General features: G+C 52.1%; 2 protein-coding genes and 1 long non-coding RNA gene across 4 annotated transcripts; all 3 read right to left on the reverse strand.

The window, feature by feature from the left end:
- Positions 1 to 417: 417 nt before the first annotated feature.
- Positions 418 to 24,848, reverse strand: FOSL2 (FOS like 2, AP-1 transcription factor subunit). Of its 2 annotated transcripts, none has more exons than XM_033176175.1 (4): positions 23,902 to 24,848; positions 13,395 to 13,646; positions 8,872 to 8,979; positions 418 to 5,817 (listed from the first exon to the last, which is right to left on the reverse strand). In XM_033176175.1, exons 1-4 carry the CDS (start codon positions 24,001 to 24,003, stop codon positions 5,299 to 5,301), a joined length of 981 nt encoding a protein of 326 aa, XP_033032066.1. In that variant the 5' UTR covers positions 24,004 to 24,848; the 3' UTR covers positions 418 to 5,298. The 2 variants fall into 2 exon arrangements, with proteins under 2 accessions (XP_033032066.1, XP_033032067.1); XM_033176176.1 differs by lacking the exon at positions 23,902 to 24,848 and adding an exon at positions 21,960 to 22,495.
- Positions 24,849 to 25,625: 777 nt separating this feature from the next.
- Positions 25,626 to 42,261, reverse strand: LOC117062860. Its single transcript, XM_033176745.1, has 4 exons — positions 42,179 to 42,261; positions 42,016 to 42,088; positions 41,632 to 41,887; positions 25,626 to 27,346 (listed from the first exon to the last, which is right to left on the reverse strand). The coding sequence occupies exons 1-4, from the start codon at positions 42,259 to 42,261 to the stop codon at positions 26,550 to 26,552; spliced, it is 1,209 nt and encodes a 402-aa protein (XP_033032636.1). The 3' UTR covers positions 25,626 to 26,549.
- Positions 42,262 to 52,873: 10,612 nt separating this feature from the next.
- Positions 52,874 to 58,532, reverse strand: LOC117062537. Its single transcript, XR_004428421.1, has 5 exons — positions 57,756 to 58,532; positions 56,067 to 57,177; positions 54,519 to 55,675; positions 53,770 to 53,772; positions 52,874 to 53,553 (listed from the first exon to the last, which is right to left on the reverse strand). It is a non-coding gene; the product is annotated as an uncharacterized LOC117062537 (long non-coding RNA).
- Between the last annotated feature and the right edge of the window lie 10,957 nt (positions 58,533 to 69,489).

Raw genomic sequence — 69,489 nt, forward strand, 5'->3', positions numbered from 1 at the left:
GTTCTTTGAAGATTTCTGCGTGTCCAGAGTCAACCTGTTCAAACAAAATACCCCAAGGAAGGGATAGCACCTTACACTTTTATTGGCTCACAGCTTGGCAAGGGTTGGCAGCTGGCTGAGAATTAGGCCCTGAGAAGGAAACAGGATCGGGAGGGATTGGGAAGGGGTCAAAAGGGAAAAGAAGAATGAGAGGGGAGGTAGAGATGCCCTGATGCCCTCCCAGAAGCCCACCTCACAGTCTTGCAGAAAGAGGTTCTAAGCAAGCAGAAAGAAGCTCCCAGCTCCCCCAGCCCCCATGCCACCCCCACCAACATAAAAACCAACTTTACCCATGAGGACCAAAGGTAGAGAAGAATAGAAGAAAAGAGAAAAAGAAGGAGAGATGGGAAGACAGAATAAACCAACCATCAGAGGCTCTTCAATCTTAATTGATTTTATTCTACAAAATGCTACTCAACTGAAAGTGGAAAAGCTAACCCCCGTCCCCCAAAAAAAATCGCAAGGGAAAGAAGTTTTAATATGTTCTTTCTTCCATAGCAGCAAGCTTTTTCTAACAAGCTTTCTTTAGTGCAAATACTGTAGGCTTGTATTACATACAGTAAAACAACAAAACGACGACGACAAAAACCACCACCAGAAAGGCTTCCAAACAAAGCTACTCCTCAATTTTCAAAACTATACAAAGATTTTGAGCTTGCGATTCTGCCTGGAAGGTCTATTTAGGAGACTCTCCAATGGGACCATTTCACCATTACTTAAAAAAAAAAAAAAAAAAAAGTGCCCAGAAAGGTAATTAAATTCCCCACAGAGCCACATGAACCATATACAACTTGTTTTTGCCTCCACAGTCTCACAGCTGACTTTACTCCACGTCATTGACATATCTCAAATACAGATGCACAAAGCTTATTTTCTACTATACACCAAAATACTATATATACACACACATCTCCCATGGCAGAGAAACACCCTGATACCCTACTCTTTGTACAAAGTCAAATATTTTTTTCCTCAAAATCAAGTAAACACAAACTAAAATAAATGGAATAAACTTTTAATCATACAGAGAAAGTAATTTTGAGAATCAGGACAGGATCTTCCACTACGTTCTCTTACAATATAGATGTCTTGGCGACCACTGTCCCCAGAGGAATGAAAATCCACCTTTAAAAACAGAACCTTTTTATACAGTTTATACAGCACAAATCACAATCCCTGTAGAAACAAAAATGCATTATCCTAAATAAAAAAAAAAAAAAAAGGAAGCGAGAAGAGGGGGAGGAACAGAGTATTTTAATGCTATCAGTTTCTATTCAGGCTTGATACAACATAAAGAAGATGTAAACATTTAAAATAAATAATAAAATAAATGTCCATTTCTTCTCCCCCTCCCTTTCCCAAAACCCTCTCAAAATTTGATCCAGCCCTTCCTGAACATGTCGTCAAGCATTGGATAAATTAAACCCCTTGGTTAATGTATGGCCAAAACACTAGAAGCATAAGATGCCAGATTCATAGTGGGATGACTGGGTTTCCTTTTAAAAAGCTACAGGACACAGGCACGCCTGGAAATGTATACACACATGCGCACACACATAGCCCAACCTGTCAATAAATAGTGAGATGCTGGCTTTTAAGATGAATGCCAAAACAACTCAACAAGCAGAAGGTAGCAAAGGCCCCTTAAGTTTTTTAAAGGAAGTTCTACACACCACATATCCTATTGGTCCCCAAATTCTCTAAGGACTCGGGTTACCCCTCTGACCATCTGAGGAGTGCACAGGAGCACATGGTGGGGTAGAAGGAGAAGTATGGAGTGGGAGAATATTGTCCGGGATAAGTCCTTGAGAACAAACATCAGACTGAAGGCAATCTTACCTTGGATCTTTGAAGACAGACCTTCTCACCTCTAAGTGTTTCTGTTTATTCATTACTTAGGGGCCTTTTATAAAGAGATGTCCTCATGTCTCAGTCTCATCCTAAAGAGGATCTATATAAAAGCACCTAACACAGTGCCTGGCACACAGCAGGTGTATTCTTTTCCTTCCTAAAGTGTCCGATCAGGAAAGGAAATTGACCTGAAAATTAAATGGCGAGATTGCATTTGCACTGTTGGTCCATCAAGGAAAAGAGAAAAAAAAAAGTCCTAGTGCTCCAGACAATTCAACCACCCTCACACTTAGAATCAAGTGAGAGCAGAGGGAGATTCCTTTACCCAAAGCCTGAGAAAGAGAAGCAGTAGTCCCAGATGGCTCTTGACTTTGAGATGCTTGTGTGACATACCTGGCCCCCAACACAGGCAGAATGATGTTTGACTCTTTCTGAAAACCTCCCCAGTGAATTCTCTGCTTAGAGCCGGCTCCAGCAATTTCCTAAGCCTCAACCAGGATCTCCTCTCCTTCCTGTGTCAGCAGCTTCCCCACTCACCTGGCCAGGGAGAGGACTATTCGCAGCAAGACTGGCCAGGAGGCCAAGAGGACGGTGTTTTACACAAGCTGATTAGAGTGCCTGCCCTGTGCCACCCCAGAGCTGCCTGCAGCCCAGTCGGAGTCCACACCTCTGAGCTGCCTTGTGAGTGGAGCCATGAGAAGCACGGAAGTTCCTAACCCAAACACAAAGGCAACCCAATGCAGCTGTTCCCATAGCTGGAGCCATGGAAGTGTCTGGTGATTCTGGAGTAAGGGGGTGTGTGTGTGTGTATGAGACAGAGAACTTGGCGGGCAAGCCATAAGGAAGTAAACTCAGAATATGCTCATGACTTAGGTGTGAATATTCAGTCTTCCCCAAATCAAATCACCTCTGGCTTTGGGGAAGTCGAACAACCTCCTATGACAAAGCCTGGGGGTCTTCAGAGGGAACGTAGCTCAGAGCCCTCTTACAGTCCTGTGTGTTGACTGGAGCTTTGCCTTCTGCTGGTCCCAACATCAGCACAGCTTGAAATCTGAACTGAAGCCAAGTTGCGCCTCAGGAATTTGTCCAGCCTGGCCACAAATCAGGCTGTGACCTGCACTGGGATCTTTGCTGCGCAAAGTGGGGTGTAAGGGGGCTTTTAGAAATCAAAGACAAGAAAGCAGCTTCAGTTAAGAAATACCTATGTGCACAAAAAAGAAAATAGCTCCCACTTGGCTACAAATACCACTTGAGATGATTACCCCTGTGAGAGCTGAGTGCACCCCCGTTTTCTCTGCCCATCTCCCGCTCCTCCTGGCTCATTCTGCTGCTTGGATTCATCTCAAGCCAGAAACTCAACTGCCCAATCTTCTTAGAAGGGTCCCTCCCAGAGCCCCTGGGAAACCGGGAGGGTGGAATCACAGCCAAGAGATGCAGGAAATAACATTTTTAAAGTATTTTAAACAAAATGCTTTTTCTTTGAAACTCTCGTTTCTGCATCACTTGTACATGTCACTGCCAGTCCCACTGGCCCATGTACTTTAAGCATATGGCTGTTCCGCTCTGTGTGTCTAGTGCACAAAAGCAGGTCATGTTCATGAAATAATGACCAGCACACATGGACTCCACGTGCGAGGGAACAGCTGTGTGAATGTGTCACTGCTTTCTCCACAGGGCATCTTACTTGATCTTTCAAACGAGGATACTGTGACCTCTAGAGCGGAATCCCCAGCAGCAGAGTCTCTGCAGAGCACAAGCCCCTCAGAGGCTGGTTCTGGCCAGGAGCTACTCCCCGGATTCCTTTGTCAAGGCCCTGCTGGACAAGAAACTCAGCAGGAGCCATATCCCGGGGAGAAAAGGCTCAGAGAGGTGGGAAGCAGGGACCCTGCTGAGCTGTGCTCCTGCTGGAGGTCAGGGGGCCCCTTCCCCAACCCTGTGAAAGGGGGCAGCTCTCCTGCAGTGGGAAGCAAAACATCCTATCTCCAATTCCACCAGCCAGAAAGATTCAACAGACAACCAGGAATGGCGCATGAGCCACAAGCCGCAGCGACAGCTCAGGCCAGCTGCTCACAGCTTGCTTGCTGCCTGGGCCAGAAGAGTGCACTGGGGTGGGAACAGGGGAGTGTAAAAGAGAAAGCACTTGATCCAGCAGGTGGCAGATGACCACAGAGGGCAGGAAAGGCCTGGCGCCCTGCGGGAAGGTGAGCAGCCAGGACAGGCTGAGCGGGTGCTGGGACAGCAGCTGCTGCAGACGCCACTCCAGTGACGGCCTCCTGCCTCCCTCCCCTGCCTCTCCATCCTCGGCAAATGCTCCTTTGAGGCTTGGGGAGGGGCTGCCTGGCAGCAATCTGGGGAAGGTCCAGGCCCACGCTCATTAAATCTCTGTGGGTGGCGTCACCCTGAGAGCCAGGGTGCGGGAAAGGCGGAGCCCAGCAGGGACTTGGAGTATAATGTGTGGCTCCTAGGGAGGGACGCTCCCTGGTCTGCAGAGAAGGGTCCAGGGGCAGAATGGCAAGGCAGTAATTACAGGAGACGCCCTACTCAAGACACCAGGTGAAGGGAAGCTGGCTAGGATACCTGTGTGGCTTTGTTGGCATTATTCCTGGCCTGGTAATTAGGCGTTTGGCAAACCCAACCTGTGCCCCACTGTCTCACTCACACCCTGTCTTCTGGCCAAGCCGCTCCTCCAGAAGCCGTCTCCGAAGGTGGGCAGGAAGGGTCCTCTGAGCCTCCCAGTGAGGGGAGCATCTCCTTGAGAGCTCAGGGAGCCCGGCCGGGAGTTCTGGAGATGGTGACTGGGAGGCATCAGGGGAGGGAAGGCTCTGTATTGCACTTTGTCCCCTTCTGGACAAGTCAGCCCCAGCAGAAGAGTCACCTGCTGCCCCATCTCCAGAAATGAAGAGCTTTAATATTCAGACCACCCAGATGAAATGTCATGGCAAATTTGATAAAAACCAAGAGGGAGTGAAACTGACACTGGGGGAGGGAAGGGGCAAGTCGAGGGAAGGTGAAACCAAAGGCACTGAGCATGCGTGGTGGGGCAGGGAAGGACACCATCACTCCAGAGACAGTATGGTAACAAAGGGACAGGAATGGTCCAGGCCAGCTTCAGGCTCTTCAGAAGCCAGAGAGATGTCCAAGTCTACCAAACCGAGTTCTCCAAGGCTTTTCAAGAAATGGGATTTGCTTGCAAGATGAATGAGGGAGGAGGTCCCACGGCTTCCAAGAGATCAACCCAAGTCTTCCAATACTCACTGCCAAGTCCCACCTGGGTCCCCCAGAGCCAGGAAGCTCCCTGGCAAGTCCCCCTCTTGCCCTCACAGCCCTGGAGCGCTTGAAGGTGCTGGTCCCTGGGAAGGAGGAGCAAGGAGGACCCCCCTCCGGAGCTGGGGAGGGAAGTGCGCTGGGTTACAGAGCCAGCAGAGTGGGGGAGTTCAAGGAGTCTGATGACTGGTCCCCGCTGCTACTGCTTCTGCGGTGAGCCTTGGAGCAGGACTCAGAGGGAGATGCGGGTGACTCCTGCTCCAGGACGCTAGGATAGGTGAAGACGAGGTTCGAGGTGCCCGGAGTGACAGCAGGCGTGGAGGTCACCACGATAGGGGTGTGCAGGGGCTCCTCACCGTAGAAGCCCCCAGCAATGCTGATGGGCTTGATGACAGAGCGCTGGGCCTTGTCCAGCCCCGCCGACGAGGACGAGGGGCTGTCCTCTTCCAGGGGCTCCTGTTTCACCACTACAGCGCCCACCGCGCCACCCCCACTGCGCATGGGCTGCAGCCCAGGGGCTGGGGGTGATCGGCGCTCCTCGGGGCTAATCTTGCACACTGGGCCATGAGCCACCAGCATGAACTCCAGCTTCTCCTTCTCCTTCTGCAGCTCAGCGATCTCCTTCTGCAGGCCTGACTTCTCCTCCTCCAGCTCCTCTGTCTCCTGCCAGGGAAAGAGAGGGATGTGAGGGACAGCAACCTGCCAGGGACCAATCTAGGCAGGAAAGAGAAAACCAGTCATGTCTGTCCTCAGACACTGTGAGAGCAGAGGCTCACACACCTAACCACAGACCCTGCTGGTCTGAGTCACCTGCAGGCTCAAGATTCCTTTCATTTCCAAAGAAGGAAAGTCAGCTTGGAGAGCAGGTGAAGAAACAACTGCAGCTGCCATAACTCAGCACCTACTTCGTGCAGGACACTGTTAAGCATTTCAGAGATGATCTCATTCAACCTTCCAGGAGTTTGTGGAAGCAGATCATCACCCCATTTTGCAGATGAGGAAACTGAGGTTCAGAGGGGTTAATTTTCCAAAGCCACCGAGCTAGCAGGTGGGGTAGCCCAGATTTGATTTCCAATGCATCTAACTCCAGAGTCTATGTGCTACTACTATGTTCTATGGCCTTGGTGCCAGGACTGTCCTCTCAGTACCCCCGAGGGGTGAGTACTGCAGAGATCTGCATGGAGAAGGGGGCATGGAGCACACCTCTACCCATCTCTCTCCTTCTCTTACTCCCCAGCCCCATGCCAGCCCATCTGTGGATGGATAAATGCTAAGCCCTAGGCTGCTAGAGTGGAGACTTTGTCATGCACACTCCTGTATCCCCAGCGCCTAGAACAGTGCCTGGCTTCTCATAAGTGCTCAGCAAATCCCTGTGGGATTATCATAGCCTCTCCTCCCTTTATTAGCTCCAATTTCTTTTTCTTTTCTTTTCTTTTTTTTTTTTTTTGAGGGGGAGTCTCACTCTGTCTTGCCCTGGCTGGAGTGCAGTGGCATGATCTTGGCTCACTGCAGCCTCTGCCTCCCGGGTTCAAGCTATTCTCCTGTCTCAGCCTCCCGAGTAGCTGGGACTACAGGCACCCGCCACCACGCCTGGCTAATTTTCTATTTTTCATACAGTGGGGTTTCACCACATTGGCCAGGCTGGTCTTGAACTCCTGACCTCAGGTGATCCGCCCGCCTTGGCCTCCCAAAGTGCTGGGATTACAGGCATGAGCCATGGCGCCCGGCCTTTTGCTCCAATTTCTTAAGCACATATTTCAGGACTCCCAGAACCTTCAGAGAACATTCGGTTCAGCCACCATGCTTGACACAGAAGTAACGTGACAGCCCGAGAGGGCCCATGAGGATGCCAGGGTCACTCTGCGAGGACCTCAGCCCCCTTCTTTCATCCCCAGCCACAGAGGCAGAAGCAAGCAAGCGCACGTGGAGGGGCCGCTGTGGGAGGGGAAGAGGTGTGTGTCACCAGCCTCCTCCCCACGTTTTCCCTAACATGGATTCCTGTTCATCAGTGAGGACATACGGGCAAGGGCTTCGTTCAGCAGAGCACAGCATATTCCGGAGTGAAAAACAGTTTCCGTCTGTCTCAAGGGTCTGACGAACGTCATGAGCTTCTGAGAGGCTTCCTGTGGAGGATGTGGCTCAGGGGCCTGGGTGGCTGGGTCAGAGGGCGGGGGAGGCGGGGGAGTAGGGTGTGAGGCCTCTGGGAGGAGGGGAGGAAAGTAGAGGAGCCTCAGGGGGCAGGGCTATTCTGGGGCCGTTGGTAAGGAGCACCACATGGGGCACAGCTCCTTGAACTGCCAATCAGAGAAAGGTTAGTGGCGGGAGGGCCCACTGAGGAAGTGGATTGTGGATCTGCCTCACCTGGGAATGAAGAATTCCCACTCATCCTCCCCGGTTCTAACACCTCCGAGGGACATTACTACAGGCATCACAGAATTTGCGCAATTCAATTCATTCAACACCCCAGAGGGAGGGCTGCAGGACAGAGAAAGACAAGCCTAAGCAGGTGGATGGTACTGGGGAACATTAACTCAAGTGAGGGGATGGGCCGGGCGCGGTGGCTCATGCCTGTAATCCCAACACTTTGGGAGGTCAAGGCAGGTGGATCACCCAAGGTCAGCAGTTCGAGACCAGCGTGGCCAACATGGTGAAACCCTGTTTCTACTAAAAATACAAAAATTACCCAGGCATGGTGGCAGGCACCTGTAATCCCCGCTAGTTGGGAGGCTGAGGCAGGAGAATTGCTTAAACCCAAGAGGCAGAGGTTGCAGTGAGCTGAGATCATGCCACTGTACTCCAGCCTGGGTGACAAGAGTGAAACTCCATTTCAAAAAAATTATAATAATAATTAAAAAAGTGAGGGGATGTTTTCCAAAGCCCTATCCTGGGCAGTTATTGTGAGGACCACTGACAGAGTCTCTCTCATCTCCTCACTCTGAAAGCATTCCACTGGGGACAGTCATCCCTGACTCGGGGCTTCCTCCACACAGCACACGGCCCTTCCTGCAGGGCTAGGCTCTGAAAGGAGTTACGTGACGTTGGTCAGGTCAAGCTTAAGAGAGGGAAGGGCAGGGCTGTGGGTCCCCAGGTCTGGGCAATTAGGTGGCACGGGAGAGTGACTCACAAGGGCCGCATGCGGTACCATGGCCACAGCTCTGAGTTCATGACAGAGGTGGGGAACCCGCCTGCCCATAAAGGAAATGAGAAAACCCCAAGAAAATACAACCCGGCTGCCATATGACCCATCTCCATCAAGACCTCTCCCTGGCCCAACCCATAGTGCTTAGGCCAGGCTGGGCCACTCCTGATGGTGGCAGGCATGGGAGTGGCTGGAACCTTGGGAAGTAGCCCTGGAGGGAGCAGGTCTTGCCCTGGCTCCTAACCTTCCACCATCCCTCACCCAGAAGCCCCAACCATTCTGTGAGCAGAGAACACTCAGGCGCTGCATAAAAAAAGTGGCTAGCATCCCCCGAGAAGGTTGTTCATTTCTTCCCTCTGGGCCCTGGCTGGTGCTAAAGGTCACCTCCCTCCCTCTCTCTTTTTTCAATCAATACAATGCTAACCCATGTGTCCAAAGGAAGGAAAGCTCTATCTCCACTGACTCATCTGTAGAGCACTTGCGGGTAAGGAGACAGCTGTGGGAGACAGGATCAGGACCCTCGGGGCTCTCACTCCAGCCTACCCAGAGGTACTCCCACCCTAAGCAGAGTTCCTCACCGCCTGCAGCTTCTCTGTCAGCTCCCGGCGTCGGTTCCGGCACTTGGCTGCAGCCAGCTTGTTCCTCTCCCTCCGAATGCGACGCTTCTCCTCCTCTTCAGGAGACAGCTAGAGGCCAAAGCCAAGGATCACGATTAGAACAGGGACAATGGTTCACAGCATTTTTAAAAAACTGTATTTTAAGTAAGGCAAGAAGCCCTTCTGGAAATGCGGAGAGGAGGAGGAAGGGCAAGAGGAGCATGGCTGGACTCAGAGGCCCCAGAACATGTGGCTCCCTGATGTCTGGCTGCCTGGGAGGGCTATTTGAGCTGAATCTGCCCCCGAAGGTGATGTCCAAGTTTAAAGTCCATGTTTAAACAGGACAGCAATAGGTCAGGGATTCACCGGACCAGGCATGATGGCAGCACCTGTCACATCAGCCCTGACTCAGTGCCCAGGCCAGAGAGAAGAAGCTGGGGATGCTTCTCGAAGAGTCCCCTCCTGCCAGCCAGGTGTGGTCCCACCCACTTAAGCAGCTTCTTCCAAATCCTGGCTAATTACTCCTCCTATCACTCTGCCTGCTCTGCAAGCCTCATTATCCCCATTTGGTTAAGTAGCTGGGCCTGGAGTCCCCACACAGGTAAGAAGCACGCAGGGGGGAATGTTATGTTGCTGATGGGAGGGTCAAGAGTGCCACTCCACTCCTGATTTCCTCTGCCAATCCGAGAATGCCAGCTGCTCACGGTTCAACCCCAAGTACTCCCCCACATGCCTGGTGCAGTGCTAAGTTGGACAGGACATGCAAAATGAAGAGGAGCCCCCGGCAGGTAAAATCCTGCCGCCCACCATATCCATCCACTCAACAAGTGAGCACCTGGTTCCATGTGCAAGATGCAGTTCTAGGGGCTTAGGATTTATCTGCGAACCAAACAAAGGAAGATTCCCCTGCAAAGAGCTTAGGATCTAGCTTCTTCCAATGAGATGGTTAGGAACTTGTCACTCACACCAGAGAGCATGAACTCTGCTCTCCTGAGCAGGGCTAATACTCTGGTTCCACAGAGCCCTGCAGAGCTGTGACCCCAGTGCCTTTCTCAGGGAGAGGTAACACAAGGAGATGGCTGTGGGCCAAAGCAGAAAGCAATGCAAAGGGAAAGACCACTCATTCAGTTATCAAACACTGACTGTACACCTACTAAGTGCCCGGTGCTCTACTGGGAGCCTAGAAGACCTCAAGGGGAAGAAGACCTGGGTCAGCTCTCACAGGACCCTGGGGGCAAAATCAAAGCTACTTTTAGAGGAACAGGGAGAAGCTGCCCCAAGGAGGGATACTGCCTTGACTTCAGTATCCCTTTCCCCATGAAGGAAAGAGCCACTGTCCTGGTTGGGTCCAAGTCAGAGTCCCACAAGGCTCCCTCCAGCCCTGGAGGTCTGTTGCTGTGGTATTCCGAACAGCAGAGAGAGGACAATCATCACAGCACCAGATAGGACAAGCCCATGCCTGTCACACAGAGAGGAGGCCAAGGCCCAGCTGAGGTCATGAGGCCACTTGGCCAAGGCCCTGAATACTTGCTGCTCCTAAACCTGTCTTGTCTTGAGCCCGGCAGAATTGCCAAGAAAGCCTTATGGCCCTGCTGCAGGCCTGGGTTTAGGGCTCACCACAGAAAGGGCCACAAAGGCTCTGGGCCCAGGAAGTCCCCTAGATCCCTCGCTAATGAGGCGCAGAAAAGAAGGAGGCTTGCCTTGACCCACTTCAAGCCCTCCTTCCCTCTTGGCTGCTTCTGGACAACTTTTGGCCTCCTGACTGACCTAGAAGTCTCTCCCCTGACTGGTGAGGTGTGGGGCAACTTGTGGGAGCTGTCGACATAGGAAGTGTTCAGGGGCGGTGAAATCAACATGGTTCCAGCTTCAGTGTGTCAGCAGCACCACGTACCCACCCACAAGCCACACACACCCCTCCCCACCTCCTCAGAGTCGCCGCCACGGGGCACAGAGGGAACCTCCCAGGCGGGCTCCAGAGGAGGCCTATGAGGCACCAGGCTGGCTCTGGGGGCAGGCTCCTCCCTAGCAGGGTGGCTTGGGGAGGCTAATGACGGCCAGAGTAAGCTTCAGAGCAAAGCCCTGAGGGCTGGGAACCTGAACAGCCACGGTTCTAGACTGCCACTGCCCGGGCTTCCTCAGAGCTGCTGGGAGATGTGTGAATTCCCAACTGATGTGGAATAAAATGCTCCTTGTTCTCTCCCTCCCTCTCAAAAAAGGAAGGAAATTCTCCAGACAGATTGTATGAGGCACGCCTAGGTGGTGTGGTGGGAAAACCACAGGACTAAAGGTCAGGAGAAGTGAGTTCCAGTGCTGGCTCTGCTGCTAACTCACTGTGCGACTCTAACAGGGACCTTCACCTTTCTGGGTCTCCATTTCCTTGTCTATAAAATGGGTATAAAGGGAAAATGAGAAAAGATGGTCTCCAAAGTCCCTTTTGGATATAAACTTCTAAATTTGGTGTGAGGTAGGCCCAGAAGAGAATGGAGAGCGTGGCCGGGCGCGGTAGCTCACGCCTGTAATCCCAACACTTTGGGAAGCTGAGGTGGGCGGATCACCTGAGGTCAGGAGTTCGAGACTAGCCTGGCCAATGTGGCAAAATCCCATCTCTACTAAAAGTACAAAAAAAAATTAGCCAGGCATGGTGGTGTGTGCCTGTAATCCCAGCTACTCAGGAGGCTGAGGCAGGAGAATTGCTTGAACTGGTGAAGCGGAGGTTGTAGTGAGCTGAGATCGTGCCACTGCACTCTAGCCTGGGCAATACGAGCAGGACTCCATCTCAAAAAAAAAAAAAGAGAGAGGGAAAAAAAAAAAAACAGAATAGAGAGCATTCAGCACATCCTCCGGCTTTGTGGTCCTGCTAGCCCCAAAGAGTCCCTGGCAAGCCTGGCTCTCACTCAGGATCACTTATATCCCAGAAGAGTCCAGCTCATCGGTGAGTATAAGGCTTTGCACCTTGGAGTCCGTGAAGGAAGCATATTTATAAAGGTCATTATAAGCATGGCTACTGCAATATTTACAACTGCAATTATAGAAAGCAACTGTGAGGAGGATACTGGCCACTTGCTCCAGCAGCAGAAGCCCCACATGCAGCCGTGAATCTATTACAGAGTCTAGCAGACACACCCCCCGCAAGTGGCTCTGCACTGTGGTTCCGCCATTAACAGAACAAACCAACAAGTAGTAGATACAACACCCAGCTTTGTCCTCGGAGGAGCTGAGCTCCTGAGAAAGCTTCCAGTTCCTTGGTGTGGTGATCCCTGTAATTCCAAGTATCCTGGGGTCTGGATCTACCCTGATCCACTGGGAACCATGTTTGAAAGGTCCGTATATTGGAACATTATGGCCCTGGGGATCACACAGTGAAGATGGACAGTGGTTGAAATGGGGAAGGGTTCCAAAGCTGTCACTGGAATAGTTTTCCAGGATAACAATTCATTTGGAAAAGGGATTCCACTGCTAAAGTATTTTCCCTTCCCTGGGCTCAGGGTGGCACAGCCTTGGAGAAAGAACACTGCATAAGGGGTCCAGGGAACTGGGATCTGGCCCAGACTTCCCCACTCACCGGTCGAGTGGCCACATGCAGGTATGTCTGGCCCTTGCTTGTATCATCTCACATGGGGGTGAGATGAGGTTCTCTGAGGCTGTATTCCATTCTTTCTGGAATTATGCATGATTCTGATTTCCCTTTCCAGAACCAGGGGACTTGGCCCTGCCCTGGCTCACTGCTGACCCGAGCAATGAGGCTCTTGAGTACTGGGTATGTGCTGCCTAAATAGCAGCGCCCCCACCTCTTCCCCATTTTCTGGCTTCCCTCTCCAGCCAGGTTAATTCTTTCTCAAAGCTGAGCCCCTTGAAGAGAAAAGGGCTGATGTCTGGCCTCCCCCGCCTCATCCTTCCATCTGTTCATGCTGCTGAACAGACTCTAAAGACCCAGAGTTACTGCACTGCTGGAATATGCATTCTAGGCCCTTGAAATGGGCTCCTGCCCTAAGTTGGAGGCCTGGAACACTGAGCAGGAATGGGAAGTTGAGGGCAGTGCCGGCCCAGAGCTTGACCCTGTAGGTCTGCTGGGTGCCTGGCCTACACTAGACCCTGGGAAACAGCTAAGGGCTAATCCTAAAAAGCTCACAGCCAGGGTTCATTGGCTGCTTGTCCCATGGCCCTTTTGCCAAGGATCAGAGAAGGATCCTGCTGTGGCAGGTCGTAACGGTCCTTCCCATCTGTAGCCAAGTCCTGGCTGGCAGGGACCATGATCCCCATTTTGTGGCTGAGGAAACTGAGACTCAGAGATTCTAAGGGCCACAAGCGAGATGACAGAGCCAGCTTGAGTCTTGGGTCTCCAGTTCCACCTCCAGTGAGGGGGGATGACGTGCTCTTCAACCCCTAGCTCCCTTTTCTCTCCTGCTCTCAGAACATTAACCCTACCAGACTGCAGGAAAACGTTGTGTGTTTCTGGGGCTCTGAAAGCCACTGACGTGGCTCCTTCCCACTGGTCTGAGCTGTACCTGCTCATCTCTCCTTCTGCGGCCCACGGTGGTGCCAATGGTCTTGATCACGCCGGGTCTTGGGAGGGCCATGTGTCCAGGGACAGAGGCCAGGCCCGGCAGGGGGCTGTAGGGGTGCGAGCGAGGGTACGGGTTGGACATGGAGGTGATCACTGTAGGCTGCACCATCCACTGCAGGTCCTGGCTGGTCGTGATGGCGTTGATGGTGGGGATGAAGGCACTGCCTGAGCCAGGCATATCTACCCGGAATTTCTGAAATGAGGAAAAAAATACAATTGAGCCAATAAATACTAAGCTGAACAGGATACTTAATAATAACTGAACAGAGCCGAGGCAAAAACCGGCACAGAGCAAGTTCAGTGTTTGGAGGGCAAGATCCGGCCCCCAGGTGGGCCTGGACAAGTCCTGAGCATCCAAGAATCAAGAGGGAAATCTTAACTATTCCTGGGGCTTCACGTTGGACCTGCTCCCAGACGTGGGTCCTGAGAACTCCATCCCCAGGTGGCTCAGTGAGGAAACTGTCATATCCCAAATGACTTCCAAGATAAACGTGGTCCCCAGCACTCACATTCGGCAGGCCTTCTTGGCAGCTCTCCAGGATACACATCTGCAGGATGTGGCACCTGGGTCTCTTAAGCCTCTGAGTCACCTGCCAACTGTTTCTCAGGGTACCGGCTCAGGACACCTTGAAGGGATTTGCACACCAGTAGCTTTGGACCAACAAAGATCACCAAGGGAGCATACTGTGTCTGCCTTTGTCACTTTCCAAAGAGATTCAGGACAGAGCTATGACTCCATCAGGGCACAGCCAGGTCCAGGAAAAGATGTCCTCTAACCCACGAGACTAACAAATAGCGAGCGGCATTTGCAGCCAGACATCCCTTGCTCTCCTTGTCCCTCCTCCTTTCCCATCATTAGCATCTTGCTTGGGGCAGACCGGCTGAGTGTGTCTCTCTACTCAGCTACATAGGCATCGATCTATGTTCACAGATGTTTCTGTGGGAAACTCTGGTGCTGCTAGTGCAGTTTTCTCCCCGCTTCTTAATTTATGCCCAGACCACGTTGCAGAACTCTTTGGAACATGCTGCAGGAAGCATTCTATTTAAAATATAAGATGATGACAGAGTATAGAAACTAAAATGGGCTGTGCTCCTTAGCAGTTGGTCTTGACCTTTCTCCAAGGCAACTACTGGAAAATGGAAGAAGTGGGGAGGAGAGGAGGGCCCCCCACTTCTAGCTTTTCAGGGGAAAGTCCCCCTAATGGAACCCAGGTGAACCTTCATCTTCAGATGACTCCTGTGTCCACACAAAGCTTCTCCAAGTAGTTTCTTTCCCACTTAAAAAAGTGGGTGAAATGATGACCAATAGCTAACGTTTCCTGGGCACTTACTAAATGTCAGCCACCACGTCTTACCTAATTATCTCACCAAATCTCCCTCTGAGGGAAGAACAACCATTAGCTGCATTTTAGGGACAGAAATCTAGGCTTAGTGAGATTAAGTACTTTATCCAAGGCCACATTGCTAATAAGCAGCGGGGTCAGGATTCAAACCCAGTCCAGCCCAACAAAGAGGCCAGAGCCCCTGGACACAGTGTACAGAAGCTCCTTTGCCAGTACTTCTTTCCTTCTCAAAATCCAGCCCTAAGTGCTGGTTATCTACCCCCACTGCCCTCAGTGTCAGGTCATCCCCTATAGACCTTCCCTCTCACCAAGAAGGTCCCACAGGTCTGTCTGGCCCCGAATGGAACCCCACTATCATTAGCATGGATGCTGTAGTACCCTCCCTATGCTGGTCCAATCAGACCAACTAGAATAGAAGCATTCACAGCAATGGAAGCTGGAACCACCACTGTCTTTGCCTCGTCACATCAGGGTTCCTGCCGTGTAAATAATGCATAGAGTACCTCACTACAGCTGACGGAGCTGGGGACCCCTTCTTGCTCAATTCCCTCCTATCTGCCTGACCCCAGTCTGTATGGTGGAATAGCTGCCTCACCTCCCAGACCACCCCAGGGGCCCAGGCCAAGGGCATTCAGTGAAGAGAGCTGCCCAGCACAATGGATTCTAGGATTCTAGAGGAAAGTTACCCAGTGCAATGGATTCTGGGGTTCGGGAGGAGAGCTGCCTAAAGCAATGGGTTTTAGGATTCTGGAGGAAAGTTACCCAGTGCAATGGATTCTGGGGTTCGGGAGGAGAGCTGCCTAAAGCAATGGGTTTTAGGATTCTGGAGGAAAGTTAGCCAGTGCAATGCATTCTGGGATTTGGGAGGAGAGCTGTCTAGAGCAATGGGTTCTGGGATTCTGGAGGAAAGTTACCCAGTACAATGCATTCTGAGATTGAAGAGGAGAGCTACACACAACAGTGGGTTCTGGGATTCTGGAGGAAAGTTACCCGGTGCAATGCACTCTGGGATTCAGGAGGAGAGTTGCCTAAAGCAATGGGCTCTGGGATTCTGGAGGAAAGTTACCTAGCCCAGTGCATTCTGGGATTCAAGAGGACAGCTGCCTAGATCAATGGGTTCCAGGATTCTGGAGAAAAGTTACCCAGTACAATGGATTCTGGGATCCAGGAAGAGAGCTGCCCAGGGTGATAGATTCTGAGTTGCATTTCTGAAGGCAAACAAAAGTGGGCTTTTTATCAGGCGCTGACTGAAAAGCAGCAGGTGTGTGCACGTGAAGGAGGGAAGAGTGCAGTGAACAGGAAAGCATCCAAGTGGGAAATGATCTTCAAAGAGGAAAAATGGCCAATTGGGGCTGGGCTGTGAGTAGGCAGAGTCGTGAGAACAGCAGGCATGGCTGAGTGTGTGTAGAAGCACCAAGTCCCAGACAGCTATTTTTTTCCTGAGTTGCTGGATGGGAGGGGTGGGGAGTCAGCAGTGCACTCGGGGTCAGGAGGCATGGGGTTAAGGCCTGTCTTAGCCACTGAGTGCCTTGCCCTGGGCTCAAGGACTCAATTCCATGGATGTAAAGGGGAATACTGATCAAACTCACTGCACTGTCATGAGGATTAAATGAGTAGCTACTTCAGGCTATAAAAGCACACCAGTGGTTCTCAACCCTGGCTACACATGAGAATATTCCAAGGAGCTTGTAAAAAATACACCAATGTCAGAGCCTCGCCATTAGACCTTTAAAATAAATGGTTTGGGGCCTGGCTCTGATAAGTTTTTTTTAAAAAAACAAAAACAAACAAACAAAAAACCTCCCAAGGCGATTCTGTTGTGCAGCCAGGGTTGAGAAACACTGCTCCAAACAAATGGAAGGTCATCACCACCATCACCATCAACATTAGATGTGCCTGTGGACTCTGCACAGGAGGCACAGGGAGAAGTGCCAGCTTCCCACTCCTGGGAAGCACCCAACTTTTAAATTCCATTTCTCTCCCCAAGCCAGAATCTGGGTTTGAAATGCACCTGAGGCATCCAGCACAATGGTTTGATATGATCCCCCTCCTCCATGGGGAAGCTGTCAGCTTTCCTTCTAGGAAAGCACCTAAGAAAGTCACTCCTCATTCCAACAAATAAAAGTGCTCCCGTTTTAGGCTTGGGGAACCCAGCAGAAAATCTGAAGCAAAGCTGAGGGACAAAGACCCCTTCGGAATAAGTGGATGCCTATTAGCCCCTCTGAGGCCCTCCAGTCCACCCGCTGTGGAGGGCAGGTCCGCGGCGTGTGCTCCCCGGTATACATCAGCCAGATTCCTTGCAGCAATGGCTTGGTCTAGACAAAACAAGACAGCAATAAAAACCAGCCAGGAGGTAATGACTGCCTCTGAAAACGGATGTACACCTTGTTTCAGACAGCAGGTAAAGCCATCTGGATAATGCACTGGCTCTAAACTGCAAGGAAAACAATGTCCCATCCCCAGAAGGGCCCAGGGCTCTGATAAAGAAGCGTTTGTCTCCAAGAGGAGCCTCTCTGGGAGACACACACAAGTTTCAATTAGATCTGGCAGATGGGCCTTGTCTCAACTCCCAACATGTTATTCAGAAACGTGTTATTCAGACACTGGGGCAGGAGAGAAGAGGTGAAGTTAGGAGTTTGTGGTCCCAGCAGTTAGCCTAGCACTCTTCTATGCCAACAGACCCGAGAATCAGCCAAATGTCACACTGGAGATAAATCATGGTTCTCTATGGACGAGTTAACATTAAACACAAACCAAGACAGAGCTGCTCAGCTGGGGGCTACAGGGCTGTTTCAGACCTGCTGCAGTGCCAGGAGTGTGCTGGGAGTGACGGGATCAGGAGAGATAACCCAAAAACCTCACTTGGCTCCCTGGGACTCTGTAGCCAACAGGTTCTCCTCGAGGACACTTCGAAGATGCTGGATGCCTGTGTAGCATTCCAGCCTGGCAAAGCCTCGAAATACTTTACCATGTCACCCTGTCAACTGCTGGGTGGGCAAGAATGCCTATAAAAGGATATAGTGGTCCCCCATCTACCTCCTAGAGCAGAGTTTAGCAAACTTTTGCTATGAAGGGTCAGACAGCAAATATTTTAGGCTTGGTGGCCTATACGGTCTTGGCTGCAACTCAATTCTGCCACTGCAGTGCGAAAGCAGCCCTAGATAACATGTAAACAAATAGGCATGACTGTGCCACTGAATTTTATTTAGAAAAATACTCAGACCATAGTTTGCCAACCCCTGTCCCAGAGGTTCATTCTCATCTCCCATGCTCAGGTTGCAGGGAAAAGAATACACAGGAAATAAGAAAGCAAACAGTCAGAACTGAGATGTTCCTTCAACCCAGGTAGCCGAGGAGATGGGCTCTCATTCATCAGCTTGAACCTCCAGACCCTGAGGTGACATTCAAACCCGTACAAGCCTTGTGGTCTTTGGGCATGGAAACTCCCATCACCCTGCTGTACCCTGTTGCTAGGGTGCCATGGGGCTGCTTAGGAAGGATGCGTGTGCTCCTTCCACTGCCAATAAGCAAGACAGCTGAGGACATGGACCCTCGAGGGCCACCAAACCTCAGCAGGTCAGAGACGTTCCCCAGCCCAACAGTTGCTGATTTGGGAAAACTGCCTCCTGAGACTCTATACTGGAGCCTTGGCTACAGGCATGAACCCGTGGCTTTTTGCTGACAGGTATCGGAACTAGGGTTTGGGCCCCTACAGGCCTGGATGGGGCCGAGGGCTTATCCCAGAGACTTGTGAGTGGGCAGAACTGGTATGTGAGATGGAAGTCAGGGTTGGGGTTCTTGGCCCAGTCCCTTGGCCAGGCAATTCTCCATCAGATGGATTTTTGTCTGGGTTGTCAAGCATTCAAGCCATGAAGCCCTGTGGACTCTGTAACCTGCCTTGCCAGGGAAGCAGCTATGATTGAGTGTATCTAGGAAGGGACTGGGTTCTTTCCCTTTAAAAACCCTTTCTTTAGATTCCCAGGATGGAAAAGGGACAACTCCAACAGCCTAGAGATTGGCTCCAGAAAAGAGAAAAGGATAAGGGCACACGTTGTCTCATACTTCCCATCACATCCCCTCTGAGGTCCAGTTTAATGCAAATGCTTTGTATTTTTACTGAAGCTGGGATGTTCCCCAAAGCCTTCCATAAGGAATTTAACCAGTCTTCATAGGTTCTGTGTTGAACATCACTTTGATCTCTGACCTTTCATTCCTCTCTGAAGAAATACCACTATGTCACAATGGAAACTGTTGCTAATAAGTTGTGATTTCCCAAAGCTTTACAGTTTATAAACGCTCTCTTAGGTGACCCGCCTCCCTTCAGCCTCCATGCTTTCCTGGGTTCCCTTGAAGGAGTTACTCTATCCTCCTCCACCTGGCTTCCTGCCAGGAGAAAGATAACTAGGCAAGGAAAGAAACAGAAAGAGAAGGCAGCTCTTGCCCAGGTTCCCCAGCTGCTTCCCTGCCAGGGCCCTTTTGGCCAGAAGCGCCACTCCAAAGCACTGGGGAATTCATCCCACTATTCTGTGGGCCCCTTTGGAGCCCCCACAGCTCCCCGGAGGCTCTACACTCCATGGGGATGGCATGTCCTCTCATCCTCCCTTAGAGCCACAGGAAGGTGAGCCTAGGAAAGTCTCACTGCCATGGGACAGGGCTGAGAGACCAGGTGGGTCAGGAGAAATCTTACACCTTCCCTCTCTGGCCCAGGGAGCTGAGAAGGGATAGAATTACCAGATGGGGTTTGGAACAGATATATTTGTCTCAATCAGGGCAGTTGCTGTCATTTTGAAATACTGTGGCCACCAAAAGACAACACATACAACATAGATGAGACATACCCACAAAGTAATGATGCTATTTTTTTCTTTGTTTCAACGAATAGACCAGAATGTTCATCTCCTTACTTATCACAACCAGTATCTTTATTCCTATCTAACAAATGAGAAAAAAAAAATCCAAGTTACTGATGGCAAAGGTGCCTGCTTTGGTGTCCTTTGTCGTGGGCGTGCTCTCCCAGGCAGACTCCAGAGGCCTGAAGGACACGGGGGTCCCACCCTACTTTGGACTCGGAGGGATCATCCAGATTTGTATGTCAGACTTGGCTCCAAAGAGGCTTTTGGTAATTTCCAAATACCAAATTCACCCTTCAGAGGACAAAGATTTGTTAGCAGGGAGGATTTTCAAAAGAATACGCTGAAAGCAATTGCAAAAGAGGGGGTACTGCAAAACCTTTCTCAGTCTGAGACGAGCCGCAGCATTCGGATAAGCATTTAGTCTCCTCAAGGAAAAAACAAGGAAGGGGACAATAGTGATTTGGATGAATAAGTTCTGCTGTATTTGTGTTAAGATAGAAAAGAAAAAAACAAGTCTCCCAATTTTACCCTCACCTTGAATAAGACAGGCAGAAACAGAAATAGGTAGTGGAAATGCACTCAGGGTTTTGGATAGGAAAATTCAACTGCCAGTCAGACAATACATGACTGCTATTTCACCCCAGTCCCTTTGATGAAAAAGTGAAGCTGACTTCCACCATCAAGAATCAGCGGAACAGACAAATTCTTAGGATAACATTTTGTTTGATCCTAATCTACAACATCTGTAAGATCAAGGGGGGAAAAAAAAGCACCAGACCCTTCATCTATGCCTCCCACATTCCCACCAACTGAACAAGCCCCCTCCTAATATAAGCACGTAAGAAAACATGCCTTGGGAATTTGAACAAATTGTGAAGGCACCCTAATGAACAGACAGACATCAAAATAGAAGAAAAAAGCACTCCTTTTTTAACCAGGTTTTATTTAGAACAGAACAAAAAAGAAACTCGAAGTCGAGCAGTTCCTAGTTAACCAAGGTTAAATATGTGGCATTATTTGTCCCTCATTAAAAAGAAAAAGCATCCTAAGAATTCCAAACTCACCAATTTAACACTCTGCGACTGGAAAAATACATTCCCAAGATAGTTGTCCTAAAAATTTCCCGTAGAGGGCACTAGAGAGGTATGATTGAGGCTGGGTTGGGAATCACAGTCATTTCTGGTAAAAGTTCTTTGATGTGAGGAATGTCCCAGTCTGGTACAGTTGGCAAAAGTTCACTCTGGGGAATTGTGTGTGTGTGTGTGTGTGTGTGTGTGTGTGTGTGTGTGTGTGTGTGTGTCTTGGGAAGGAGTGGTTGAGGAAGAAGAGTGCTAGTCTGGTATTCCTTAACTCCAAAAAGGAAATACTGCCCTTGATTTATTTTCACAAGTTATCTGAGAAATAGCAGCCTTGGAAAAGTTCTAGGTCTTGTTTTTGTTTTGTTTTTTTCATTAAAAGGGGGCCAGCTGATGAAAACAAGTTATGAAATGACCTATGTTTGTGTAACTGGCTGGATTGCGTAATGCTCAGGCCCTGAAACCGTAATAGTCAAGCAGCCAGGCAGGGCATATATCTGGGAGATGTTTTCCTAGGAAAGTTAGGAGAGAAAAAACAACAGCAAAAAGAGAAATCCAAGAAGGGGAGGTGTGTGCAACAATTACTGACAAAACAAAATCACCAATGACCAACTTTTGAGATTAAAACTATAACTGGAACAGGAAATATTTTTCATGCCTCAAGTTCCTGCCATATATAAGAACAGAGGCTGGAACAAAGACTAGTCTGCTCCCCCCACCCCCAAAGTCACTGGAGCTCATGGCCATGTGTTAAGATCCAGCTTCATGAAGCTAGAGGGGACGGGAAAGCTCTGGGTTGAAGAACTGGCAACAAACTGATCAGAAATATTGGACTTCCAAAAGAGAGACCTGAAAAAAATAAAATTCACTTCCCCAAAGAAAAACCAGAGAACTGTCTCATATGGATCAGTCCACTGAGATATGCCATAAAAGAGAAAGGCCCATCTACTAACTGCCAGGAAAGTCTCCCAGTAAAGGAAGCTGAGAGAAATAAAGTGATTACAGGTTTTATCTAGTATGTAGTAGTTACCTCGAGCCCAAGATCGGGCAAGGTCATAGCACAGACTTGTGAAGGAACAAAAGCCTCTGAGGTCAGTCCTCAGGACCACAGAACGATTTTGTTCACAGTTGGAGCAACGACGGGAAAATCCACCCCGTTCCTCCTCGTCCCCCACCCAACCACGGCCACACCAAGGAGCAGACAGGCCAAGAACCTCGTCTCAAGCGGCATTACCTTGCCAGTCCCTCTGGTTTGAAAGGCGTCTCACACACTGCCAGGTCGAATGGGCAGGCATCTATGTGAGAACCCCGTGCACTGGTTATTGCTAATTGCAAAATCCTCGTGTGTTACAGCATGCTAGGAATTAGCCAACAGCTGCTTTTTGCTTGGGTAATGAGGCCCTATTACACTCTGCTGGACTGAGTTCTCTTCCTTCTTCCTAGCACTGGTTTCCTGTCTGATTTTCTTCCAAAACCGGGAATTGCCTCCGCTCACATCCTGGGCTCAAAGCCCTAGTGACACAGATTATTCAGTTGGGGCACTGATGTCCGGTCTGACATCCCTGCAGGCCCCAGGGTCAATGCTAAGCCAGGCAGTGAGATTGTAATAGTCCAACGATAACTGCCAAAGACACACTAGGGAAAAGAATAGAGAAGAAATCAAAAGATCCCTTCCTGATTTCAGGGAGGAGGACAGGCGTTTGGGGTTTGTTGAACGGGAGAGGGAGGGAATGGGTACAGACTTCAACCTATTCCCTCATGATGTTTACATTCAATACAAACCACCAACGGGGCTGGGAAGCAAACATAACCAGTAACTTTTCGGATTTACAACTCATCACCTTGGTGCTCAATACGAACGGTGCATTGACTGCATCCTCAATGAACAGACCAGGCTGTCTCTACTGCGGGTGCTTATAGGAGCACCATGGGAGGCAGAGGGAAGGCAGAAAAGCCATTTTGGGGACTCACCAGGTATAGGGAATCACTTTGGAACAAGGGATCCCTCATCAGATCCAAAAGAGAGCCATGTTCCAGAAGACTTTCCAGCTGAATCCACCCCTCCCTGGAAGCCCACCCCAGCCCCTTCTAGAGGCCAAGGCCACCGCCTTATGGAGCATCCCTTGCTGCAGCCAACTGTGCTAGACTCCACAGATGCTGACCACTGTGGGCTTCATGTTGTATTGGGCCTGCGTTAACCCAGCTCTCTCTCGAGACAGAGCGGGTGGGGAGCCGCAGCAGAGGGCAGGCACGCCATCAGCAACCCCCCCCCCCCCCCCCGCCCCAAACAGCACCTTCCTGGTATTTATAAACACAGAGATCACACACACAATCCCTCCAGTGCAAACCAGTCCGGCTGCTTTAGAAACAAGTTGTTTTCTGCTTCCAGAACCACCCAGGAGCCTATGTGATGTCTCTTCCCCCACCCGACCCCGTCTTCTCTCTGCCGGCCTCCTTGTTCCAGGTACCCCCAGACCCTCAAGGTGCTCCTTCGTTCCTGGGGGGCAGTGCAGCCTCCTGTCCCCAACCCTTACAGAAGACGGGCGGGCAGGCGGGCAGGCACGGGGCACACAGGCGGCATGAGCCAATCAAGGTTGGCTCCTTCCTTCCTGACCTTCGCACCTGATTCCCAGAGCGGCAGCCCTCGCCCTCGCTCCAGATTACTTGAAGGAGTTCAACCATGTTTCTGGATCCCCAACCCCTTTCAGAAAGGAGCTAAGACTGATGGAGAACAGGGAGGAGAGAGAGAGGGCTTTCCTGAAAGAATAGGGTCCCAGGATGTCGAAAGGTGCCAGTGGGTGCAAAGATTTTCTTGTCTGTCCACCACCCAGAAAGAAGACTCGGGGCGGGGGGGCGAGGAGGGGCGGGCACTGGGGAGGGGGAGTAGTTCTTGGGAGGAGGTAACAGGCTCTTCCTGGTAGGGGGCCTACAATTCCAGGAGTTTATCTGGGTAAAATATAACGTGGGAGGAAGAGGGCATGTTGTCTCTTCAAGCCCACTCCCCTGATTTAAAAGGGGGTGGTGGGAGAGGAGAGGACGAAAATCCAGAACTTAACAACGGTGGCCCGTAGGTATTATCTCGCCAAGAAAAGGAAAAGAAAGCAAAAGAGGCAGTGGCGGCGAGAGGAGGGCAGGGGTCCGCCCGCGCCGCCAGGTGCACCCGGGCCCGCACCTACCTGCTGGCCGCCGCCGCCGCTGGAGTACGACTCGGCGTGCGCAGGAGAGCCGCTGCTGCCCCGGGACGAGGTGTCAAAGTTCCCGGGATAATCCTGGTACATGATCCGCGGTAGGGGCCGGAGAGGAAACAGGGTGTTTTTCTTCCCCCGCCCTCGCCGCGGCCGCGCACCGGCTGCTGCGCGCTCGTTCGTCCGCCGGCCGCGCCGCGGGCTCTGGGCTTCGCTCCTGGGTTTCTCCCCAACCGCGGCGGGCGAGGACAGAGAGGCGGCGACACCTCGGGAACAGCGTCCCCCGAGCGCCTCTTACGGCACTTCTTTCCGGCTCTGAGAACGCCGCGGGACCAGTTGTCCACCCGGTCCCTCCCTCTAAAAAGTCGGCGCGTCTCTCGGTCCCTCCCCTGCGCGCGCCCTCCCGCCCCCGCGCGCAGCCGGAGCTCAGCCGGGACCCACGGCCCAATCAAAAATTGGAAATTAAAAAGACTAGAAGCCCAGCGAGCCTGGCCTGCCAGCCCCGGGGACCCTCCAATTTCAGACAGGGCCAAAAAGGCGGAAAGAAAAGCTGTCCGCTGGGAGAAACTTCTGTTTCTTCCTTTCAGAAAAGGAGCCGGAGAATAAACTTCCCGTGGCCGACTCGCCGCCGGAGTTTCGGGGCGGCTCGGATACTTGACTGGGAGAAGGCGGCGTGCGCCCGTCCCGCGGACCCGAGCGCGCCAGGGGGACAGCGGCTCGTGGGGCTCAAGCTGAGCTGGCGCTGAGAGGAACGCGGCCCCGCTCCCCGCTCCGGCGCCCGGACCTGCACCCCTTCCCCGGCGCCCGCTCCCGGACGGGCCCGCCTCGCCCGACCGCGCCTCTCCCTCTCCCTCTTTCTGTCCCCGCCGAGCGCCGCTCGTTCGCTCGCTCGCTGGTTCGCTCGAAGCCCTAGCGCTCTGCCCGAGATGAGTCACTACAATGGCACGAGTTCAACTCACACTCTTTATTCTCCAGCCCTGTACCATGTGGATTCACTCACGTCAACCCCAGACTCCACCTTGCAGGGAGGAGCGCACCAGGAGGCGGGGGGGGAGGAGGCCGCGGAGGAGGAAGAGGCGCAGGAGGGGAGGAGGCGGGCGCAGCTCTTCCCTCCCAGCCCCGGCTCCCGGCCGCGCTGACGCCAGCCGCGCACCCCGCGCGAGGAAGCCAGGCGGTGGCCCGGGCGGGAGCTGGCGGCCCGCACGGTTCGGGGGCGCCGAGGCAGCCCCGGCCTCCCCGCCCCCCGCTCACCCCCCGGGCCCAGCGCCCTTGGTCTGTTCCATTGGCGCACGTTGCCAAAGATGGTCATTTGCGTTAGAGGACGCGAGTGCGGGTTTCCTCGCTTTCGGGTGACGTGGAGGGAGAGGGATTCCCTCGCCCGCTCCCGAGTGCGCTGTGGCCTCTCCCCCGCCCCGGGAAGGGGCGCGGGGCGGGGCCCCGAGAGCGGCCGCGCGGTCTCGACTCCGGATTTTATAAAATAATCACAGCCCTGACGGCGAGACGGGCGGTTCGGTGCGGCGCCACCGGGAGGCCGGGAGCCGGGCGCGCAGAGCCGCTCGCAGGGAGGGCGCGGCCGCGCGCGGTCGTAGGCGCCCTTCGCGGCGCCGCCGAGTGCAGCGGGCGCGCAGGGTGCCCGCGCCGCCCTGCGGCCGGGTCTTGGCGGGGCGCGGCGCCGGGCGGGGCTGGCCTGCCTATTTTTCCCTCCGTGGCGGGCTGCCTACCGCTTCCCTTTTTGATTTTTGTTTTTCATGTTTTCGGTCCTACAGTTAATTCGTTAGGAGTAGCCTTGAAGATGAAATTAACCGTGCAAGACATTCCGGCTGCCCTGTACGCCAAGCAATTAGGACGCATCTATTAAGAGTAATCGGGCGTTTATAAGCAAACTCCCGACTGTTACGAATTAAAAAAAAAAAAAAAAAGGTAGCCAGCGAGAGGGTGTGCCCCAACGTTGTCGTCTTCAGCTGTTTTGGAGCGAAGTTCAGGGCGCGGGTAGCTGGACACTTGGGTCCTCCTCCCTTACTGGGCGGGGCTGGGAGGGGCGCGGCGCAGGGTACAGAGCACAGACCTTGGAGCAGAAACGCCCGGCTACGCTATTTACGAGCTGTGAGATCTTGGACCAATTCCTTAACCTCTCTGGGCCTCAGTTTCCTCCTATAAAGGGAAGGAGTTTGGAGCCATGACTTTAGGCCCTTCTCTGCTCTGGAGCTCCAATCCTTCTGCTGAGATGATGGTGTGTGAATGGAGAAGTACTGTAGCGGAAGTCAGGGAACTTAGGTTCTGGTCCAGGGTCTGTTAGCCTCAGTTTACCCAATTCTTAAGTAGCACCAGCCGTCTGTACCCCACAGGGTCCTTATGAGGCCCCAAAGTTAAGAGGTGTTGTTGAGAGTCCATTGCGGGCAACTCGCTGTGCACCGTCACACAATTTCTGTCCTCAGTTTCCTTATCTGTAAACTGGGGGTGTTGGTAGGAAAGAAAAATAGAGCCGGGAACGCGAAGCTTTCCTGGGGCTCTATATAAAGCGCTGGCATTTCCGGGACGGCTGGCGGCATCTGGCCGCCCCAAGGGCCCCAAGATACGGTAATCCCAAACAATACTCGGGGTCATTGTTTACAGCTATAAAACACATTCTGTCCTGAACGCTATCCCCAAGGACGCGCGCGCGTGCGCGACGGGACGAGGCCAGCCAGACTCCTCGCACCTCCGCTGCTGCCCGCTGGGCAGAGTCCCCAACTCCGCGGGCCCAGGAGAGGGGTGTGGGGCAGGCGGACGCGCACGCCAGCCGTGGGTGCTTTGCTTTTTTCCTCCTCCTCCCCATCCCTGCGTCCTGGCCTGCCTGGGTGTTTACGCGCCTCTCCCAGCAGGACTGAGTAAATGCAGTCCTTTGACGCAAAACGAATCAGTCCTTCCCCAGCGGCAGGAGCAAAACCCAGAAAACTGGGGGTGGGGGTAGGGACGGGAGGGGCACAGAAGAAATCGTGACACTTTCCCACTCTCTTCTCAGCCCCTCCCCGCGCCACGCGGGCCTCAGGCCGCCCTAGCCAAATCTTGGGGGCTGCAAAGGGAGACGCGGCCAAAGCGCCCTGAGCCCTCCCAGTAGCAACCGCGTGTCGGAGCGGTGCGAACAGACGCACTTTTGGTTTTCCTTTGAGCAGTAGAGGCTGCCCCGCCCTCCCCCACCTGGCGCTCGAAAATCCGGGTGCTTCTGGGTCTCTCCCACACAGTCCTTCCAGTAATGCGGGGGGAAAAGAGGCGGGGGAAGGGGAGCAGGAGCTTCCTCCGCGGCCTCCGCAGTCCCGGGCGCGCCCAGCCCCGGCCCGGCGCCGCCGGGAGCGCGCGGGCGAGCGCACCCTCGAGCCCTCTCCCGCCCCCGCCCTGCCAGCTCCCCGGTCCTTTCCTTTCTTGTGGGTTCCCGTAAAGCCCAGCAGCCTGGAGACGTCTGCAGAGCATCACGGAATCTGTGCTGATGCAATTCACTAGCCTCCCTTTGGTGCGCCCTGGCCTGCCTCAGAGCGCTTTGATCCCGGCCCTCTCCTACTCCAGAACTCGTGCTGGCTCCCTCTGCCCGCCGGGAGGCCTGCGTTCCGCCGCCGGCTCATCCCCTTTCAGTACTCCCAGCGCCGGACACACAGCTCTGTGCCCTGGTGCTGCTGCGAGACTGACCTCCCCAGGTTCAGCGAGTGCCTCAGCAAACTGTGCCTGCCAAACCGAGAATTCAGCCTCCAAGCCTAGTTCAGTGCCCTCTCCTTGGGAAACCATTCCAGAGTCATCCAGTTAGAAAGGGTCCTCTGGCTCCCTGGAATGCTAAAAATAGAGGTGACCCTTTATCGAGTGCTAAAATCAGAGCCAGGCACCATGCTGAATACAGGGCTTGTTCCATGGAATTCTCAGAGCAAACGCTGGAGGTGTGTATTATTCTCTGGTTGCAGAAGACAGTGAGATTGAATAACTTGTCCAGGGCAACTGGTTAGTGAGTTAGTGATCGGTTAGGACTGCAGCTGAGATTTTCCGACCCCAGGCTCTTCTTCTTCCCCAGGACATGGCATGACCTGCCTCCTGTTGGAATGTCTTTGTCTCTCTCTTACTGGTCTTGGAAGGCATGGTCTTTATCTGATGCATGACTTTATCCTACACTTAGAGGTGTTCCTTAATTCTCCACTGAACAAATAGCCTCAGCACCATCCCTCAGCTTAGAGAAGAGGCCATGTCAAGTGAGGGAAGGGAAGGGAAGGGGAAGAGGGAAACTGGGGTGGGAAGAAAAGGGTAGATGAGCTGTCTTCTCATTGCCTCTGGGTCTCTGAGACCTCTCTGCCCCACTTTTGTCGGTCTCCTTGTTTGTCCATCCTGGCCAGTGTTTGGCTCTTGAGAGATGAGGAATCCCAGAATAGCTGGCACCTCTGAGCTGTGCTGGCCCACACATCTCACATGGGATAGTTGAAGCCCTTTCACACACATCGCCTCACTTGTCCTTACACATGACCTCTCTGAAAGGGATATAGACAGCAGAGTGACTCTGGATTGCCAGAGAGGAGGCTTAGGTGCAGAGTGGCACAGCAGCCTACTCAAAATTTTCCAGCTGTAGGTGTCACTCTGTGTTCAAAGCCATCTCACCTGACTTTAAACCCAGCACTTTGCTGTTTGCCATGCTTCCAGCCTTGTAAGTTTAGGAGCAAACTCCATCTCTCTCTTTTTTTTTTTTTTTTTTTTTTGAGACAGAGTCTTCCTCTGTCCCCCAGGCTGGAATGCGGTGTCGTGATCTCAGCCCACTGCAACCTCTGCCTCCCGAATTCAAGTGATTCTCCTGCCTTAGCCTCCCAAGTAGCTGGGATTGCAGGAGCACGCCACCGCACCTGGCTAATTTTTGTGTTTTTTGTAGAGATGGGGTTTGACCATATTGGCCAGGCTGGTCTCAAACTCCTGGCCTCAAGTGATCAGCCCGCCTTGGCCTCCCAAAGTGCTGGGTTTACAGGCATGAGCCACCGTTCCCAGCTTACATCTCTTAATGATACACTGTCCTCTATATCCATCATGCCTGAATGAACCTGCCATCATATCTTTATAGTAAATCATACTTTTTAGATGATGTAATATTTCTGAAAGCCAGATGTATCTTATAATCGATGACTATTGAATATGGAAGTGTTCCCGTTTTTGTCCGAAGACCTGTGAATCACTCATGGGTCCATCAGGAAACAGTCTTGAACCCAGATGGTTCAAAGGATGAGGCTTTAATGGAGAAACTCCTTATAGAGTTTCCCATAGAGGTATGGGCAAAGTTAAGAGGGAATTGAGGCACCTAGAGCCTAGTAACAGCAGGAAATGATGACCGTCCTTAGGGTTGAAAAGAGGAGGCAATCATGTTATTGGAGCCTAGTGAGCTTGGCACCATGAAGGAGGGACCATCCAGCGGGTAGAGGGAAGGAGCCACTGCCAGAGACAGCCCGCTGAAAGGGAGGGAGAAGTTGGGGTTGAGAAATACCAGACCATCTCTCCCACCTCCTGCCTCCTTCTCTGGCCAAACGGTGGCAGCTGCTGATCCATGCAGTCCACTAAGGTTGGCCTCCCAGGGCACAGAGAAGGGCAAAGAAGGGTAAAGAGCAAATCTCGTGGGGCACTCAGCAAATGGGGAGTAACCAGTATAAATCCCATTAAGCACATGAGGGAACCTACGAGGGATGGTGTTTCAGAATGAGGGAAATAAGGTAAATCAGCGAGGCCTTACACCTCATGTACTGTGGAAGTGAACACTGGAATAGCCTGAACAGCTTTTTGAAACCACATCTTCCCTCTTTACTGATAACATGAAACCACTCACACTGATACTTGAGCCACTGAGCCATGTATTGTATCTCTCAGGTGTGGGGCAGAGAAAAGGCTTTACCTGCTGATGAACAGGGATCCACTCCTGGGGAAGAAGCAAGTATGACTTTCTCTCCTGTGGCTTTATGCGACCTCCTTGAAATTCCACGAGCAACCCTCCCAGCTAAAGGTAGATGTGACACATAAGCCTTCATGTGTTCCCATTTCATGAATGAGCTAACACCAATGGAGAAGAAATGAAGACAAGAAGTATCACTCTAGAGGCAATCATAATCGTAGTTTTAAAACAACAATCTCCATCTGGGTGGGGTATTACACGTCTGTGGGTGTGTAAAAGTTCATCCACAGGCTCTGCCCTTAGGATTGCACCATTTTATTCATTTTACTTTATGTATGTTACCCTCGATTTAACAAAAAACAAGAAGCAAACAATGACAACAAAACCTTTTTATTTCCTTAGAACACATTTAGAGTTATATTGAAGTGTGGGCAAGACCTTTGAGAAAGCATATGCAAATGAGGCCATTCTGGCCACCCCCATGAGGCCCCTAGGAGGCGGAGTGGAATCAGTGCCCTGGCAGCGGTGGGGGCGGGGGCACAGGAAGAGGGTACTTCGCTGCCACCAGTTTTCTGGTTTTGGTTTTTTTAAAAGCCGGATACATTCCAGAGGTAAAGTGACCAGTGCTATTATTCAGAAATATCTTTATGAGTCGGAACAGAAGTCACCCCTGGTAGGAATGTTTGTCAGGTTGGGAGAAGAGAAACAGGACAACTTCCCCTGCTTCTTCTCTGGTTCTAGGATCTGCACACACAGGGTTTGGCTTCCAGTTGGGAAATGGAGCTCCAAGGGCAGCCCTGCTATGGCGGGCTGTGTGACCTGGGCCAAGCCCCTTGACATCTCCAGACCTGGGCTTCCTCATCTGCCGCCAAGATGCTGGATTGAATGTTGGATACATTGTAAGGCAAGGGAGACACAGAAGTCCTAAAGGAGGTAAAGCTTTTCCCCACTGCCCCTCCATCTGGACGAGTCTCCTGCCAAGCATCTTCAAATCCCACTGTGAAACACGATTCTGCCCCCTTCCTGTTCTGAGGATCTGGGAAAGCAAGGGGGAAGGGGCTATCGGGAGCCCTGCTTGCTTCAGGCCCAGACCAGGAGGCTCAGGCAGGCTTATCTACTCCTCATGTGGTGGGGGGCCCAGGATGCTGCCAGGGTCTCACAGCCATGGTCTCACAACCACTATCAGCCTGTCCTCAGGGGTATAAGAGAAGCTGGAAGCCTAGATGGGTGCTGCCCTCAGGCAACTTCCAATCTAGCCGAGAAGAATAAAGAGTAACACACAAAATATTGGGGTCATGAAGCAATAACTGTGGGGACACCTATAAAAACCTCTAATTGGGCTTACCTGGTACCAGACAGTATTTTAATTGGATCATATATACTGCATTAACTCAGTTAATATTCACAACACGCCTATGAGGTAGCTACAGTTATTATCCCCATTCAACGATGGGGAAAACTGAGTCAGAAGAGGTCAACTTGCCCAGGTTTCCAGAGCTGAAAAGCAACAGAGCTGGGATTTCACTGCAGGTATTCTGGTCCCAGAGTCTTGGTACAAATGGTGTTAATGAACTCTTCTTCTGGTAAGAGCACCCCAATTTTCCTTTGGAGAACCTCCACTTCCCCATTTCATGTGCCATGGGTGACCCTACCCTTGAGCTCTTGGAGTGAACACATGGACACACGATCCAGTCCTGACCAAACAGAACATCTCGCTTCCCTACAGTTAGTGATAGGTTCAGGATTGTAGCAATGACCCAAGACTGGCTTCTGAGAGTCACATTTGAGACTATGGCTCAAACTCTTGGAAAAGGGGAGAAGCAGTCTTTTTTCAACTGAGGCGCTATACTCTTTATTACTCCTTGAAGATGGAAATACCAGGAAGAAAACCAAGCTAGAGGGTGGCAAAGTGGAGCAGTGGAGAACAGTAAGTTCCTGATGACGTTGTTTGATGGCCTAAATCCCACTATACCTCCAGTGGTTATCTCCCTGGACTTTCCTGTTATACAGAAATTATCCCTTTTGTGTTGAAGCCAATTTGAGTTGGATATCTGTCAGTTACGACCAAAAAGGTCCTAATGTACTAGTGAACACAGAGCACATACTGTGAGCACCTACTCTTTTTTTCTTTCTTTCTTTCTCCCCCCCCCGCCCCCCAAGACGGAGTCTTTCTCTGTCACCCAGGCTGGAGTGCAGTGGTGCAATCTCAGCTCACTGCAACTTCTGCCTCCCGGGTTTAAGTGATTCTCCAGCCTCGGCCTCCTGAGTAGCTAGGACTATAGGCATGTGCCACCATGCCCAGCTAATTTTTGTATTCTTAGTAGGGACAGGGTTTCACCATATTGACCAGGCTAGTCTCGAACTCCTGACCTTGTGATCCGCCCACTTCGGCCTCCCAAAGTGCTAGGATTACAGATGTGAGCCACCACACCCGGCCCAAGCATCTACTCTTTTCAAGACATTTCCAGAAAAACAAATACAGATAAGAAAGGATCAGTCTTCAAAGAAGTTGGAAGCTGGTGAGGGATGACAAAGATTCTCAAAAAAACTTTAAAAAACAAGTCAGAACACAATTGACAGCACAAGGCAGTTACCCGGGTTCTCGGGTTAATGCAAAGGGTGAGAATTTTCTATATTGGATGGAACACATCAGAAAAGTTCTCACGAAGGTGATAGTGGTGAAATTGGCCTCAGAAGTCTGATAGGATGTTGGCAGGTGAAGGCAGGGAAGCTACAGGGCAGACAGCATGAGGAAGGGCCCAGGTTCAGGGAAGTATGGACATGCAGGGGCAAGTGTAAATTGATGGGATTACCTGGGACCAGAGGAAAGGTCTAAAACATAGGCTGGGGCAGGGTGGGGAAAGGATGGTTCTGAAGTATCTGAAGTATCTCCAAATATTTGAAGATATTCCCCATGGAAAAGAAACTAGGCTTATTTGGAGTGACCCCAGAGGACAAGGCTAGGACTAAGAATGGATGCTCACAAATGGAGGAAGTAGACCTGACCCCTGACTAAGGAAGGTGACGCTACCTGTTTGGGGCAAATGTTCAGAAAGAGGCTGGGTCTGTATGGTGGATGCTGTGAAAAGAGACTCAGAAACCAAATGAGAGTTGAATTAGCCGAGTTTAACATTCTGTGAGTTTTGTGCCAGACTTGGGACTCTACTGCAGGCCTGCTGGCTCTGTGCAAACTCATTGAACTGTGCACCCGATTTGTGTACCTTACGTATGTTTTAGACTTCAATAAATTCACTCCAAAATACCACCCCCTACACACACACACACACACACCACACACACACACACACACGGAGAGAGATCTGAAGTAAGTAGGATTCCTCCACTGATCATTTCTTGAGTAGCGAGGAGAAGATATGCTCTGGGCTGTGCTTTAAGCAGGAGTTTTCCAAACAAATTTGCTGCTTTCCAGAGTGAGATGTTTTTTCCCATGACCCGTGGGACACATGTAATGGGCTGCAGCCTGAAGTTGAAAAGTCTGGTTTTAAGCTGATCTCCCTGGTGGCAGGGTAAAGAATGGAAGGCAACAGGAAGAGCCCAGAAAGGAGGCTGGCGGCTTGACTCTTCTGCCATGGTTCGGGAGAGAGGTAGGGAGACTCTTTAGCAGGGCCAGGTGTCAGGAAGGCAAGTATGCTTCAGAGAAAGAGTCCAACTTCATTGTGTGGGCAAGCCCTGCCACTCCAACTGCCTGGGGTACGCTCAGAGGGACAGGGGAGACCTGCATAGACTCAGCCAGACATCTCAAGGACAGCACACACAGACCCCATGGATCAGCTGCTGTGGGTCACTGAGTACATGCACTGCTGCCTGGGGCCCGCACTCCCCACGCCTCTAAAAACACAGAGTCTGGGGAGTGGTGGCTGTGTTATCTGAGCCAAGGAGCAGATCATGCGATTTCCTGCTCAGGACATGTGAGAGGAGAGGGGATGTTCCTGGAAAGACAGAAGCAAGGGAGGAATGAAGAAAGGGAGGGAAGGTGGGAGGGACTCCACTAGTTTTTCTTTTGAGGCAACTATGCTGCTTCCAGAAACAGCCTTACGTTTGTAGGCAAAAAATGGGGATTTGACTCCTGGCTCTGCCAGTTGGAGCTTCAGTAACCTTGACAAAGTCACTTCATCTCTATATATCCAGTTCATTTGGAGCAAAGCATGTTGATTGTGTCCTTAGCACACAGCAGAAAGAGCCATGAGCTTAGGCCACAGAGGCCTGGGTTCAAATCTTGGTTTTGCTGCCTGATAGCCAGGGGACCCTGGGTAGGTACTGAACCCCTCTGAGCCTCACTTTCCTCCCTTGTGATGTGGTGATGATAACACCAAGATCTCCAGGCCGCAGTGAGAATTACACATGTGTATATTTGTCTAACCATCCACCCACCGTCTATTTATTTATACTCTGCCTTATTCCCAAAAGGATTTCTCTAGCTATAGGAAGAGTCACTGAAACAGCCTGGAAGGTGCTTGGCACATGGGTGATGCCCACAGTGTTACATTTCTTTCTCTGCCCATCTCACAGGGTTGTGCTGAGGCTTCAGTGGGATAATGTGTCTGAAAATGTCTCACAAACTGGGAAATTTCATACACATGAAAGTGGGGAAGAAAGGAAGTGTCCGGGGAAGCTGAGGTAGGAAAGTGTGTCCAGCAGCTTACGGAACAAAGAGGTTGGGCTGCTGAAGCTCTGGGGTCTTCCACCTACCAGCTGGGGGCCCCTGTGCTGTGGCACCTGGAATAAAGCAAATCTGGGAGAAGCTGCATCTACAGGATCCTGTAATGTCAGAACTAGAAGGAACTTGAGAACATATTTGGTGCAACCCCCCACCATTATACAAATGTGGGGACTGTGGTTCAGAGAGGGAAACAGGTTTGCCTCATGTCACCCAGGGCGCCAGAGGCAGAACTGGGCCAAGACCCCCATATCCTGATGTCAGGCGCAGGGTGCCATTTCCACTGCCCCATGCACCTGGGAGCCCAAGGCACCTCCCTCACTCTGGCCTGGGGCACCTGGAAGCAGGTCTGCAGGAACTTCACTTCCCAGGAGGAATTCTGGGAGCTTGGGCAGAAAGGCTCATTCCGCTCCCCTGTAAGTGTGCCTGGGGCCCTACCCTGTTGACATGCCCAGGGGCTCCTGAGCAGTGACGTTAGCCAATGAATAGAACCCACAGCCAAGACCAAACACAGAGCCTTATTGTTAGGGACACTGATTACTGCACTGGGTTGGGCATTTATTTATTATCACATCTTTCTTTTCATTAACAGAAGGCAAACATTCCCCACCCCAGTAGCTACAAGGCTACTTACCTGCATGAGAAGACAGGTGATGTCTCTCAAGGCCGGGTTAGGAGCAGATCTGACCTACTTGCAGGGTCCTTCCATCAGATCCAACTCAGGCGAGGGGAGGAGAGATTCAGGTCAGACCAAGGGAGAGCACCCTCAGGTTGCAGAGGCTGTTACTAAATAATGTCGAAAGCTGTGGTGTGGGGTCAGGAGCCAGACAGATCTGGTCCTGCTCCACGCTTTGCTTCTTGACATTTGGCATGACACTAAACCTGCCTGAGCCTCGGTGTCTTCACCTGTAAGAGTTTAGAGGTTAAAAGGATTAAATAATATATGTGTGTCAGCAGCTAACATGGTATCTGGTACGGGGCACTCAGTAAACAGCTGTGGGCACTCAGTAAACAGCTGTATCTCAGGGCACAGCGAACCTTGTTTCTGCAGATGAAACTATCGGGTAACAGACACTCCGTAAAGGTTGATCCTCTGAGCCTGTGTGTCCTCTTCTAGGAGTCTTCAAGACAGAAAAGGATAGGAGAGGGTCATAGCCCACATGCCATCTCACGCTGGGCAGGGGGAGAAACGTGGTAGCCTTTTCAAGACACTCCATGCTCCTAATTCAGCTTTCCTGTCAACATTTCCATCTCTCTCCCAGCCCCACTGATTCCATCAGTGAGTGATCCTCAGTCTCTCTCCTTCTTCCATTAGGACAAATCATTCATATCCTTCTTTTTCCCCACTAGAAGCATCTTTCATTTGGGGGGTCCAGGTATTTCTTGCCCCTACTTCATAAGCTTCAACTCCTTTGAGATTGTTTTTTTTTTTTTTTTTCCGGCCCCCCACAGCCAAGGTAGAATTTAGTTCAGGCCTCCAAATAAAGCTTCCAGAAGACCTGATTCAGAGACAGCATTCCTTAACGAAGATGGATGAGCAGCGCTGAGTCTGAAGTTGAGACAAGGTCTGGATCTCCAGGGGACAGAGCAACAAAAATACTCCTTACTTCCCTGGCTTCCTCCCACAGGGCCCTCAGCTTGCTGTGGTGCCAGGTAGGGGCTAGAGAGGCCCAGGGCCCCTAGGCAGAGGCCATGGCCCACAGCCTCGCCCTGGCTGTCTGTGGCTTGGGGCAGGGGCCTCTAATTTTCCAGATTATTTGTTACCTCCAGCAAAATGCTTAACAACAGTGCTAGGGATGGGCATCTGAGCACATGAGCTATTAGGTTTGACCTAAACAGATTGTGAAAGCTGGAAAAGACCCCGAGGCATCACTGAAACCATCTCCCCAAACAGTGAGGAAGTTTTGCAAGGTGATAAAAGAAGATGGTAGTCGATAAAAGCACTGTATTTTCAAATAAGTTTGGAAAATATTGGGGTTCAGTGGATTTCTTTACTTAGGACTTCTCAGAGCCTTTAATGTATCAGTGCAAATTGTGAATCTCCAGGATGCATTTCTCAAAAGCATTTCATGAAATGGTGATTCCGCCACTCTCTGGTGTTACGGCAAGGTAACAGGCACAAACTCCTAGGGACAGAGCCACCAGGGAGACCGGGGTCTGTGCATTCTCCCTGATATCAAAACTAAGCCCATTCATCCTTTTCCTCATTTTGTTTTTGCCTTATAATCAGGGGCAGAGGTGGTGGGGTTGGAAGGTTTATTTATTTAGATGTATTTTATGTACTCTGAAGACCAGAACTAAGGCTAGTGGGTAAAAGTTCCTGTTGAGCAAAATTTCAGCTCCACCCAAGTAAGAACTTTAAAATAATTAGACCTGTTTGGACATAGATGGAGCCAACTCATGCAGTAGTGAGCCACCCATCACTAGAGGGGTCTAAGCCACAACCTACCAACCAATGAATGGTGTAGCAGGTTGAATGGTGGTCTCCCAAAAAGATAGGTCTGTGTCCAAATCCCAGGAACTTGTGAATGTAAGCTTATTTGGAAAGAGGGTCTTTGCAGATGTAAGGAAGTTAAGGATCTTGAGAGGAGGAGATCATCTTGGATTCTTGGATTATCTGGGCAGACCCTAAATTCAGCAGGAAGTATTAAAGAGTGGGGTAGAGGGAGATGACACACACAGAGAAGGCCTCACAAAGACAGAGCAGACAGATGCAGGGACAAGCTAAAGAATGCCGACAGCTCCAGAAGCTGGAAGTGGCAAGGAATGGGTCCCCCCAGGGCCTCCGGAGAGAGCGAGGCCCTGCCGACACCGTAATTTCAGACTTCTGGCCTCCAGAACTGTGAAAGAGGAAGAGTCTCTTGTGTTAAACCACCAAGTTTGTGGTCATCTGTTATAGCAGCCACAGGAAGCCAAGAGAGGTACGGGTGCTGAGGAGGAAGGCGGCGAAGGAGTCTGTTCTGAGTGATCCCAGGGCCTCTCCTGACCCTGTGCCCACTGGTCGTCACCCCCAGTAATACCTTTGATTCAGTGATGAGAAAACTGTGTTAGGATTTCCCGTCTGTCCCGGGAAGGGGGAAAGCAAATGGACTCAGCTTCAAGGCAGAACTTGAGCTGCTGCTTCCACAGCTCTGCCAGAGCCACCAGCAAAAGTGCCTACTTTGGCCTCTTTAGAAGATAGTCCCTTAAAGTCAAAGAACCTACAACCAGTTTCTAGCCCCCAGGATGTCAGACCATCTCCACTAAGTGGTCAATGCGCTGCCAGGCAGGTGCCAGTCAAGACCGGCTGAGAAGGTAGGAGTTGGGCTATGAGACCAGCTTCAGTCAGTATCAGTCAGCATAGGGAGGCTGAGCAGCTCAGGCAGCGGTTGCTGCTACAGAGGCCTTGCTGGGTCTGTTCTGTGTCGTGGGGTCCCCTGCCTCAGTGACAGAAATCAGCCCAGTGACCCTTGCCCCGCCATACGCACACACAAGGGAGGAGAGCTGGGCATCCATCCCCCACCCCGTGTGCAGCCTGTTCCCTTCCTCTGCTACACGCGTGCACTTTTACACGCACTCAGGAGCTCTGTTGCAACAGCCTCTGTGCCCGGAGACAAGCGATAACACGCCCTCCTGCTCGTCTCTTCTTGCCTTTAGTGCCTGGCAAATTAAGACCAAACCCAAGTTGCAGGGCAAAAGAGGATCAATTACCAGGTAAAGGAGGAGGCTGTGGTTTGAATGTCTCAGTAGCAGTTTAGGGAGACCTGGGGACAAGAGAGAGAGGGGCTGAGGCCAGTGCTCCCTTCAACACTGCCAGTTTGTCCAGATGCCTGTAGCCATTGGTAAAAGCAAGTCTCAGTTGCTTTGTCCCTAAAGCCAGGAGCCCAGTTGGTTGTGTCAATCAGGGCTGGCCGCTCCCTTCCTCCTTGGGGAGCAGAATGAGCTTTGCCCACCTGGTAGAGCGGTGCTGGGTGTCCTGGGCAGGAGTCCCAGCCCTGGCACACCTGTGTGTGCAGTCTGACTGGCTTACCTAGAGCCCGGCAGCCCTCAGTGTCCTCTCTCCTTCCCTCCCTCTCAGGGTGGGGAGGGTTCCCACCTGCCAGTTTCCATCCGGGCAGACCCATGCTTCCCCGCACACTCTCAGCCCTCAGACCCAGGCATCCACCTTCAGAGGTGGTCTCTCTTTACCTCTTGGTTTCCCCCTTTCCACTGTCCAAATTAGCCCCAAACCGCAATACCACTCCCCAAACCTGAGTTTAGGGGGAAGGGAACTTGGCATTCTCCCCTTTCTAGGTCAGAATGTTTGTAACCAAGCCCTCAGGCTCTGCAAATGTTTGCTCGTGGGCTGTTTTGCTCAGCTGGGGCAGGGCTGGGCTGAAGCCCCCGTCCTCAACTGCCTTCTCCCCCTCCCTTCACCACCCTAATTTCAGGCTCAACTCTGCGCGTTTAGGGCTTAATTAAACTCTTGTCTTGCTTTCAGAAGAGACACTTTCTGCCCTGGGGAGTTGCTACGGTGCTTTGTGGGGAGGGCAGGTCTGAGCAGGCTCCAGATGAGGGCCTGCTGGGAGGGAGAAGGAACATCCTTGCTGGAAGCTGCCTAGCGGTGGCTGAGGGGGAGCTAGCAGGGTGGGTGGCTCAGAGGGTGCCCATGTCAGATAGGGGCCCCCCAGGCACAGAGGGTCTCCCTATCTCCACCACTGCCTCTGCGTGCCTTGTTCAATGATCACAGGTCACGGTGTCCAGGTCACCCTGTTCCTGGTGCCTGTCCCGCCCTGCCCCGCCCTGCCCCGCCCTGCCCAGCCAGCGAGCAGGAGCCTCCCGCACCTCCCACCTACTGCTGGCTGCACCCTGCCCTCACTGTCAGGAGGGCCAGGCCTCCCACCCCAAGGAACCTCGCCCATCCTGCCCTCACCTCCCACATGGGGCCAGGCCCCCCACTCTAAGGGACCTTGCCCACCTCCTGGGGCCCTCGAGAGAAGGAAAAGGACCCAGAAAGTGGGCTCTGTGATCCAGACCCTCAACCCAGGCACGTGGTGACCACACTCCCAACCACTAGGACAGACCTGCCTTGTACTGGTCCCAGGAAGGACCCTGTGGTGTGAAAGTTTCTAGAGAAGCATGTCTCAAAGAGGCTGCTGGCTTTGAGGCCTGGGATTGCCTTTACCACCTGTGTGTCCTCCAGCAGATTACTGCATCTTGCTGAGCCTCAGTCTCCCTGTCCTTAAATCGAGGGTGCTATACCTGTCCCCCGAGGTGTCTAGGGGAATGGAAAGACATAACGTAGGAGAGAAAGCCTGTTGCTAACGTAGGTAAAAGGCTACACAGACATGAGCTATTACTTCTATCGAGGCTGGGCAGGCTGTGAGCAAAACTGTAATAGAGCTTTTAGCATTGTCCCCAAAAGAAAATGCTATGTGCACCGCCCCCGTTTCGTTCTGTAAGTCCCTGCATGCTCTCTCCCTGGCCAACGAAAGCTCATCATTGCCACCCCCTCCATGTCTTTCCTTGGGCTTCACAAGCCCTCTCAGGATTACTCCATTGGTATTCTCCATTGCTGTTTTTACCAACAGAAACTGAGGCAAGGAGCAGGAAGACCTTTGTGCAGATCATACAGCATGTCTGTGAGATGGCCAGGAGCCTGAGCCGGGGCTCCTGACACCCTGCTGGATCCTCAAGGTCCTGCCGCTGTCTCTGGGATGAATCTGCTTTCTAACATTCTTTAAGCTTATGCAGGGGCAATCGTGAAAAACAGTGTTCTGGAGAGGTGGCTTTAAGTTAAGCAACTGGGAGCTGTCATTGCTGGCAGGGACCTCAGAGGTCTCCTAGGGTTAACCCCTTGGAGCACTGGGCCTGGGAGAAGGAGAGTAGCTGCCCCATTGCACAGCTGTGGTCTCAGAGCCTCTCTGCCCCATACAGGGTTGGGCTCACCCCTCTGTCCCAGGAAGCATGGTCCTCCCCCAGAGAAGTTCAGAGGCAGGACATGTCCCCAGGTGATGCCCAGTCAGCCCAGATGACCCTGCTGTCTTCCATTCACTGAGCCCAGGACCCCAGGCTTTTCATCTTCCCCGGGAGGCCCCAGAGCTGCAGTCTCTGCACACTTCAAAGGCCTTCTGGACATGATCTCATTCAGCCTCACCTACTCACTTGGGGTGGGGAGGGAGCGGGAAAAGGTCATTGAAGAACAGTGGCTTGTCACAGTCACACCCTTGAGCAAGTCAGTGTTCCTCTGTGTACCTCAGTTTCCCCATCTCTAAAATGATGGTTAACAGGGCCTAGTGCTAATAGTCTCTACATGGCCCGTGGTTGTATTAGGGCCAATGAAGGCAACAGCAAGTTGCTGGGCCCACTATAGGCGAGAATAAAACAAGTCAGTTTCCTCATGAGAACACTATGCCCTTCCTCACAGGTAGGAGGAGACCACAACACAAAAGTGCCTCTTATGGGATCTGGTGTATGTTGGAGGTTGATGGTCATTAGCCCTCCTAGCCACAGAGGCCTGGAATTGGGGATGCCAGGGTGCCGACCCCATCAAGGGCTCAGCGGACAAATGAGTCCCTAATCTATCTTTTTTGGAGGAGGTCCATTTGCTTCCTGAAGACATTCAGGAACCACCCTATAAATGCTACTTCTCTTCCCAAATTGCCAGGCCAGGTCAGCAAAGTCCGTGCTTATAGGCCTCCTCCTGTTTTCCCGAGTCTCCCCTCTGTAGCCACTCCAGGGGCCCTGGTGGGCTGGGAGGCTCTGCTGCTGCCCCGCTGGGCTCCTGCCCCCTGCTGGGCTGGGTAGAAGCCCCCATTGTCTGAGCCCTTCCCAAGGGCCGGGGTCTGTGAGTTCCAACCTTCAAAAGATTTCCAACTTACTGTGTGGCCTCAAGCCAGTCTCCTGGCTTCTCTCAGTTTCCCCAGCAGTAAAATAGGGCTAATGACCATCAGCCTCCTGCACTGGGGTGTTGTGAGAATAATTAAGGTTTGTGAAAGGCTTTGAGATCCTTGGATGAAAGGCCCTGGAGAAGGAGAGTGTTATTATCCATTATTAGTACTGTTATTTTCCATGCAAGGATCTCAAAGCCTTTCACAGACAGTAATTAGTACCTTGCAGGGGTGTTTTGAGGGTGATTAGTTCCATTTCTCATATGGGAAAACTAAGGCACAGAAAGAAATCAGAACAGGGCAGAAGGGTAAGTGCTCACCTAGTATACCTAGAATTTGATGCTGCCCAAGCCTGGGTGCCCTCGACACCCAGGGTCCACTTGGGGCACCTTCCTTTGGAGCAGGCAGTGAGAGTCCACAAGGGGCCAGTGAGAGGCTCAGAGCAGGCGCCTCACGACCTGCTTCCCTGATTCTTTCCTCCCCCTCGTGCTGCCCCAGGAAGTGTGCACTGGGCAGCCCATCTTCAGTCTGGTTGGGCAGCAGAAGCTGGCATTGAAGGCACTGGAAGGAGGGCAGCTGCAGGAGATGGGAGCATAGGGCATGAAGGGGCAGAGACAGTCAAGACCCCGGGCAACCCTTTTGCTCTGGGGCTTTGAGAACAGACTCCCTATTTTTCTCTGCACTTCCCAAACTCCTCTGGTCACCTTGTATGTGGGATCACATTGAGGCTTGGCACCAAGGGCAGCCCAGCCTTTCAAGCTATCTTTACAGGAGCAGCTAAGAGAGGTAGAAACAGGAGGTTACGAGACTAAAGAGGTGGGGTGGGCTGCCCATCACATTGCTGGGATAAGAGAGTCCTCGGTTTACCTTTTCAGGAAGAGATGCATTTGCTTCCTGGGGACAATCAGGATCCCCTGGTGCTTATGGTTGGTTCTGTGGCGCCCTGCCATGTGGATTACGGTGACTATTTAAAAAAAAAAAAAAAGAAAAGTGTCCCAGAGATAGTAATTTGAAGATAGGTTGCACTTGTTTGCATAATAAGTCATAATTCCAAGCACGTAAAGTAAAATCAATTCATTAATGCAGCAAGCTGCAGAGGCATTCAAGAGAGGTATTCAACAGCAGGCCCAGCCTCGGAGCATCAGTCCCCACCAGGCTTGCCCTGTTATACAACTCCTTGCAATCGTCCTGCAACCCGCTCCCTAGGACAAGAGCACGGGATGAGAGACACTGATACTCAGTGGTATATTGGTAAATGTTTAATACCCAGTTCTTAAAACAACTCCCCCAAGGAGCCCCCCCCAAGCCACAAAATAACAATAACTTGATGTATAGCATTTGCAAATTGTCATGGTTTAAATGCTTCTATCACCACTGATTTCAAGCTGCCAATGTGACACCAGCCAGTTCTCCAAATTCCTGAAACTTTGACAGTTAGCTCCCATAAGGCAGGTTGTTAAGGAGATGGGTATGAGATGGGTTTTGTCTTGATGAAGGGAAGGAAAAAGAGGAGGCACAGGGAATGTTCAAAATGTGAGGCCTCAAGACAGAGGCCCTGGCTGGAAACCAGCCTCACTGCACTCTGGGCCTGCTTCTGCCTCTGACTATTAAGAGTAAAAACACACTATTAAGGGAGCACAAGAAACCTTTTAAAAATGACCTGTACTATTCAGAGAAAGAAGAGAAGCTACGTATCTGTGAAATAAAGACAAGAAGATATATATTAAAAAGGGAGACCACTGGAAAATAAAGAAGAGCTCTTTGAAATTAATGTGAGAAAAATTAAAGAAATCCAGTAGAAAAGCTGGAAGATAAAGTTGAGAAACTTTCCCAGAAAACAGAATAGAAAGGTGAAAAATTAGAAAAAACTAATCAAAACAAAATTAGAGAATGAATCCAAGAGGTTCAACATTTGATTATATACTAATAATTACATAAAAAGAGAATGGGGAAATTGGAGGGAAAAAATAATCAAATAAATAATAAAAGAAAAATTTTCCAGGACTAATGACATGGGTGACCAATATGAAAGTAATCATCAAATGTCTTTCAGCAAGACAATTGCCAGGCTGGGTGTGGTGGCTCATGCCTGTAATCCCAACTGTTTGGGAAGCTGAGGTCTGTTTTTCATGACTGCCCCTGCATAAACTGAAAGAATGTTAGAAAGCAGATTCATCCCAGAGATAGTGTTCTGGAGAGTGTGCCTCTAAGTTAGGGGACTGGAGACTGTTAGAGCTGGCAGGGACCTGTCTCCTAGGTTAACCCCTCGGAGCACTGGGCCTGGGAGAAAGGGAGTAGGCCGAGGTGGGAGGATCTCTTGAGCCCAGGAGTTTGAGATTAGCCTGGGCAACATAGATCCCATCTCTACAAAAAATAAAAAAATACCCGGTTATGATGGCAGGCACCTGTAGTTCCAGCTACTCAGGAGGCTAATGTGGAAGGATTGCTTGAGCCCAGGAGTATGAGGCTGCAGTGACCTGTGATCACGCCACTGAACTCCAGCCTGAGTGACAGAGTGAGACCCTGTCTCAAAAAAGAAAAAAATTTTTAAAATGCCAAGTGCTAATACAATATATGAAAAAGACCCAAGGAATATTGTGAAACTTCTGGATGGAGATAGAGAAAAGAATCTACAAACTTCCAGAGTAGACAGAAAATAGGTCAAATGCAGAGGATCCAGAATTAGAATGAAATCAAACTTCTCAACTGCATTGTTGAAAGCAAGAAGACAAGGGTGCGTGTTTTTAAAATTATGAGGGAAAATGATCTTCCGCCTGTACTCAGTCAAAGTAAGAAAGTCAAGGTAGAAATATACATACAGAATCTTCAGACGTGATCGATCACCCCCAAAAAGGTGGCCTCCTATGAATCCTTTCCCTGGAAGATCTAAGAAACCAGGAATCTAAACAGGTGAGTGATGAAAGAAGTCTCAGATGACAACTATGTAGTAGTCATGAAGGGCAACCTATGCACGCTGGAACCAAAGGGTGGTGGCCTCCAGGAGGGATGTCTCTAAGGACAGAAAAGTCCCGGACCTGACCCATTACCAACACGCTATACTGAGGGGACTTTTACACTGTCAGAAGATTTGGGGCCTGGGGCGGTGACTCATGCCTGTAATCCCAGCACTTTGGGAGGCCGAGGCGGGTGGATCATCTGAGGTCAAGAGTTCCAGACCAGCCTGGCCAACATGGTGAAACCCTGTCTCTGCTAAAAATACAAAAAATTAGCCGGGCGTGGTGGTGCATGCCTGTAGTTCCAGCTACTCGGGAGGCTGAGGCAGGAGAATCACTTGAACCTGGGAGGCAAAGGTTGCAGTGAGCCAAGATCGCGCCACTGCACTCTAGCCTGGGGAACAGAACAAGACTTTGTCTCAAAAAAAAAAAAGAAGAAGAAGAAGAAGAAGGAGGTTTGGATCAGAGGAGCCATATGGCAGCAAGTTGAGAGTAAGTGCAAAGGTTGGATGCAAATAGAAGTTAGGGAAATTCAGGGAAGACTCTTCAGGTTGGTCTATGTTTGCTCTGAAAAGTGGGGGTCAGGTCATCTGACAAAAAGGGATGGGGAGAGAGACAGGTGGGGGCATGAGGACAGAGGTAAAAGTTTGGAAACTTAGGAGCGAAAGAGACTGTTGACCACAAGTAAAAGCACTTCTGGGCACTGGGCACCACACATTTGCAATGGCACCTGTTGGCAGAGCTTTTCAAAAGCTAGTTGCAGGGTAACCCGGGGTGGTGTTAGGTTTATTCACTAATAATTTATTCTGAAATAACTTTAAACTTACAGAAACATTTCAAGAACAGTACAAGGAACTGCTATATCCCCATTCACCCAGTTTCTCTGATTGTTAACATTTTACCATATTTGTGCCCTCTCTCTCTCTCTCTGTGCCTCCCTATTCCTGCCTCTCTCTCTTTCTATGTATATATGTATAGAGAGTTCCATCTTTTTTTTTCCTGAACCATTTGAGAATTTCAGAATAAGTTATAGACTTGATGCCTCATTACCCCTAAGTACTCCAGTTTATATTTCCCCAACACAACATCTTCTCCTTGTTACTTATTAAATCCTCCAAATTAGGAAGTCATAATTAATTTAACAACATCCTCCAACCCATGGACCCCATCCAGATTTCTCCAACTGTCCTGCTGATGCCTCATTTGCCTTTCCGGTCCAGGCTCCAAGTCAGGGTTCTGAGCTGTGTTGAGTTGTCATGCCTCATTCGTTTCCTTGAATAGGAAACAGATCTTCAATCTCTCGTCTTTTGTGACCTTGACAGTCTTCAAAAGCACAGGCCATTTATTCGGTAGGATATGGCCCCCAAATAAGTCTGTCAATTGCCACTCTCAGGCCAAGCATTCTTGGCAAGGATGCCACAGAAGAGATGCCATGTCCTCCTCAGGGCATCACATCGCGCTTATGATTCTGACCTGTCCCCACCATTAGTGACATTAACCTTGACACCAGGTCAGGTTGATGCCTGAAGGATTTCTCCACCGTACACTCACCGTGTTTCCCTTTGTATTTGATAGGTATGTGGTGAGGAGACACGAAAACTATAAAGCCTGTTCCTCATCAAATCTTGCCCACCAGCCTTAGCATCGTTTGATGACTCTGACCTTAATCAATCACTATTATGATGGTTGCCAAACAGTGACTATTTCTGTCACTGACTCTACATTTATCAGCTGGCATTCTACTGTAAGAGTTTTCCTTTCTCCCTCACTTATTCATTCATTCATTCACTTATATCCATCTGGACCCATGGATCTCCATTGTAGTTAAAGCGTTGTGACCTGTTACTGTAATTATTTATTTGGATGCTCACATTGTCTCAGTTTTAGTCGGTAGGAGCTCCTTCAGGCAGACTCCTGTGTCATTTTGACATGTCCACGTTATTCTTTGAGCACTTCCCTACTTTCTGACACAAAAAGATGTTCCAATCTCAGCTTGCATTATCTCTGTTCCAGTCCTGGGATCACCCCCTTCTCCAAGGATCTCTGGTTCTGTTCAGTGGAGAATGGCATTTAAAAATTAAGATCTGGGGCTTTCTAGCTTGCTGCTGCTGGGGTATCGTTGCCTTGTGGTAATTGCCTCTAATCAACAGCACCGGTTGTCAGTTCCAGAATGATGTTAAACAGTGGCAAATCCTGGCATCCTCTTCTCGTGCCTGACTTGAACAGCAATATCCCTGGTGTTTCAGCATCACACATGGCGCTGCCTGTTGGTTGGACACAGACAGTTTCCAATCACATCAAAGAAGCATCCTTCTATTCCAGTTTTACTAAGAGGTTTTTTTAAAAGCAGCTATGTTGGATGTTATAAAATACATTTTTTGGCATCTATCTAGACAGTCAAATTGTTTTTCCTCTTTTGACCTATTAATGGGAATGATAGTACAAAGTTCAACAGTATTAATCATGCTTGCTTTCCCTGAATAAACTCTATTTGAGCAGGATGTATTTTTTATAATATAATACTTGATTCATCGCGCAAATACTTCACTTAGAAATTGTACGCTAACCAGTCCCAAGTGAAAAGAACCTAGCATTCCCTTTTTTATCATTGTGTTCAGATGCTGGCATTGGAGGTGAGGTGGAAATAGAATACAAGTGAATGTGTAACATAACTGAGAGACTGGGGGCCATGGAGGGAGAGAAGGAGGAGCAGTGGTGAGAAAGGTCCCTGCAGGCCTAAGGGAGAGGCGGGTGCACAGGAAGGTACAGTCTGAAGGGGGATTTTAAGAATGGAGCCCTGGTGGAGTCAAGGCTCAGATTTTGGCCAGGGAGTGGCTTGCTGAGAGAAAGCTGAAAGTCCACAGGATTGCAGAGGTCAAGAAGCTGTAGGCAAGGGTGCTGGATGGGTTGCCTGCCAGGGTGTCGAAATCTTCCCAGGTGGTGGCCCAGAGGCTGGCTGAATCAGTGCCACGGTGAGTAGGGTCATGACTTGGAGTCCAGTTGTGGGATTACAACTTGGAAAGGAGAAGGGAAAAGCCCCCAAAGTGAGAGGCAGCTTGTTTTTCTTTATGAGACGGAGTCCTGTTCTGTTACCCAGGCTGGAGTGCAGTGGCACGATCTCTGCTCACTGCAACCTCTGCCTTCCGGGTTCAAACAATTCTCCTGCCTCATTTTCCCAGGTAGCTGGGATTAGAGCCCCACACTACCACCAGGCCCATCTAAGTTTTGTAGTTTTAGTAGAGACGAGGTTTGGCCATATTGGCCAGGCTGGTCTCAAACTCCTGGCCTCAAGTGATCCACCTGCCTCAGCCTCCCAAAGTGCTGGGATTGCAGGTGTGAGCCACCGTGCCGGCCTACTTTTTTTTTCTTTTTTCTTTCTTCTTCTTTTTGTTTTTAATAAGGGCGAAATAGCCTGATACAGACTAGTGTGGAGCTGGAGAGAGCCACCCTGTCCTCTCCTCAGCTCAGGTGAGGACGTGAGAGCCGGGGGAGCTGAGAGCCCTGCTCCTGGAGGCCAGGGACTGGGGAAAACTAAGTGGCCAGGCCGTGGAACTAGGACGGCTGGAACTGCTGCTGAGGGACGGGCAGCTGTTCTGTCCCAACCCCAGGACCACAGAGTTCACAGATGTAAAGCATTTAGTGCCTGGCACTGAGCAAATCTAGTAGCACTATTATTATTAATTTGTACAAAGTAATTAAATGTTTTTCAAGTAATGCTAAAAGGCAGTTCCAGACACTGCCCAAGAAATGTGATTGACACATTCTGCTACAGGCAGGCGGGATGGTCTTTCCCCCACTTTCCCTCTCCCTTTCTCATTTGTAGATCCTTCTGGCATTCTTTCGTGTCAGCCAGGCCCTGGCTCAAAGCTCAGAGGCCACACTGACAAGTGGCATGGACTCGGGCAAACTTGGGCCTCATCTGTAAAATGGGTACCGATGCCTCCTGGAGTTGGAAAGGGCATCTGTGCTATGGCCCCCGAATCCAGCCAGCACCCTGAGCCCAGGATCACCAGTGCCACAGGACTGGTCACTGCTCAGAGGCTGAGCAGATCCCAGGAGCAGAAAAGGGAAAGGGAGGGGAGGGGCCCAGCCAGGTTCTGGGATCCCACAGCCCCAGCAGAGGAGCAGGAAGGAAAGGAGATGGGGAGACGGCTGTTCATTCCACAGAGGTGGTAATTCATCATGTCTTAAGATCCAGGAATACAATCCAGACACTGGGAGCTCCAAGGCTCAGGAGCACAGAAAGGCTAAGTTCCTTCGCCTGTGGTTAGGTGGGTGGTCTCTGCAGTTCTCCATTTAAACTGGGAACTGAGCAACCAGCCACTACCACATACCTCTGTCTGGCCCATTTCTGGCCATGGTCTTAGTCCCAAAGGCCCTTCTAAGGGCCTTGGGTGATCACTGGCCCTTCCCAGGGTCCCTGCTGGGGTTCTCCCTCCCCCAAGTAGACTACTCACTCCTCAAGGGATGGGGCTGGCAGGAAAAACTGGGGTGAATTTGGGGGTTTGTCCTAAAAATGCCTCATCACAGAGCTGGAAGGGACAGAAAGGAGGGCCAAGTCGGAGCTTCTTGCACGATGAGGCTCTCCCAGGGGGCCTGCATCCTGGTGCGCTGCTGGGCAGGTAATAATGATGAAGATAGGAACATTTGTTCACACCCGTCCCAGGTCTCATTTCACAGGTGATAAAACTGAAGCTTGCAGAGTTAAACGTACCAAACGTAACAGAGGCGGTGAGTGTCAGAGCAGGATTTGAACCCACATCTTCAGGGCCCCGATGCCTGTGTGCTGGCCCCCTCCACGGGCAGTGCGCAAGTATTCAGTGAGTGGGGTGAGCCCAGCTCTGGCCAGGTGTTGGGGAGGGGTCAGGCAGGGCCACAGGGTACATGGCGTAGAACGAAGAGGCTGGATTTGAGGGGTCACATGGGACTCTCAGTCCCAGCTCAACCACACCGTCAGGGGCCTCAGTGAGTTACTTAACCTCTCTGGCCTCAGGTGCCCATGGTGGAAAACGGGGATAAGAGTTCTGGCAGAGAGATACGGAAGGGAGTAAGTCAGAAAATGTAGGTGTAACCCAGATGTCAGCTGGGGACTCCCAGTTTCCTGAGGTCTAAGCATGATGAATGGTAACCCCTACGCCAGGGATGGAGGAACCCAGGGTCCTCCCCAGGATTTCTGCTGGCGCCCTAGAATGGCAGTGCGGTGGGGCTTAGGTTCCAGGGGTCCTCAGCCTCTAGGCCCTGCTTCTGCATTTCTCTCTGTGCCACCCCGTGATAACCCAGGCGCAGCGTCTGTCCCTCCCTGTCTTCTCATTCTGGATAGGGGAGCAGGTGGGGGCCTTCACTGCACAGTGGATAGGGAAACAGCTTCTGCTGGTACACAGCACGTTCAGGTTCTTCACATGTCCTTCAGTCACTTCACTGGGGACTTTGGCCTCCCTACTGCACAGTGCCAAAGTCCCAGCCACTGCCTCTCACAGCCCTGGCCCTGCCATCCCTCTCTCCTCCTCACCCCTGCCCTTCCTGCTGTGTTCTCCAGACTCTTCTCCCTTTGTTCAGGCAGCCCATGGGGCCTCCCATCTCCTCTGCCAACTCCTCTAGACTCCTCTCTGCACATCCAACCCAGCCGGGTGCTTGCAGGGCAAAATGATCTTCATGGAAGCTACCTTCTTAGAGGTGGTGATAAAAAATAAAGGCAGGGGCTGCATGCGGTGTCTCATGCCTGTAATCCCAGCTACTCGGGAGGCTGAGGCAGGAGAATCGCTTGAATCTGGGAGGCAGAGATTGCAGTGAGCCAAGACCGCACCACTGCACTCCAGTCTGGGCAACAGAGACTCTGTCTCAAGAAAGAAAGAAAGAAAGGCGGTGAGAGCACACATGGAGTGAGCTGCCTCCTCATCCCCGCCTTCGATCCTTACTGGCAGCCTGCCCTTAACTAGTGCACGTGGGCCGTGTAGTAAAACCAATTCTTATGTTGTGCTCTCTGAAGACCATTTGGGAAAAAAATATTGCTCTGAGGGGCTTGATGCAAACTCAGGGAGAGGAGCAATTTAGGGAAAACAGACAAGCAACTCGGGGTTTGCCCCCATTGACAACTCACTATGTGACCTTCCTTCAGGGACCTGGACTTTCCAGTCACCTGTGATATGGGGAAGGGGGATGGGATCGAACCAAGCGGCCTCCCAGGGCCCTTCAGGCTGTCACTTCCTGGAGAAGCTCTGGGAGGAATGACAAGCCCCACTTCCCCCTCAGCCAAGTCACTGCCCTACCCCTGTGGGTTGTAGCAGCCGGGCAGCCCCTGCCCTCAGAAAGTGTGTGCGAAGCCAGATGCAGGCAGAGGGGCTGGGACCCTTGCTAGGCAGAGGAGTGTGGCCTGAGCTGGGGGCCTGCACTGCACATGAGGAAGGCCCGGGAGGGAGAAGTGGGTCCCGTTTCCTGGCCCAGCCACCGACTGTGACTTTGAACAGCTAGCTTCCTCTCTCTGAGTCGTGGTTTCTTATCTGATAAGAGGGAGTGCCTGGCTTCGAGATAGGGGCTGGGCCATGGGTTGGCCTGGCCAAGACTCGAAAAAGGAGTCTTTAAGGGCTTAGCCAGCCTCTGAACTCTACCGTATACACAACGAAATCAACATTAAGAAAGGAAGAGAAATGTTACAGCGCAGGAGCCTAACGGCCTAGAGGAAAGCGATGGGAATTGCTCACAGCACCCTGGTCAGCAGCCTCGTTCATTCAGCAGACACCACCTTGGATCTTGTCAGTGCCAGTCCTGGACGAGGCCACACAACCAATCCTGGTCACACCTGACGTGGCCGCATCCCCTCCTGCCCCTTGCAGTGTTTCCATCAGGCTCTGATCCCACCCCTAGCCTCCACCAGGGCGGCACTCCCAAAAAGCTCTATCATCTCAGACTGCGCAGCCGCCTGGCTACCCCATCGACCCTGGGTTTCGAGTGAACGAATGACTGCTGTCAATAATGAGTGTTTATCGGGTGCCAGCCCAGAGTTATGCACTGAATGCAGTGGGCGCCGTGATGCCCATCCCATGTCACCATTTGGTGAAGGAGTTGTTGCCCCAGCTGCTGGGAGGGTGGCCGTTTAGCCGCGTGCCCCTGCAAGGGTGGCCTCAGTGGCAGGAAGTTGTCTCCCAGGATCTCACCTCTTCCCGGGAAGCCAGCTTCAGTGACTAAAGGATGCAACAGCAGAAAGGTCTGACGCCCTTTGCCCAAAGGTGGCAGTTCTGGCTCCAGAACCCCCGTGGGGCTGGCTGAGGCTGCCCTCAGGCCCACATCCCAGCCTGGCATAGCCCTGCCCAGTCCTGCTTCCTGTCCCCCTATCCACAGGAGGCCCCACTCCCTCAGAGCCTGCTTCCCACACATGATAGAGACATGGCCCTTATGCCACTCAAGAGTGCTCAGCCTAGCTGGAAATAGAAACAACAGCAATAGCAGTAATAATAAATACCATTTACTCTACTACTTCCTACATTCACTCTACTGTCTCCCATTGGCCAGGCAGCATGCAATGCATTTTATATTTTCTTTTTTAAATGGTTTAATGTATTTTTTTGTAAACACGGGGTTTCGTGTCGCCATGCTGCCCAGGCTGGTCTCGTACTCCTGGGCTCAAGCCATCCTCCCGCCTTGGCTTTCCGAAGTGTTGGGATTACAGGTGTAAGCCACTGTGCCTGGCCTTCAATGCATTTTACATCCATTGTCTCTGTATGACTGAGAGTCAGGCCTCTCTCAGTTGAAATAGCCAGAAACCCAATCGAAACAGCTTAAGTAAAACAGAGAATATATTGGTCCAGGTAATGGGAAAGTCTAGTAAGTCCGGTAGACTTCGTGCTTTAGCCGCTGGGGGAGCCAAGTGTGGCCACAGGGCCGAGAGTCCACGTGTCCCTCCTGGCAGCTCTGATTCCATGATGCTGGCCTTAGTCTCAGACACAGTCTCTCCATTTGGTGTCTGTATTCGTTTCCTGCAGCTGCTGTAACAAATCACCCTGAACTGGTGTAGCTTAACATAACAGAAAGTGATTCTCTCCCAGTTGTGGAGGCTGGAAGTCTGAAGTCAGGGTATGGGTAGGGTGTTTTGAGGCTCTAAAGAGGAGGCTGTACCCTGCCTCTCACCAGGCTCCTGGGCAGTGCCAGCTATGCTTGGCATCCCTCAGCTTGTAGCTGCCGTGCTCCCGTCTCTGCTGCTGTCATCACTTGGCCTTTTCCCTGTGTGTGTCTGTGTCTCGATTTCTGTCTTCTTAGAAGGACACAAGGCATTGGACAGAAGCCACAAGCCACCCTAATCTAAGATGGCTTCATCTTCACTTGCCGACATCTGCAAAGACCTTTTTTCCAAATAAGGCCACCTCCAAAGGTGCAGGGGATTAGAACTTGAGCATATCTTTTTGGGGTACACATTTCAACCCACAGCAGTGGCTAAAGGCTTCAGCTTTCCTTCTATCTACCTAGTGACTCCAGTGGGAAAGAAAGCTTCAATAACTCCAGCTAGTGTGTTCCCACCAGCCTGTTTTGAGTCATAAGTTCATCCCTGGGAATCTGACTCTGTGGCCGGGGTGAGGGAATATTCTTTTTTTTTTTTTTTTTTTGTATTTTTAGTAGAGACAGGGTTTCACCGTGGTCTCGATCTCCTGACCTTGTGATCCGCCCGCCTCGGCCTCCCAAAGTGCTGGGATTACAGGCGTGAGCCACCGCGCCTGGCAAGGGAATATTCTTATTGACCTAGCCTCAGTCATGATCTTATGCTGGAACCAGGAGTGAGGTCAGCCACCCCTGGACCACATACCCAACAGAAAATCCAGGGGACATCTCCAAAAGAAAGGGGAAAGGATGATGGGAAGGTCAAAAGAACAGATTCCACTCAACCATCAGCACCCCCAGGCACCTACAGTGTGGGCCTGATTTCCATTTACTGAAGGTTGACAAAGTTAATGACTTGCAACCAGCTAATGGGATTGGAACTGAGCTGAGACTAACTCGGGCCTACTTGGCTGAAAAACTAGGCTCTTTCCCCAACAGGACTTCAGACGGTGGTGTCCCTTGCAATGGAGGAGGTGGGACTTGGGCTGTGTCTTGAGCCCTGGAGTCTGCAGAGCCCACAGCCTTCGGCTCGAGGCAGAGGATTCTCTTGGGGGAGGGATGAGAGTGAGGTCCACTGTGCAAGGCCTCAGGTGTCTTCTGTTTTCCTTGGGCAGTGGGGAGTCACTGAAGACTTATGAGCTGGAGAGACTCTGCCGTCGATCGGCTCACGGTGCTTGGTGTAAGTGGTCCTCCGGGAATCAGCTGAAAAGGTGTGAAGTGTTGATTGGGTGGGGAGACGCTGGCAGGGAGGAGGCTGTGGCCACAGTCAGGTAAGAGGTGATAAGGCCTGAGTGGGGCAGGAGAGGAAGGCCCTGACACCTCCACCCATCCCCACCCAACAAGCCCCAGGTCCCGATCTAATTACATCTCACCCCAGCCCCCACCCACCCCACCCCAGTGATACACAGGGTCCAAGACCAGCTGGGACTTCCCTCACACTCAAAAACCCCTCTCAGCAAACTGTTCTCATGACCAGTGTATGAGCCAGCCTTGAGTGGCAGGTCATCATGTCCTGGCTAGTCACATTCTGCCACCTGCCAAAAGAAATTTCCCCAGCCAAGAGGGCAAGCAAGGCCAGCTGTGGAGCCAGCTTCTCTGCTGCCTGTGATTCAGGGAACAGGGCCGGGGACTGGGAGAGGGGCAGCCGTGCCCCAGGGACCCAGCGGGCGGACTCCTCTGCATGCTGTCTGCAGTGATGAGTGCCTACCCACTGGAAGGCCCACAACTGAGGATGGAAGCCCACGGGCTGCTGAGGAAACATCCTGGAGGCCCGGATTAGGGTCTGGGAAGGGCAGGGGATGAGGGGCCGCTCCCTTCAGAGCCCAGGTTTGAATTTCCCACCTAACAGATGGGTAAGAACTGGGGGCTCCGTGAGTCTTTCAAAGATGAGGCGGAGGCTTGCAGGACAGGAAGGAGGTTCCCATCGTCCCCTGAGTCAGGCAGCAACGCCCTGGTGAATGAAGTGTGTGCACCTGCACATGCATACACACGCTGGGGGTGAGGGCTCAGGGCGCCATTCTCTGGTGATACTTATGTCCGTACAGAGGGTCTCAGGCCACAGTTAGAACCATGCTACTCCCCCAGGGTCCTGGAGGAGATGGAATGAGACCTTTCCCTGCTGGGCCCCCAAATCTTTCAGGTGACTAAGCATGGAGGGCCCTGCTCACCTTTCCTGTGCCTACCGCTGCTGAGAGAAGGGGAAGCCGGTGAGGGGAAGTGTAGACAGCTCTGGGCTTTCTCAGTGAGCATTCCCGGCCTGTCACAGGGGCGCTTGCTGCTATAGCTGCGGGGAAGTGCCTGGAAGGGACTTGCTGTCTGCAGCGGAGGGAAGGCCCTCGTTGACTCAGTGGCTCGGCTTTTTCCTAGAGTTGTCCCCTGGTGCTGAAAGCAGCCAGCTCCGGCTGGCTCCCCGAGTGTCCTTCTCCTGGGACAGCTGAAGGTTTTGCTCTGGGGGCTCTTAGGCTCTCCAGGACCGCAGGTTTCCCCAGGGTCTGGAAATGGGGAGTGGGATGGGATGAAGAGCAAACCCCATTTCTCAGGAGTTGATTAAAAAGGTGGACAGGGTGAGGTGAGGGGGAGGCTACCCATTGCATTGTTCCATGTCATTCATAAAGTTTGAACCAGAAAAAAATCTTGTATTCTGCTGGAAAGCTGTTGTGCTTCCTTTTATCAGAAAAGGAGAATTGATACCAGCAGCCTTTATGTTTTGGACGAGACGCCAGGAGGTTGTGTTCAGGTGAGGCGCACTTGGCCCAGGTTCTGGGGCACCCTCTCCTCTGCAGCCTAGGCTTGTGTTCTTTTAACCTGACTTTAAAGTCCTATTATCATTGCGTTTCCATTGTGAGTCATCTCAACTCTCTCAGAAACAGGCAGGAGAGCATGCATGAATGAATGAATGAATGAATGACAGCAATTATGGGGTACTTACTATGTGGCAGGCCCTGTAAGCACTTTACAGTATGCGCTTATTTAAGCCTCCCGGTGAGCTGATGAGGAAAATATTATTTGTATCCCCATTTTACGACCCGGGGAACTACAGCAGGCAGGGAATAAAAGCAGCTGGTGGGTGGTGGAGCCGGGCAGTCTGGCTCCCGCATCCTCTTTCCTACTGGCCACGCTGTGCTGCCTCTGAGAATGATTGAATGAGAAACGCTCATTCATCATGCATGGAGGAAGAGGATGGATGAGGGGCAGGGTGGTGACCTGGTGCTGGAGCTGGAGGGTCAGTGTCGATGCCGGCAGTGATGGCAGCCGGGCGATGGAGACGGCGCTGGTGAAGAGTCCTTCCTGCCTGGCTGCGTCCAACTGTCCTGTGAGAGGGTTCCTTCAGGGAAGACATGAGACAGCTGATGCAGCAGGAAGGGTCCTGGTCCCTGGCTTGGCTTCTGGCCTGGTGCCCTGCTTGCCCTCTCTTGGCCTCCCTCTGCTCACTTGGGAGATGGTTAGTGGGATTCAGGGATTTGGGAGGCCTTGCAGCTTAGACACCCATGGCTTTTTTTTTTTTTTCTCTCTCTCTCTCTCTCTGTCAGAGACACAGTCTTACTGTTACCTAGGCCGGAATGCAGTGCTGTGATCTTAGCTCATGGCAGCCTCAACCTCCTGGCCTCAAGTGATCCTCCCACCTCAGCCTCCTGAGTAGCTGGGACTACAGCCACACATCACCACACCTGGCTAATTTTTGTATTTTTTGTAGAGACAGGGTTTCGCCATGTTACCCAGGCTGGTCTTGGACTCCTGGGCTCAAGCAGGCCATCCTCTTTGGCCTCCCAAAGTGCTGGGATTACAAGCATGACACTGCCCAGTCAGACTCACGGCTCTTCTTTCTGCTCAGAGTTGGGCAGCTGAGCCCCAGTAGGACCTGAAAGGATGGGAAGTCCTTGGGGCTAGGAGAGGGGCATAAGCCTCAAGCCCATGCCCAGCCCAGACCACCCTGTCCTTTCTGAGAACAGCTGAGGTAGAACCTGGTTCTCAGAGCTGGGAAGGAACCCAGAGACCATCTCACCTGAACTTCCATTGTACAGACAAGAACACTGAGGCTCGGGGAAGGGAAGAGACACTCCCAGGGCCCCAGGACTGACCCTGCCTCACAGCCAGCCCTTCCCACTGTCCATTGCTCTTTCCTGAAAACCCCAGTAACCAGGCAAGAGGGTAGGCCAGTTCTGGGTTACAGGCAAAAGGAATCTTGGAGCATCTGGCTGGGCCAGTGGGATCTCTGGCTTGTCCCTTGGGGCTTTGTGTCATCCTGGGCCACGAGTCAGAAAAGCATCACTGGGACACGAACCCAGGGCACCATGGCTTTGGGGTCAAACAGTTGTTGATGACCAATCCTCACGCGTAAGGTGCTGAGTCAGTCCTGGGAAAGGGGCAGGAGAGGCTGTCTCTCTTTTTGGCAACTTTCCCTGGCCCCTGACTCCTGTGACCCTCTCCCAGCTCCACTCCTCCTCCCCACAGTGCTTCTCAGCCCCAGGCTTGCCCTCTGCTTATAGCCGGTGGTATCTTGAAAAAGGATCTGATGGGTCCCTATTAGGATGATAACGGTAGAGACAGGCGAGAGAAAACCCCACAGCGAGAGATGAAGCTTCGAGCGCCCATGCTGCCACCTGCTCCCCGCTGTGTGGTCTTGGACCAGTCATTTCAGCTTCCTCCTCTGTAAAACACAGGCCTGGCGGTGGGTGTCTGGAAGACCTTCTGCCTTCTAACATTTGGGGATTGTGAAGTACAGCCTCTCTGATGGTGTCTTTGTGTTATAAAGAAAAAGAACTGAAAAGGGGGAGCCATAGTCCAAAAAGCTGTGACTCCAGTGAAGAACTGCAGGTTTCAGGAGGCCTGTGGGAGGAATTGGGCCGGGGGTGTTTTGGTTGGGCAACCCTGCCTACATTGCATCCTCCCACCTCCTGCCTGAAACAGCAGTCCCGGCCAGCAGGCCCTCAGGGGCATCAAAGCTGAGCTGCGGCCCCACCCTGAGCCAGAGGGCCTGGGGCTTGGGTCGCGTAAGGACATATGGACAGTGTGGGCACCACACCTGCCCCTACACTGCCACCCAGGCACACCCAGACACACAGGGGACTTCCTTTAGGAACCCCTCAAACTCATGCAGCCCTAGAGTGCGGGCTTGGAGACCCCGAGATTCCTGAGAAAAGTGAGGCCGCATCGGACCTCCCTAGACAGCTCTCTCTGTCCTTGTTTAAGCTGCCCACTGGCCCCCACTCCACAGAAGGTGCCACCCACCCGCCTGCCATTGCCATCCACTCCCATGAGACAGAGCTCCCTCCTTAGCCAGCCCATCAAGACCAGTGTCTGGGCCCACCCTTTGGGGCCAGTTTCTCCAGGGAATCCTGCTCAAAGCATTGACAGAGTAAGAGAACAATATTGAAGAATAAGCTTTACCTTATGTAATCTCTTACCTCAAAGGCAGGGCGTTTGACAGGTGAAGAAACTGAGGGCTGCAGAGGGGAGGGGGCTTCCTGGGTCGAAGGTAGCAGGCAGGAATCAGGGCTTGAAACAGGGACCCTGCACACAGGCCTCAGGCTGGACGGCACCCAGCACGTGGGCCAAGAAGCAGCACGGTCTGGAGGCGAAAGCACAGGCCAGAGCCCCAGCCTCCCCGCCCTCCTCTATGTGCAGGCTGCGTCTGCCTCACAGGGTCCCATCTTATGGGATGGTGTCGAGGAGGCAACAAGGCTACAGAGACATGTGGTCAGGATGCGTTATCGATATTATTCTTGCCACTATTATTATGCCTGCTATGGCAAGTGTGACTTTGCGTGCCTCAGGTGCCAAGCCCGAGACGTCGTGAGATGCCAGCAGACACCACCCCGCCCAGCAGGTGACAAGTCTCCCACAGCACCCCAGGAAGCTGCCCTCTGGCCTCTGACGTCCGTCCTCTCTGGGGCCTCTCCTTCTTTGTGGTTCCGTGTTAAAAATCTCCCTCTGTCTTCCCCCCGACCCTCTGACCACAATGGCCCCGGCTGCCTGCCCCTCTGTGCACATGGTGACTTTTGCTGAAAAGCAAACATCACTGGAGCGCCCAGCCTCGTGGTTTCAGGCTGTGCGGTTTACCTCATGACGTCACTTTCCTTCCTCCAGATAAACCAGAAGAGACTTTACTGCTCAGCTGGTCCTGGGGAAATGGTGCCTGCCCTGACTCGTGGAAGGTTCAGGGTGGGCATCTGGGCCGTAGCCAGGGCTGAGAAGAGGTCCCGAGGCTTAGCCAAGGCTCACAGTGACCAGTGTCTGAAGGAGGGTTTCTGGCTTCTGCTTTGTTAGCATAGACTCAGACAGCCCAGGGGCTGGTGCTTCCAAGGTGCAGAGGAAGGGTAGGGGCCACAGCAGCCAGAGGCTTGTCCTGAAGCCCCCGACTGCCACTCCCAGCCACCAGAAAGCATGGACCTTCTGGGCCTTTGTGGCAGGCCACCAGGCCTGGAGCCACCACCCACACAGGGAAGGAAGACAGTCGCAGCTCAGCCTGGGGAAACCGCCCCTTTCCCAGACCGGGTCGTCCTTTCTCCACGTCTCCTGTGCTGCCAGCCAGGTGGGGGATAGGGTTTCCCAGGGGCGGGCACAGGGGAAGGGGCCACCACCTCTCCTGAATACCCACCCCTGCCCAGGCTCTGTGCTTTATGGTCTCTGACTGTCCTCACAGCCCTTTGAAGTCTGTCTTTTATAGAGTGCTCTGTTTCCAGATGACAGGCCCAAGGCTCAGAGAGGTTTGGGACCTGCCCAAGGTTGCAGCTAGCAATGGGCCTGGCACACAGTTGGTATTCAGGAATGTTCGTTTCCCAGAAAGGAAGGGAGATGCTACCTTTCCTCTGAGAAGCAACCAGAAGTCTCCAGGCTCGCAAGACAGTTTCCCTCCTGAGGACAGCTGGACCCATGACAACGTGGGGCCCTGACTGGGCCGCGCCTCCTCTCTGAGGCGGCTGGTGCATTCTGCTCCCTCGGGAGCTTGGATATCAGGCTGTGGTCTGGGGTCTGGAGTGGCCACAACAACACAGAGTCATCTCCGTTCAGATCTGGCCACTGCTGGGGAAAGCCCTGGCCCTTCTACCTTCCCGGTGGGGTCCCCTTTCCTTTCACCTGCACCAGGTTCTCATGGGCTCTCTGCCCATGCCCAGCAGGCTCCCTCTGCAGGGCACTGAGGGGGAAGTAGGAGTGGGCAGGAGGGCAGAGAAGACAGACAGAAGACATGTTCCTGTCTTTAGGAAACCAGTGCTGTTTTCAGGACTCACCATAGGAACAACGACCACTGCCACCATCACCACAGTGCAGAATAATCACCGCACATCCTGAGCGCCAGCCTAAGCAGGTCCCACAGATGTCTCATTTAATCCTTGTTAAAAAACAACCTGTGGGCCAGGTGCGGTGGCTCACGCCTGTAATCTAAGCACTTTGGGAGGCCGAGGTAGGCGGATCACTTGAGGTCAGGAGTTCAAAACCAGCCTGGCCAACATGGTGAAACCCCATTTCTACTAAAAATACAAAAATTAGTTAGGTGTGGTGGCTGGCGCCTGTAATCCCAACTACTCTTGAAGATGAGGCAGGAGAATCACTTGAACCCGGAAGACAGAGGTTGCAGTGAGCCGAGATCACACCAAGAGTGAAACTCTGTCTCAAAAAAAAAAAAGAAAAAAGAAAAGAAAAAAGCTGGGCACAGTGGCTCACGCTGTAATCCCAGCACTTTGGGAGGCCAAGTCAGTCGGATCACAAGGTCAGGAGATCGAGACCATCCTAGCCAACATGGTGAAACTCCATCTCTACTAAAATACTGAAAATTACCTGGGTGTGGTGGCACATGCCTGTAGTCCCAGCTACTTGGGAGGCTGAGGCAGGGGAATCGATTGAACCCGGGAGGCGGAGGTTGCAGTGAGCCAAGATCGCGCCACTGCACTCCAGCCTGGGCGACAGAGTGAGAATCCATCTCAAAAACAAAACAATAAAACAATAAGAAAACAACCTGTGAAGTGGCTATTATTTTTCCCATTCTATAGTTTCCTGCCCAAGATCACCCAGCTAGGAAGTGGCGGAGCTGGGAGTGGACTCTGGGATGCTCAGGCTGCAGGACCTGTGGCCCATGGTGTGCACCATGCCTCAGACCTGAGGCAGAAGGATGCACATTCCAGAAAGACGTGCTGTGCACGTGCAGAGCATGAGATGCTGGAAGCCAGGGCCCTGTGAAGGGTCTGAAACTTGAGGGCAGGCAGGAACTAGACTGGCAGGGGGAGGCACGGGCACTCCCAAGAGTTGGACCGTCCTGAGCCCAGTTTCACAGGAAGGAGCCATGGTGCTTGTGTGAGGGCAGCAAACTGTTCGATGGGGCCAGAGCCCAGGGCCTGGGGAGGGAGATCAAAGCCAGACCAGAACAAAGCTGGTGCTAGGTGATAGTCCGATACCCACCCTCACTCCCTGCTGTTCAGGCCTGGGCCCCACTCAGAAGCCTGTGTCTTCAGGGTCAAAGGCCCGTCCAGGGCGGTGCCACCCTCCTCCACTTGAAGCCACTCTCCCCCATCTCTCCCTGTGGCCCAGATGCCTGCCAGGGTCAGCTGTTGGGACTTAGCCGTTCCAGGGAGGGAGGCCTGGGCAGCTCGGAGCCAGTGGGTTTGTGGGCTGAGCCAGAGGGCTGGAGAATGATCCCAGCTGATAGGGCCCATGTGGGTGGTCTCTGGGAGAGCCTGGGAGGGAACTAGGCAGGGAGGTTCTGTCCTTGGCCTGGGCTGCCAGAGCTCAGCTGGACTGTTCCTGGACAGGCTGAGCTGGCTGCAGGGCTTCCAGACCCCAGACTCTATCCCCAAAAGTCATCCATCGACATCAGGAGTCATTCCTAGGTGGCCACAGCTACCTGCTCAGAGACCTGGGCAGCCCCCTCTGCCCCCAGTCCCCAGCCACCCTCTCCTCTCAGCAGCCTGTCCTCTGCTCCTCCATCCTCAGGAGCTGAGCCTCAGTGAAGTGGCTGCTAGGTGCTCCAGAGTGGAGGCAGGACAGGCCCCCGCGCTGGACTGCCAGGCCCAAGGTGACTTGGAGGTGGCGAAGAGGCAGGGCCACAGGCAGTGAGCCCTGAGCCAGAGGCGGCAGGGATAGTGTCTGAACCCAGCGCTCCCTTCCTCACGCCCCTGGCAGGAGGCCCAGGCGCAGAGCCAGCCTCACAGGCTGATTCGTGACTGAGAAGCTGCCTCATGGGCCCTGCTCTAGGTGGGAGGGGCCTGGGAAAGTCAAGTCTCTGGGCCTTCACTGCTCTGTGGGGCCTGCCCAGGCTGTGTGTGGCTGCTGGGAGGCACCAAAAAGCCGTTTTCTTCATTAAACATCTGCCTGGAGATGGAAGGAACCAACAGGGATGTCTCTTCAATCATGCAGACTTGGGCTAGCCGCCGCTCCCTCAGTTCTTTACAGTTCTCATTGCTCTCCCTCTTGCTGTGGTCATTAATTTGGGAGGCTCTGGAGGGGGTGGGTGGCATTGTTTCCTGCCATCCTGCTGTCCAGGGCCCAGTTCCATCCCCAGCTCTGGAACCCTAGAAGATACGAGGCCCCCAGGACACCATTGCCATCCTCAGTGGGCCGGGTGAGGCCTGCTCTGGGCCTGCTCACAGGCCAAGCTTGAGTGACACAGGAGCCAGATATGGGGCTACTGCAGTCCCCAGGCAACCTTATCTACAGTGGCAGCTGTGGCCACGGTAACCTCTCCAGTTGGTCAGGATGGAACAGCCAGCCTGACCTTTCTGGAAGCCAGCCAGCCACGTCTGCTGCATCCAGGCAGGTCTGCAGCTTAAACTCTGCTCTTGGAGAGCTGGTTGCCCAGGCGGACCCCTTCCTAGACACAGCTCTCTGCGTCGATGTCCCAACCTGGGAGTCCGAGAAGGGGGCCTGGTCTGGGCCTCTCATCAGCCTCCCGAGGCCCAAGCTCGCAACCGGCCAAGTGTCCATTTTTAAGTGTTCCCGCCTGTAAATGAGGGCCTGGGATGGACTAGCGCAGAGTGGGCCGTGCCGGGAGAACTGATGGGGATGAAAGGGTGACCTGGCCTCCAGCCAGGGCTACTGGAGTGGGCAGGGCAAGAGATGATGGCAGCTTGAAGGAGGGGGTTGTGGGCAGAGGGGATGGGGCAAGGTAGGCAGATCTGAGAGAGATTTTGGAGCGAGAATAAACAGGACCAGTGACTGGATGTGAGGATTAGACAGTGGGGAGTTCTCTCTTGGACAAACTGGGGCGCCATGGCCTGAGCTGGAGGCCCGAGGCTCCCGACCTGCTGAGTGACTTGCCACAGGCTCATGCCCTCTAGGCCCGTGCTCTCATCCCTCAACTTCCAAGGGATCCCTGATCCCATCAACTTCCAAGGTGGGAATGAGTGAGGTCTCATCTGCTCTGCTCCAACCACCCCGCAGGGTTGGTGCTCTGGGAACACATGCTTACCTGTCTCCACTTGTAGCTAAAACCATGAAAAATTGAAACACACAAAATAAGAAGAAGGGACTATCATGGCCCTGTGAGCCCATTGCTCAGCTTCAAGGCTCATCGTCATCTTATCTTTTTTATTTCTTTTTTTCTTTTTGAGACTCACTCTGTTGCCCAGACTGGAGTGCAGTGGCATGATCATGGCTCATGGCAGCATTGACCTTCTGGGCTCAAGCGATCCTCCTACTTCAGCCTCCCTAGTAACTGGGACTAAGGATGTATGCCTCCATGCTTGGCTAATTTTTTAAATTTTCTGTAGAGATGAGGTCTCCATATGTTGCCCTGGCTGGTCTTGAATTCCTGGACCTAAGCAATCCTCCTGCCTTGGCTTCCCCAAATGCTGGGATTACAGGTGTAAGCCACCACGACCGGCCCCTCTTTACTTCTTAGCCCACTTAAAAAAAAAAATTGGGGTATTTTATAACAGTGCTAGACACTATATTATTTTGTCCATAAATACTTTAGTCTTTATGTCCAACAGAATGAGGGATTCTTTTTTCTTTTTTTCTTTTTTTTTTTTGTTTAACGTAACTATAATGCCAAGTCTTAGCAATTGTTAATAAAGTTAACAATTTCTTTTTTAAAAAATTTCAACTTTGGCCAAGCGCGGTGGCTCACACCTGTAATCCCAGCACTTTGGGAGACTGAGGGAGTGTGGATTACTTGAGGTCAGGAGTTCAAGACCAGCCTGGCCAACATAGTGAAAACCCATCTCTACTAAAAAAAAAAAATATATATATATATATAAATTAGCTGGGCATGGTGGCGCGTGCCTGTAGTCCCAGCTACTCGGGAGGCTGAGGCAGGAGAATTGCTTGAACCCAGGAGGTGGAAGTTGCAGTGAGCTGAGATAATGCCACTGCACTCCAGCCTGGGTGACACAGCGAGACTCCGTCTCAGAAAAAAAAAAAAATCAACTTTTATTATAAAGGGTACACCTGCAGATTTGTTACATGGGCAAATTGCATGACACTGAGGCTTGGGGTCCCAGGGATCCTGTCGCCCAGACCATAAGCATAGTACCCAACAGGTGATTCTTCAGCTCATACTCCCTCCCTCCCTTCCCAGGCCAGTGATCCCCAGTGTCTACTCTTCCCATCTTCATGATCATGTGTATTTAATATTTAGCTCCCACTTCTAAGTGAGAACATGTGGTATTTGGTTTTCTGTTCTTGCATTGGATTGCTTGGGATTATGGCCTCTAGCTCTATCTATATTGCTCCAAAGGACATGATTTCATTGTTTTTATGGCTGTATAGTATTCCATGGTACAACAATTTCTTAATATCATATAAAACCCAGTTTAGGTCGGTCATGCTGGCTCACACCTGTAATCCCAGCACTTTGGGAGGCCGAAGCGGGTGGATCATTTGAGGTCAGGAGCTCGAGACCAGCCTGGCCAACATGGTGAAACCCTGTCTCTACTAAAAATACAAAAATTAGCTGGGTGATAGTGGTGTGAGCCTGTAATTCCAGCTACTCAGGAGGCTGAGGCAGGAGAATCGCTTGAACCCAGGAGGCAGAGGTTGCGGTGAGCTGAGGTCACGCCATTGCACTCCAGTCTGGGCGACAGAGTGAGACTCTGTCCCCACCGCGCACCCCCACCCCTGCAACAAACAAACAAACAAACAAACAAAACCCAGTTCAGGTCCCCACTTTCCTGCTGGTCTCATCCTTCCAGGAGCAGCAGTGACTCGGTTTCTAGGCATGGGGAGATTGAGCAATCTGTTCCTACAGTGCTCAGCCCTGTGCCAGAGGCTGGGCTGAATAGGCGACGGGGACAGGCCCTGCCCCAGAGGAGTGCTCAGGTCACTACCATTGGCCGCTGCACAGAGAAGAGTCTTCCTCCACCAGCCTGGAGTCCAGGAAGACATAGACTCTCCTGCCTCCCCAGCCTTCCCAGGAGAAACTCAATGGGGTGGTGAAATCCTCTAAGGAGGCCCGCATCTCCCTCCAGCTCCTTTTTCTGTTTGCCCTTCTCCATGCACCCTGAGTGCCAGCCAGCTGGGGTGACCAGGCCTGACTGCTGGCCCAGAACACCCCTTCTTCTCCCTCCCTTCTGAGTCCTGCTCCAAACCTTGTCTGTGCAGCTCCCCCTGGCCGGCCAGGGTTATTCGGGTGTCCCCAGCCTGCCCTTACCCCCCGCCATCCTACTGCGACGACTGCTCAGTGTGTCTGGGAGTTTCCAAAGGGCAAGACAGTGTCTGCTGCGTCCTTGTGTCCCTAGTGGTTCACACGTAGCCCTCCGCGTCAAGGAGGTGCTGTGTGTTTGGCGTATGACTGTGGTGTGCAAATAAAGGCGAGAATAAGTGAGGGAACAGGGAGATGACTGGCAGGGTGGGAGAATGGGTGAATGCCGTCTCAAAGTTCTCTGTCCATCTTCAGAAGCTGGGAAACAGATGGAGTCAGTGAAAGTGTTGGGGACACTTCTCTGCCTTGGGGAAGACATCTCCCACCCCTTCTCAACAGCAAAGGCCTGCCCCTCTGGTGTCCCCTGACCCTGGGCTCCTTTCCCTGCTGGTCTCTCTGCACCCCCAGGACAGTTTCCCTCCCTGGGGCAGGCTGGGAACAGCCACAGGGAGCACAGCTCAAGCCCAGACCCTGCGCCTGCTGGTGGGGTCTGTTTGTACAGGATCATCTGGTTTCAATCCAGTGAAGTCTTAAAACTTTTCCATGGGAACTTCTTCTATTTTAAGCTCCTCCCGGATGGGCTGGACAAACTCAGCCTGAGGAGGCTGTGAGTTCCTGGGCTGCTGCTGGTGGCCTCGCCACCCCCAACAGGTCCCCAACAGGCAGGAGTAGGCAAGGATTGGGGCTCAAGGACTCTGGCCCAGCTCTGACTCTTACCCATCAGACGATCTTGAGCAAGTTTCTTCTTTCTGGGCCTCAGTTTCCTCATCTGTACAGCCTAGGGTTAGTAGCAGGGAGCCAAACTACTGGAGTTCGAATCTGGCACCATCCCTGAGTTAACTGTGTGACTTTGGCAAGGCTACTTAACCTCCCTGGGCTACAGTGTCTTCATCTATAACATGAAATAAGTTGAGTTGCTGGGATTACATGAACGGGTGCCTGAGTACACAGCACAGTTCTGGGGATATTTCGAAGCCTATATACTCAGTGCTGGTTATTACAGATCTGTTTCTTAGCGGAAACCCATGGTCATACGTGTTACAGAATGTCTGTGCTTCTGGAGTTTTAAAAGGTAATATGCATATTCCAGTATCATGTATAACCCAGTGAGATCTGGGGAAACACCCCGTGGTCAAACACATTACTATTTCCTCACTGAAATGTGAATCTTTACTCAAAGCGAGAAAAATAAGGACTTAGATTAGGCCAGGTTTTGCTAAATAAGGTATGGAAAAGCTGGCCGGGCACGGTGGCTCACGCCTGTAATCCCAGCACTTTGGGAGGCCGAGGCGGGCAGATCAGGAGTTCAAGACCAGCCTGACCAACATAGTGAAACCCTGTCTCTACTAAAAATACACAAAATTAGCCAGGTGTGGTGGCGGGCACCTGTAATCCCAGCTACTCAGGAGGCTGAGGCAGGAGAATGGCATGAACCTGGGAGGCGGAGGTTGCAGTGATTTGAGATCGCACCAGTGCACTCCAGCCTGGGCGACAGTGCAAGACTCCATCTCAAAAAAAAAAAAAAAAGAAAAGAAAAGAAAGAAAGAAAGAAAGAAAGAGAAAAAGAAAAGAAAAAGACTTTGGATTTTCAGAGCGTTGGGAGTTTGGAATTGTGGACAAGGGATTGGGGACTGTATTGTTATTGTAATTCTGTGTTTAGGAAAAAGGGGTGGTCTCTCCTGCCAGAGGGGGCAGGGTAAGCCTGCTGGGAAGAGGGCGGCCCCTCCCTGCAGGCTCAGCACCCACTGGGTAAGACTTGGCCCTGTAGATGGAAACCTTGTGTGCAGCAAAAGCCATCCCTTCCTTTGGGCAAGGCAGTACCGCACCGGCAAACCACACAGCCTAACAGGGTGGCCCTGGTGGGCTGACATCGCCCTCGCCCTGTGGACACTCTGAAGGCCTACCTGCGTCTGAGCGGTCACGGGTAATGTAGCTGGCCCATCACATAGCTCTGAAAGGAGTTCCTTCAGATCAGGACATCTGTGGCTCCCTGAGCTATGCCTCCTGCCCCATCTCCCTTCCCTGTCCTCCACTCTGATCACTTGGGCCGAGGGGTGCAGGCCCAGGGCTGTGTGGGAGGAGGGAATGAGCTCGTTTCATGTTAGAATCCAAGTCAGAGTGAGAAGTCTGGGCTGGATGTCCCCATGGGGTCATTTTATCTTACCCACTCTCATGCTATGGAGAGGGGTAGCCTGCCCTGAACATTAGCACAGAGCTTTAGCATTTACAAAGCACTTCCACAGGCTGTGATGTGATATTAATAAGAGTCTCATCCCACTGTCCTATGTTTTATTAAAACCAGGACTCAGAGTGTAGTGAACTGCTCGGGGTCACACAGCAGCGCGTGGCGGGGCCCAGGTCCCCTGCCTCCCTGTTTAGTGCTCTCCTCCGCAGACCTCGCTGCCTCTGGGTCCACTACAACTCCACGATGGCCTCTAAGGGACGCCTTCCCTGCCGGCTGCTGAGGATGCTGGGAGCAAACATCTGGCCAGAGGCAGGGAGGGGAGAAGACGAGCTGGGCACAAGCCTGGGAGGGACCCGGCCCTTGGGTCCCAGGAGCTGGCAGGGATTGCGTCCTCCGCCTCCGCTGCATCTGGCTTGGGGAATTCCCTCTTGCTGAGTGCCTGAGGATTAAACACAACACCTCAGCTCGTAATAAAATATAAAGAGCAAACAGGACAACAGCTGAGGTGGATGAAGGAAATTAATACTTATAAAGTGCTTTGAGTCCCTGGAAGAAAAGAGACCAAACTCAAAGCCTCCCTCCCCAGTTCCCGTCAGCCCATCAGGCAGCCAGGGTGGCTCTGAGCCTCCTCATGGAGGAAGAGGAGGAGGAAGTGGAGGAAGCTCACGCCCAGTATGGGTGCTGGGATCAGCCCTGGGACTATCTGGTGGCCTGGGGCTGCTCAGCCCTGGAATCCCAACACGGGCACCTGAACCCGGTCTGAGCTACTCAGGAAAACACTCCCCTCCGTCTGGGGCTTTGTGGGCTGACTGAGGTGATGCAGGGAGTGGGCATGACTTTGGAGGCTGGTGAGTCCACCTCAAGTCTTGCCCGGGGGTCATTGCTTGGTACAGGCAGAGGACAGTCACCTCCGCCATGTCCACAGCTCATGGCATCAGCGAGGAAGGTGGGCTGGACATTGGCACGGGGACTCTCATGGACAGCCTTGCCCTGTCCCTCCCCTGCTGTGTCATTCTGCAGCTGTTTGGTCACCTCAGCTTGACTGAGAAGGCCTTCAGAAGCCAACTTTCAACCATGGCCTCCCTTCTCCTAACTACCACCCTAGGCGCAACCTGGAGGTTCAACACGCTTCTCGCTGTCTCATGGAACGCACCCATCTCGGCCCTTCCTCCACTGCCCTGACAGAATATTCCAGCACATTCACTTCTTTTCCCAAGCTCTGCAGTCTTTGAGGCGTGAACTGACGCCATTACCACGTTCGTTTCTCCCTGGTACTTGCTGACCAATCTTATGTGAGTCTGACGCAGGTGCCTTTCCTACAGAAAGGTGCAAGTCATTATTGATGGGATAGATTTATAATAGGGAAAATCAAGAAATAATTCAAACGGCCAAAAAATAAGGGAAAAAGGGGTAAGTGAACTATGGAGAAATATGAGGTGGGTTCACCAAAGATGGCAAGATGGTAAACAGTCGGGAAACAAAAGAGAAAAACAAAACAGGATCCACAATTGTTTTCCATTGTTTTTAAGCATGTTAAAAATGAATAGGAAAAAGACTGAAAGGAAACCCCTTTAGTCCTCAGACCTCAGCTGGGATATCATTTCCTGCCTCAGAATAAATAAGAACAAGATATTTGTTGAAGGCTGTTAAATACCTACGCGCTGAGCGTGGCTCTGTCTGGAGGAGGGAGCCGGTGTGGTTTCTGGTATCTGCTCCTTTCATAAAAGGAAAAGGCCAAGCGTGGTGGCTGATGCCTGAAATCCCAGCACTTTGGGAGGCTGAGATGGGTGGATCACCTGAGGTCAGGAGTTCTAGAACAGCCTGGCCAACATGGTGAAACCCCGTCTCTACTAAAAATACAAAAAATTAGCCAGGTGTGGTGGTGGGTGCCTATAATCCCAGCTACTCTGGAGGCTGAGGTGAGAGAATCACTTGAACCCAGGAGGTGGAGGCTGCGGTGAGCTGAGATCACACCCCTACTCTCTAGCCTGGGCAACAGAGCAAGACTCCATCTCAAAAAAAAACAAAAACAAAAAAACCAGAGGAAAAGTCTCTAGTGCTAGCTGTTTTGCTGGGAGTGGCATGGGCGGGTTGGAAGCCTGCTGCCTGCTATGACACCTGGCTAGGAGCCCACCTTCCAGGTCACACCCACCTCTGTTGACCCAGGCCCCGGGCGGCAGAGCTTTTGGGCAGGACATAGCTGGCCCTTCTCAGGCACTCCGGGGACCCCGTTCACCCACTTCAGGCAGCTGGGTCCTCTGGGGCTGAGTGAAAGGGGAAGGCAGCCTGGCATGGGCCACCTCCTCCCCACTCTCCCCTCCGTCTAGCGGGTGGGTGCCAGGGCAGGTCCCAGAGGCTGGCTGAGGCCGGGGAGGGCGGGCAG

Source organism: Trachypithecus francoisi, unplaced genomic scaffold (assembly GCF_009764315.1).
Source record: "Trachypithecus francoisi isolate TF-2019V2 unplaced genomic scaffold, Tfra_2.0 Lachesis_group17, whole genome shotgun sequence".
Taxonomy (NCBI): domain Eukaryota; kingdom Metazoa; phylum Chordata; class Mammalia; order Primates; family Cercopithecidae; genus Trachypithecus; species Trachypithecus francoisi.

Coding starts and splice junctions, on each gene's coding strand:
- FOSL2 (XM_033176175.1), bottom strand. CDS start 24,003: ATGTACCAGGATTATCCCGGGAACTTTGACACCTCGTCCCGGGGCAGC. Junction 13,647..23,901: donor GCGGCGGCGGCGGCCAGCAG/GTAGGTGCGGGC, acceptor TCCTCATTTCAG/AAATTCCGGGTAGATATGCC. Junction 5,818..8,871: donor TGACAGAGAAGCTGCAGGCG/GTGAGGAACTCT, acceptor TTTCCCTGGCAG/GAGACAGAGGAGCTGGAGGA.
- LOC117062860 (XM_033176745.1), bottom strand. CDS start 42,261: ATGGCAGGGCGCCACAGAACCAACCATAAGCACCAGGGGATCCTGATT. Junction 42,089..42,178: donor ATGCATCTCTTCCTGAAAAG/GTAAACCGAGGA, acceptor TACCTCTCTTAG/CTGCTCCTGTAAAGATAGCT. Junction 27,347..41,631: donor TCAAATTCTAGGTATACTAG/GTGAGCACTTAC, acceptor GATGCTCTGCAG/ACGTCTCCAGGCTGCTGGGC.